This window comes from Argentina anserina, chromosome 7, assembly GCF_933775445.1.
Source record: "Argentina anserina chromosome 7, drPotAnse1.1, whole genome shotgun sequence".
NCBI classification, from domain to species: domain Eukaryota; kingdom Viridiplantae; phylum Streptophyta; class Magnoliopsida; order Rosales; family Rosaceae; genus Argentina; species Argentina anserina.
The window spans coordinates 15,517,662-15,586,640 of NC_065878.1; the positions used below are offsets into that span (position 1 = coordinate 15,517,662).

The following is a 68,979-nucleotide window of genomic DNA, read 5'->3' on the forward strand; positions in this document are numbered from 1 at the left end:
TATTGTTTTGTGAGTGAGATCAGAAAAATAATATCCGTTGTTAACCGTTAGATGTGTGATGTATAACATACATTGATGTATAGTAGATTAACCCATATAATCCACTCAATCGATATTCAATTTTATGGTTTTAACCATGTCCACAGTCCACGTACTATACATTTATGTAACATCGATGTTTCTCATTTAAATTATATGTACTGTAGTTCTTCTAGTTGCTCTGCTAGCTACTCCTTTTTGATCGATCGCCGTCGATCGGCAGAGCTAATTTGACTAAAGATCGATCTTATGGTTCTACCAGCTGCTCGGATGATTGACAATTCAAATATTTTATGTGATTCTCTTTATTAAATTTCATGCACATGTATATATGTCTGCACGACTGCACATATATGTAACACAATTTTTAGAGGACCACAAGATATAGATCGACAATCTGCTTCAACATGTATATAAACGTAGAATTAATCTGGAAGCCCCGGCGATGCCAACTATTATTCTTCAAAGTTCAAAGGTAGATCAAGCTGACTATGCAGTCTCATCTAATAGTTTGTAGCTAGCTAGGTAGTGTATGTGTAGATTTAAACAAGGTCTCGATACCCATATATCGTTTTCAGTTACCCTATTTTCACAAGGTCTCTGTAAAGATTTAAACTGAGACATGTAATAAGAGTTGGTTAAAGCAGAATTTAACTACTGTTAAACATCATCTAGCTAGCCTCAGTCTGAACGCAAGCTAGGCGTCAAGGTGCCGGGTAATTTCTTTCTGGATAAAACTACCATATGATCAGCGAGACGTCTGCATGCCCATCCTCCAGAGTCGCCCTTCCAGCGAAAAGTTCTAAATGAGTTGTTATGTCATACTTAACACAATTGCAAGGCATGCAGAAAGCTCTAGGAAGGTTTAAGAATTTGGTGCCGAAATATACTAGAGCTTTCAACATGAACTTGTACAAGATTTCAAGGTGAGTTCGGAAGAAGTATGAAAATCAATCAGAGTATATGTGTCCGTATTACTTGAAGAGTGGATTATTATGTACTGGTCTACAAATGCATGCATAGCATTGCAGCACTTCATTCAAAGGTTTTGAAACACATTGGTTCATCTATATATCTACCTATATGATATGATTGAGGATCACGCATTTATTAGTTGGTGATATGAGTCATATCTGCCAGTAAGAACTGTAAAGTCCAGTATGGAGCGTATCGATCATCCATTTATTTCCCTTTGCGAGAGCAAATTTGGACGGATAATCTTGTGGAACAACTTTTACGTTGAGCACGTACAGGTCCACAAGCCAGAGTTTCTTTTGGCAAAGAGAAAGAAAGAAGACTAGCTAGCTTTCTCGTACCATACGTGGGAAGTAAGTAGTAGGTACCAGTTGTTCATTCCATCATCCATAGTTGATCCTATTCATAAAGGTTTTCATCGATCTATCCATAGAAAATAATATTACATGGTCCCCGAAATGAAGCATTAAGTTTCCAATCCGATCTGTTATACACATACAAGTCAGTTCCAGACATGCAAGGCAAATTTTCAATACTTAGTGATGTTTATGGTCAGAAGTGATGTTTATGGTCAGAAACTAGTTTAGACCCAAAAACTTCACCATAAGTCCCTTTTAGATGGGAATCTTTTCTGTCTGATTGAAATATTAGAATTTTTGTATGCTTATTTGTCCTTTTTCATAAATTTCTGTGTATGGTCCTTTTTCAAAATGTAATAGTCCCACCCACACACCTGCATACTCAGAGCAAAGCAGGGTTTCGATTCCATCCAATATATAGAAGAAAAAGAAGAAGAAAGCAAACAACTCTAATATCATATCGATTAAAGTGTCGAACACAATCAACACCTTTCTGGAATTAGTTAGAAAATTTTGGCATCCAAACCTCCTTAAGCCGGTGCACAAATAATATATAATGGATGCTTGGGCGATGAAGCGCCACCCTAGACAACCAGTAAGGAAAAGAAAAAACAGCAGAAGTATGCCGATTCAAAGGATAATATTACAAGTTCTCGAATTCAAAAGCATGAGTCATCAACTCCATAACATATTATCCTCACCATAAGTTGATCATAACAGAAAGACATCAGATATAGCTAGTAAATCAGTCCAGAAATCCCCACAGTTTGTCAATCAATGTTGTTCAACTAAGATTTTCAACAACGAACAGGGCAGTTCCAGTGCGGATGTTATAATCAGCTAGTGTATGTCCACCCTGTAGTTGCTTGCCATCAAGTAGATAACCCTCATCCTCCGAACGATGCCCTCTTTCTCATGGATTTTATCAATAACACCCCAAATAGTATCAGAACTCTGAAGTTCGTCAACAGTGGTCATCTTCCCACTAAGATGCATAACAAAAGATATACATTCCCTGAAGACGAAGCACAAGGTCGTTGTTAGACTCATTCTGGATGTTACACTGTAATCCCATCCTCCAGTTGCCTCCCAGCAAACATAAGACTCTTTGTACATTTGGTGGGACATCCTTTACTATCTTTTGGATTTTAGCCTTAAACATCTTGAACTGTATCAGATCGATCTCTTGACATAAAGAGTGATTAATTTTCCCCCATTCTGAGTTCGCACAACAATCTCCATTCCGAATACAAGATCTAAAGTACATCACTCACGGATATGATAATCTGCCAATGGCATGCCATCATCAAGCTGTCGTCCACCAAAGATAAGCAATTTTGGTTCCTAAATCCGTTGTTTTCCATCAAGCCAGATCTCATCATGAATCCTGGCTTTCACATCCTGTATAGAATCAGAGCTATCCACCCCAAGGCTTATGGTGTTGCCAGTCACAGTCCTATAGAAATTCTCCATACCAGCAAGCCTCCTTGTTAAGTAAAACAAATATGAAATGTCAAACGCAGAGTATATTCAGAGCCAAAATATAAAGCCGGAGGTACTTTTTAAATGGAGAACTTCAATGACAAGATTTTCAATAGGGAAAGCTTTCGGATGAGAAAAACAATGCAACATCAAGGTAGCACCTTTAAGACTAAGAAGATATGTGAGCTATTATACATCAAATAATCCATATATAGCTATTCTAGTATATAATTAAACGCACACCACATAATCCTGGTTCAAAATAACGAAGATACAATATTGAAACTATTGTTTAGTTGTACGGGATGGAAAGTTAACTGATAAAGATACACCAAGAAGCAAATTAGTATACCGATTACTGTAAGTCTGTAACTGTGAAAACCCAAATTCAGAATCCCATCCGTTCAATTCTTGCATTACTACTTTCTCTTTCTATGTGAAATACTTCAAAAGAAATTACATAACTAATTGAAGCTTGAACCACATAGAAACATTCTTTCAGAAGACCATAAAAATCTTGATTATGTGAAGAATCAAAATTAGTTTCCAGAATTAATTAAAGTTATCCGTAATCCAGTACTTGATTCCATATACCAGTGTCAATCGTACAGTACTATAGCTAGGTGAGCCAAAGCCATCAAATTAAGGAACTTTCATATTACAAATGAAACCACAAAGCATCAGAGAACATTTTGATAACATCTGGAACAGATAAATATGTAGGAGATGGTCTGATATGCAATTCTAACAGTAAATGGCTTCTCTTCATAGTTTTTGGCATGGAACAAATTATTAAACCAAGGCAGCATTGTCCATTTAGATAAAACTCACAACAAGTTTGATAAAAAACTAACCTAACTACTACATATATAAGAAGTTAAAAACCTCAAACGCAAAAGTCCAACTACTCAAACAGCAACACAAATAACAATCCCCTCAGTTCCCAACATGATTGAAAAACCTAGCAAGGAAATAAATCATAGAAAGACCAACTGAAGATACATGCATTACATCTCAAGCAGTGAATAAGGAAGCAAAAAATGAATCTAGAGTACAAAACAAGAACCCAATAGACAGAGAGAGAATGAAGACTATCAGTACTGTAGCTGGAAACAAAAAATGAAAACTGATTCAGAAGAAAATCCTAAATGAACATACCTGATTGCACGTCAAACTTGGCTGAAATTGTCAATTTGCACCTCGAACTTGCATTTGAGTCAATTTACCTCCTAAACTTGATAAAAATTGCCAATTTGCACCACATCCGTTAAATTTAACTGTTTTTATTCAATTTTGCGTCACATGTCATGCACATGAGGGGTAATGTTGTCATTTTCTTTATATATTTTTCTTTTTTAAAAATAAAAATATTATTTAAAACGAGGATTATTTTTTTAATCAAATTATTTATTTATATCTTTTTTCTACATACTTAACCCTACTTCGAATTATATATTTAACATACCCACTCATTCAAATATAGTGTGTTGTGTATATATATATTTTTGTATGTATACATTTATTTTTAATTTTCAATGTATTTATTTATATTTTTCTAATACCTTTTAACATACCATATCACATAAAAATAATAAATATATAAATCAATATCATGTTTTAAAAAAAAATAAAAAAAACATAGTACCAAGTGTTTTTCTTAAATAATTTTATTAATTTATTTCATTATTAAAAAATATGAATAAATATATAATGACAAAACTGTCCTCAAATGCATGACTTAGTCACATAAATTGGATATAAAACATTAAATTTAACGGATGTGGTGCAAATCGGCAATTTTTACCAAATTTAGGAGGTAAATTGACTCAAATGTAAGTTCAGAGTGCAAACTGACAATTATGACCAAATTTGGAGTGCAAATTGACATTTTTACTAAAAATGGAGACAGTTAAATAGAAACTGTGTGATGTAGTTTTCTCAATCAGCTTGTAATTATTGTTTTGTCAAGATCCCGGGTTGTTGGGCCTAACCGCTAGCCCAGTGCTACCTCTTAGCGGTCTATTTGGAGAATTTAAGCATATAAGATGTAACAATTATATGTTCATTGCAAACTTGGTTCGTGACTTTGCAAACTTAGTTTGATACAGAAATCATCTTTTTTTTTTTGGCTTGCATTGTGCTCCTACGTTTGAGTAGATAAACTACCATCAAGAATCAACAAAATCTAATTAGTAAATCAGACATCGAGGACTAAGGGAGATGCCATGCCCGGACAAGCAAGCATCGTCACCTAAGTAACAACAAAACAGCAAAAGAAAAATAACATGTGTGGCGAATCAAAATAATAGGGGCGGATGCAAGTGTAAGGTTGTTAGGGCTATAGCCCTACCAAAATTTGGGCTAAAATATTCTCAAGTATACATGTATCGTCCATACCCAGGCCCAGGTTAAAAAAAAAAAGTTAATTAACCAAACATTGATACATAACAATCGATCAAACTATCAGAGTAGTCGACTTCCTCTCCAGTCTCTTATAATATTCTTCTCTCTTCTTCACTTCTTCCCAATCGAGAAGTCTCATCCTCAATTAGTCCAAGACTGCATGACCAACAGTCCAACACTTGCCGACTTGAAGAAGGAGCTTCTCATATCTCAGTTCTCACATCCTTGGCCCTTGGGTCCTCCACTTCTCAGTCCTCCAATCAGTAATTTCCGACTCCAAATCGGATTAGCCGATTTGTCGACTCCGAAATTTTAAGTGATAAATTCGAAATCAAAGCCATAAAAAAACTCTAAAACAATCTTAAATATATTGAAATCATGTTATAGTCACAGTGTATCGTAACTGAGTTCATAATATGTTTCAGTCGATTTGATTATTACAAAACTAGTTTATAATTCAAATATTATAACAAATAGAAATGTAAAATCCTCTCAATCCTCACCACAAATAGAAATAATAAACTTCAAAAAATCTTTAGAGTTGCCCTCAAATTCTATTATTCCACACCTGCAAAACTATTCCCTACACCATCGAATAGGTGCACCGGGATTGTAAACACAAACCCGGTAAGTTTTGCAGCTCGTATGAGTAAATCAACAATATAACACACATAATATACAAGATAAAATACAGATGACATTTGAATATAAATGCACTCATAAGACACATGACAGCCCATCTGGATGTCTAATAATATCTGAAAATATGTGTACACATGAGACATTGGGTAACCCATATGTTTACCCAAATTACATTTATAATACGGGTACTCATGAGACCCATGTACAAATTTGTTACCCCTCCTGCAATACGTTGTTAGATACTGGGCAATCCATATGTTACCCAATATCACAAAAATATGGGTACTCATGAGACCCATGTAACCCATCTGTTACCCCTCATGCAGTACACCGGTAGACAGACTAGAGCTCTAACTGAATCGTAGCTGTCACCTGGCTAGGCTTGGTTCCGATACTGCCAACACGTCCAAAGACAGAAAAAACGTTTTAACAAGACTCAAAGTTAAAACCACGTACAATACAATCCTTACTTGTTATTGTACAACAACCAACGATGGTGATGTGCTCAAATAAAAATAAATATTGGTGTTATAATAAAACTCAATTGGAAATAAGAACGTGACGGTATATTATTTTCACATGTTATTATAAATACTGTTCACGCATTTTTGTTCAGCAATGTACTGTTCATTGTAATTACTGTTCATGTAAATACTAATCACCGAATTACTTTTACAATTACTGCTCGGAAATTACTTTCACAATTTACCATGCAGAAATTATTTTTTACAATTTACTGTGCAAAAATTACTTTTTACAATTTACTGTACCGAAATTACTTTTTACAAAATCAATGTTATAAAATTACTGTTCACGCGCCACCCTCAGGCAGCCGCGCGCCGCCTATAATGGATGAGCGTGGTGCTCACGTGCCACCTCCAATCGGGCGTGTGGCTTGCCCACGGCCACCCAAAACCCACTCCTCTCTTCTCTTTCTCCCTTCCACGGCCTAATGTCGCCTATGCACCACTCCAATCGTCCTCACGCGCCGCCCTAGGTGGCGGCACGAGCTCTCCCTCCTCCTTCTCCTCCAAACACTCTAGCTTGACCCACTGCCTCTGATGATGTTCCTGTCTACCCTACTGAGGTCGGGTGCAGTCTATAGCCATATGTCCCACTAGCCCACACTTAAAACAGCCCGCCTTCCTCAGTTTCGGACAAGTTGTGGCATAGTGACCCATTTCGTTGCAAACGAAACACCTTATTGATGCCAACTGCCTAACAGGTGCAGTCCTACCAGATGGAGATACCGCCTTAGCTGGAGTTTGATAATAGGTCCTCGGTCTCTTCCAAGATTCACCTTTCGGTCTCGCATATCCGCTATCTGAACTAATTGCCTTCCCTTTTCGTCGAGTATCCCTAACTTCCACATCTCCTCCGCGAGTCTTATTCGCCTGTTCCAAATTCAGGGCACTCTCATACATCAGCTCTTTGGTAGATAGACAAAGTGCTCATATGATGGTCTTGTACTCTTGTTTAAGTCCCCGTAGGAATTTCTGAGCTAAGGAGGTCGCACCCATTGGCCTGACAAACCGATACAACTGTGCAAAACGGGCCTCATACTTCCTGATGGTCATATCTCCCTGTACTAGGTCAAGGAACTCAAGTTCTAATTCCTCCTGCACTGTAGTTGGGAAGTACTTTTCTCGAAAGAGTGCCACCAAACCCTCCTAAGTCAGAGTGGACACATCCACAGTCCGTCTTGTACTCTTCCACCAATCCATAGCATCATCATTTAAGAAGAATTTGGCTATCATCCTCTTCTCGATCTCCGAGCACATCACCATCTCAAAGTAGGTTTCCATACTCTCGACCCAATGATCCGCCACCATACGATCCAGGCCCCCATGAAATGATGGCGCTGACAGATTACTGATATCCTTGATCAACTTTAGCACACGACCCTCATCTCTAATGACAGCCTCGGGGTTAACCTGCTCAACCTGTGGTGTCACCTCCTCATAGAGGTTCTCCACATTGCAAATTTGTCCTCGGCCTCTTGCCCGTCCTCGGCCTTGTGCACGGTCCTTCTCCAAATTCATCACCTTGAAACATCTAAACACTTAGTCAATACATGTAAAGTCTTGAACCCAAATAAAATAGATCCAACATATATTAACTAAGATATTTAGAGAGAATGTGAATCATCGAAGTATTATCACAACACTTCTATTTAGAGGACCAGACTTTAAGGTGTAGCTCCTAACACTCTTGCGTACCCAGCGACATATCAATACCGAAGAGCATGTGATGGGGGTCCGCTGCACTCGGGCCATCGCTCTTTGATGATATTGATAATTACCAAATACGCAACCTACGCTATGATACCAACTGTCACGACCCCGAAATTAAGTGATAAACATGAAATCGAAGCCATGAAAAAACTCTAAAATAATCTCAAGTATATTGAAATCATCTTATAGTCATAGTGTATCGTAACTGAGTTAATAGTACGTCTCAGTCAATTTGATTATTACGAAACCAGTTTATAATTCAAGTATTATAACAAATGGAAATGTCAAATCCTCTCAATCCTCATCACAAATAGAAATAATAAACTTCGAAAAATCTTCAGAGTTGCCCTCCAATTCTCCTATTCCACACCTGCAGAACTATCCCCTACACCATCGAATAGGTGCATCGTGATTGTAAACACAAACCCAATAAGCTTTGCAGCTCGTATGAGTAAATCAACAATATAACACACATAGTATACAAGAGAAAATACAGATGACATTTCAATATAAATGCACTCATAAGACACAGGACGGTCCATCTGGATGTCTAATAATATCTGAAAATATGTGTACTTATTAGACATTGGGGAAACCATCTGTTTACCGAAATTACATTTATAATACGGGTACTCATGAGACCCAGGTATTCATCTGTTACCCCTCATGCCTTACGCTGTCAGATACTGGGTAACCCATCTGTTACCCAATATCACAAAAATATGGGTACTCATGAGACCCATGTAACACATCTGTTACCCCTCATGCAGTACACCGGTAGACAGACTAGAGCTCTAACTGAATCGTAACTGTCACCCGGCTAGGCTTACTTCCGATACTGCCAACACGTCCAAAGACAGAAAAAACGTTTTAACAAAACTCAAAGTTAAAACCATGTACAATACAATCCTCACATGTTATTGTACAACAACCAAGCGACTCTTACTCAAATAAAAATAAATATTTGTGCTATAATAAAACTCATTTGGAAATAAGAATGTGGTACTATATAATATAGCAACCCATATATATGTATCGTATTTACCATTTATACACATACACAACCCACTATATCATATACATGTCATAGTTCGATCTTTTAAAATAAAACGTAAATATGAATCACCGCCAAGGGTAGACTCGTCATAGTGAGATTTACTCACCTTATTTTCATGAGCGTAATTTCCACAATACCGAAAGCAAATCATTCACCCGTTTTGTCGGCCACCTAGTTGTATAAAAAAATGGTTAGAAACGTTATGTAAAACTTCAGATGCTGAATCGTTAATACTGTTTACTGTTCAGCAAATTACGGTTTTTACGTAATTACTGTTCATGTAAATATTGTTCACGCTAATACTATTCACGTATTATTGTTCACCAATGTATTGTTCATTATAATTACTGTTCACGTAAATACTAATCACTGATTTATTATTAAAAAATTACTTTTATAATTACTGCTCGGAAATTACTTTCACAATTTACCGTGCAGAAATCATTTTTACAATTTACTGTGTAGAAATTATTTTTACAATTTACTGTACATAAATTAATTTTTACAAAATTACTAATCCAAAATTACTGTTCACGCGACACCCTCCGGCAACCGTGCCTGTCACTCGCGCGCCGCCTACAGTGGGTGCGCATGGTGCTCACGCGCCACCTCCAATCGCGCGCGTGGCTTGCCAACGGCCACCCAAAATCCAGTCCTCTCCTCTCTTCCTCGTTCCACAGCCTAATGCCGCCTCTGCACCACTCCATTCACCCTCACGCGCCGCCCTAGGTGGCGGCACGAGCTCTCCCTCCTCCTTCTCCTCGAAAACTCTTCAAACCACCAAAAAATACACACAACATGTATATCACACGATTTAAGACATTTTCGTACCTATATTGGACCCTAGAACCGCCGGGAAGTCGTCGAAGAAGCTTGAGATGCTGATGGCGGTCGAATTCACAAAGGATGAGGTGGCGGCGGGATTTGAGCTCTAAATTGCTTGCAGATGGCACCAGTGGTGAGTATCGGTGAAGATGAGCTGACCCCGTGCTCTGGTGTCGCCGGAGAAGAAGCTTGGACGGCGGAGGAATTTGCAGGATCGCCGATCGAGCTTCACGGCGGCGTGAGTTGGCGTGTCGAGTCCATGGGTTGGTGTTGCAGACCATGCGGTGCCTGTGGGACCGGCGATGAGGGTCACGGTGGCTGGAGACGAGATCGCCAGAGGCGATTTTGAGAGAGAAGGGTCGGGGTCGAGAGGGAAGGGAGAGAGGGCTGCGGGGTGAGAGAGAGAGGGTTTCCTGTTTTGGAAACCTAGGGTTTCCCAAAACCTCCTTTTATACATTTTCCAATATTAGAAACAACTTCCGTCGACAATAATTTTCACATACGACGTCCGATTAAGGTGTGTGACATGTCATCGAGTTTGTATCGAAGAGCTCTACAACTTCCGTGAAGGAAGTTTTCAAAAATGAGTGATGAAAATAGAAGTCAACTCTCAAGTCACAAAAACGTAACGTTTTTCCAATTTAAATTTCCGAAGACGGTTCTGTTTCATTTTGACATCGTTGAGAAGGCGAAAATTGTGATTTATTCAATTTTTCAAGTTTAATAATTTCCAAGAATTCATACAATTCGAATCCGAAAATTCGGGGTATTACACGATTAGCCGATTAGGTATGAGTATTTCAAATTTCATTGATTCTTGTTGAGATTTATAAATTGGATTTGGAATTAACATTCTTATTAAAATGAAGAATAACATGTGTATATAATATTTAAGGATATATAACATTATCTGATCGATCTACATCTGCATTCATTGGATATATAACATTCACTGGATTTTAAGGATATATAAAATGAAGAATTAACTTTGAATCGAAGATTGATTGCATCTGCATCTCGTCTGACAGTTGAGGATCTCAGATACCTATTTATGGCCATAGAACCAGGGATCAGAATTCACCTTCATTTTTGTAGCTTCATTAGTATTATGCAGCTCGCTCAAAGTCTTGTCTAGAAGCAAAGTTTGGAGCTTAAATATATGAATACTAAGGCTAGGGTCAATATATGGAACGAACTATTTTTGCATCAAGAAATTAGAGGAAAACAATAGAAATCAGAGCACAAAACCCTATTTTTGCAGATTTTGTTTTTCCATATGAAATATAATGGGTGATATCTTAGTAATAACTAGTGAGAAATTGATATAACTGAATATTACTTATCAGACACCTTTTGCAACTGATAATAACCTTTTTCGTATTACCTAGCAATGATCAATTTTATTGAAGCAGGACACAACAGGAGGCTCAGCTCCATGGCTGAGTCCCAAGTGCCAACCACCGTTTGTGTTAAAAAAAATTATCATCCTCTTGTATCTTTCATTTGTAAAATGTTTGAAAGGGGTTTGCATAATTGTGTTGAGAAATCTATGGGGATATGTTACAGTTGTAATTCCATGTTTTAACGAGGTCCATGTACTGATCGATGAAGATTCTTTACTGTTTTATAGATATTCTAATGCTGAACTATGGACTGTTTCTTTCAGGCATATGATGTTGCTAGTATATCAAAAATATGTTCGTATCCTCGAGATGATTTTGCGCCTTCAGCAGGCTTGTAATCACCCACTGCTTCTTGAAAGAGATGACTCTGACTCTGTCGGTTAAGATTATGTGGCTATGGCAAGTACACTACCTAGGGAGAATTTATTTCAGTTAAAATGTCCCGAATTTATTTCAATATACTTAATGTTGTGATAGATGTTCCATTGGCAGAGTTGGAGAGTAGTTCCCAGATCAGTCGTTAGAGCTCCTTATTCTTAGTTCTACATTTGATCCGCATGATAATTTTCAGGCATTCAAGTCTGAAGATGTTTGCTCTCTTGCTTCAAGATTTTACCCTATGGATTTTTCTGCATGTGATATGATTGCTCTAGAGATGGAATGTGGATTTTTTCTATCAGATGTTCAAAGTGATCTAAGATTTGCAAATACAACTTGTGTCTGATTTGTGCCAACGGTTAGTTCAATCAAGAAAGTCAAAAACAATTCCAGTTATTTATAGATTGATTTGTCTTGTGTTAACTCTGCCAGTATCTATATCAACTACCGAGAGAGCATTTTCAGTTATGAATATTTTGAAAACTAGACTTCGAAATAGGATGGATGATGACTTTCTTGATGATTTAATGGTTCTCTACATTGAGAAAGAGTTTGTTGATAGTGTTCACAATGATAATGTGATTGAGGAGTTTACAAAGTTAGGACCTCGGAGGGTATCATTCGGTTAGTTTTTATAGTTTGGTTGTTGTCATTTTTAATTTATAGGGTTTTAGTTTTATGTCCCCCCTATTGTATTTTTAAATTTTAATGGTAAATGTGTGAAGATGTGCCTTCCATTGGGTTCCAAACCTCAAAAAACAAAATTTATGCATATGAAAAGTAGCCATACTCATCTTGAATTCCTGGTTCCGCCCTGGTAATACTCATAATAATAGATAGGTTCTCGATTTAAAAAGCATGCAAGAATGCAAGATAGACCATAACTCCATACGATATATCCTCTCCTGAGGTTCATCATGACAGAAAAATATCGAACATCACACAAAGCTGTACGTTAACTGTAGCACAAATTTAGCAGTCCAGAAATCCAAACTCAGAGTCGAAGCATAAAGTGCACGAGACTTCCATTCTAGAGGTTATAATGGGAAAGAGTTCGTGCATCCTCAAGTGTCTTGCGATCGTATAAAAGCCTCTATTGATGTGTTGGGATGCCCTCCTGGCCTCCTTCTCAGAGAGTTTATCCTTGAGCCTCCAAATTGTATCAGAACTCTGAAGCTCCTCAAGTTTGATTGTCTTCCCGGTGAGAGTTTTAACAAGGATATGCATTGTTCGACCAGGATGAAGCACAAGGTCCAGGGTAGACTTATTCTGTACAGAGCAATCAGCTAGAGTCCACTTATCTTCTAGTTGCCTCCCAGCAAAGACGAGCCTCTGCCTGATCGGGTATATTCCCGTCTTTTCCAGGATTAAAGCCTTGACATTCTCAATTGTATCAAAACTCTCAACCTCAACAGTGATTGTCTCCATATTCTGAATTTTAACAAAAAATTGCAATCCCAAATGGAGTCGTATAGTACAATTCCCCCTCAGACCATAATCTGCTAAAGTCCGTTCATCCTCAAGCTGTCTTCCATTAATAATAATGAGTTTCTCATATTGAATCCTGGATTTAATATGCTGTATAGTACCAGAGCTCTCCACCTGAAGACTTATGGTCTTACACTCGAGTTCTCCACAACAATCTGCATACCTACGACGGATGTAGAGTAGAATATAAGAATTCAATATGGGATTTAATGCTTCGATAATATTATTCAAATCCATGAGGAATATATTGTGATACAATACTAAGTCTAACATGAAAATATCTCTTAAAATTACACAGAAAGTAAATATCTCTAGAATATTCTACACTCCTTCTCAAGTTAGAGAAATTCTCTATGTCGATCGTGCCAAACTTGTCAATTGCGTCATCAAATACATTCATATGCACTCTTTTTGTAAAAATATTTGCCAATTGATCCTCTGTATACACACAAAAGGGGAATCGAATAGGTCATTCGTCCAGGTTTTCTTTGATAAAAAAACTGATCTAGTTCTACATGCTTAGTCTAGTCATGCTAAATTAGATTATGACCAATTTTGATTGCTCATGTGTTATCACAATGTATGTCTACCATAGTTTTCTTATGATATCTCAGTCCTTGAATACATTTCTATCTATAACAATTCACACTCCATGAGACATATCTTAAAACTCTGCTTCAACATTTGATCTAGAAACAAATTTTTTTTTTTGAAATAGAAACAGAAACAACTTTAAGTTTACTAGTTGTAGAGATAGATATCAGAGTATAGTCATATACGGTCCATGAGAATGGAGATCATCAGACATCAGTATTTTGTTGCTAGAATCAAGGATGCAAAGATTAAGATTCAAGAGAAAAACCTTGTTGATCATACATGACCAAAGACGCAGAAACTTTGAAAGAGGGAATGTGGGATACGGAGGACTTATGAATTTCGAAATGGAGAACAGTGAAAGTGAAAATGTGGCTTAGTTTCTCAAGACGCTGTAATTATTGTACTTGTCAGGATTCCGGGTCATCTATTGGACCTTCCGGGTTACACCGCTTTCATTTGGGCTTAACCATCAGCCCAGTACGTAGCTGGTTTGGTGCTGGAAGTTCGACCGATAGGGATGCTAAATAATGAAAAATACGGGATCCAAAATAATTTTTTTTTTTTTTATGATTGTTATCAACTTGTCAAAATATTTTAGATTTCACAAGATTAATACTGTTAAACTCGACATGCATGGCTTAATTAGACTGATTTGTCCAATAATTTTAGTTTTGAAACTTCAAGTCCTCCTCTGGAGGGATCATAGGGGAGATCAAGGGCATAGTTAAGGCTACGTACTAAGATTAATGGGTAAATTAAACTACTAAACTATGATCTCAAGTATTGTGTACATTTAGATATTTCTGGAAATAATAAAACCTCCTGAAAATGGTAATATATATGGATAGATATACAAGGAAAAATGATAATTCAAGAACTGAACAAGTATGCACGTACAGTCGATCAAGCACCATCACCTTAGACAACAAAATATAAGAAAAAGGTATGGCGATTGGTGAATCAGATGATTGAATTTAAAAGCACGATAGACCATATATCTTTTCCTTAAGTTGGCTATAATAAACCAAAACACATCATATCACACACGCAGCTAGTAAATATAGCATGAATTTAACAGTCCAGCTAGAAATCCACAATCAATTTATAATCGGCCAGAGTTCCTGCATCCTCAAGTTGCATGCCAGCATCAATAAACCTTCGTTCTGCGAATTGTATCACAGCTAAAGAAAAAGGCAAAACATTCACGCGGCCGGCATAAATGAGTCTCTGTTCATGTGGTCGGACACCCTCCTTATTCATATGCAGTTCATCTTTGAGACTCCAAATTCTTTCAAAACTGTAAACTTCTACGTACGAGAATCTAAGATTATAGTCATGGAACATTTTCAAGTAGAGGGGCATTTATTGACACTTGAAATTTGGATAGTTGCAAAGAAATTCCCAAGGCTTTACTCGAATAAAGAAAGTAGACCCATTCCGGATAGGATGCCTTCAAAATCTAAAGAGAGGAACAATGTACTTTCTCTCATGATGTTATAATCAACCAAAGTACGCGAGTCGTCCAGCTGCTTCCCAGCAAAGTTGAGATTCTGTTGTAGCTTCGGGATACCCGCTTTCTGTTGGATTTTGGCCTTGACATTGTCAATTGTATCGAAAGTTTCCACGTCTAGAGTGATGATCCTCTTGCCGGCTCTCAGATGAGCTTGAACAAAGATCTGCATTCTCCTCGGAGGAAGAGGAAAGAGCACAAGGTCTCTGGTAGACTCATTCTGGATGCTACAATCAGCTAGAGTACGCCAATCCTCCAGTTGATTCCCACCAAAGATCAGCCTCTGCATTTCTAATTGGATTCCCAACTCGTCTAGGATCCTATTCTTGACCGTGTGAACCGTATCAGAGCTCTCAACAGTAAGCTGGATTCTCTTCCCGGTCTGAGTTGTAATGAAAATCTGCATTCCCAAGAGATACAGAGTTGAATTCTTTCGGATATCATAACTGGCTAAAGTCTTGTGATCCTTGAGCAGCTTTCCCTCAAAGAGCAGGCATTTTTTGGTCTTGAATCCTTGCCTTCACATCATCTTTTGTATCAGAGCTTTCCACCTCAAGGGTAAGGGTCTTCCCAGTGTTCGTCTTCACAAAAATCTACATCTATACTTCCGTAGAACAATTACAATAAACTCAGGAGGGATCAATCAGAGTATTGTAATGTCTAAAGATACCTCCAAGATGCAGAAAAAATAAACCATAACATCACTTATCAATATCAATACCTACCGAGAAATGCAACATAAATCAAGAGACTTCCATAGATAAATAAATCTTCAAGAATCACATTGCCTATTTCAGTTGGGAAGAGATCAAAATCATACTGAAAGTTTACATGACATTAAATCTGTTAATCTGTTATACAGATCCAGACTAGCATATAGATAATTCCAACCGCTTGCTACAATTTAAAGCCCTACCATTAAGTACAACATACTGCTACTGTCAGAACAAGTCATAAAATTCTAATTACTCTCACCACCTCCCACCCATTCCTCCAAGACGACGAGCAAGCTCAAGATCCTTTTTCACTGAAGGGACAAAAACAATGAAACATGCTTGTTACCATGTATTACAGTACAATGGTCAACTAAACTTCAGAGTAAATAACTGGTCACAGCATGCCAAATGAAGAATGTTGTGATATATGTCAGATAAACAACATTTTTGTTTCCTCATCTTCTAAAAGATTAAATGTCTTTGCTAAACAAAGAATAGAGCAGGTCAATTGAAAGTAGGCTTAGACCTTTGATGTAACAGCCGGCTAACAGGAACTGAGCATTTAGTAAGCAATATTAAATTTCCAGTCTCACTTACTAAGTGTAACACGCTTTGCATGAATTGCACAGAGCATTGAATCTTCAAACAGATGAACTAGATAATCCTCTGCGGCCTACAAGAAAAGATAAATGAATAAGAAATCAATATAATACAAATCATTAATAGCATGTACTCAGTATATCAAAGTTAATCTCAAGTTTCTAAACTACATTAGCTTCATAGCATAGTACTCAAAATCAACAATGTCAGGCTTTTGTGGTTGCAGCAATTTGTAAGTTTCTGCTTGACCCCTTTATAATGCAAAATGGTTGATTATTGCATATTAACTATTTATAGATATGGCATAGCATCATTCAACCGCAGACTAAAGACTAGGAAGATATACTGAGAGTAGAAAGAAGACATCTAAATAAGGTAGTTGGAGTGTACAGGGGAAGATAACTAGCACATCATGGTTATTCTATTACATTGCTAGTGGACATCAACCAGGGTCACTTCCAATTAAATAGAAGAACAGTAGTTGTTCACCTCATGAATACACTGCATGGCTTCTGCAGTCCAACGAGTAACATCATCAGACAATGTACCAGTGATCTCTCTTACCTACATTGAATGAAAAGAAAAATTAGCCATTGAATGATCAAACTCACTAGTATAATTACTACACAGCTTGAAAGATGACACCCCAACCATATTCTAGCGTCATAAAAAAAGCCTAGTTAGTGGTAAGTTTTGAGCACTGTGTTATTAAACTCACCAGCCTACACAGTTTGTCTAACAAATTATCAAATCATAAACATGGTGTTTTCTATAGTAGATTACAAAGACAAAAAGGTCCACTGGTATGCACAGTAAATTCAAAACCAAAACAACACGATAAGAAGAATGCCGGCAGAACTGGTTACCATAGCAGCGAAACAGAAGCATTTTGGTTGTGTGAGAAGAAAATTGCCCAGTACACAGCCAGTGCAGCATTTAGTTCCTATCACTAACACTGCCTAATATCACTTTCCAATCTGTAACATCTTCCTAGATGTGGCTCATGCATCTGTATCCACAAACACTAGTATGGATTGATAAGTGAGATGGTGAGCTTACACATCTGATGAAGGGTATAGTTGGGATAACCAGCTTCACTGTTTTCTGGAAGTGACGAATCTCTCTAAGAGCAACAGTTCCTTGCCTGTAACGTCTCTTCTTCCTCTGTGTCTGTGCTTCCGGACCTATACATATAGCAAAACAATCATTTACAACCACATTATTTCACATGCCACCATTACCACCACTGATAATAAGTTACAACAAATTATAGCAAGTAACACATACGTAAACAACAAGAATCTATTCACCTTTTGCAGCATCCTTCCTTGGCGTGCCGTGCCTCTGTGATCCTGGACCTGGAGCCATAAACACAACAATCATTCAAAATCAATATATCCTTATTACGACCACCATCAGCATCAAACAAACAGAGAATCTAAACAATAAGTAGCGAGAAACCGCACTTACTTCTGGGACTTCCCCTCGTCCTTCCTGTCCCTCTAGACGGTGCCTTCAAATTTCAAGATACGAAACAAAATCAACATATAGCATTTTCCTCATCATAGATAACTACTGCTGCTCTATACTATTCGGTCAACTATCAGAGTTTGACCGCAGACTCTCAAAATCTAAGCTAAAAATCACTCAAATTAGGCGGTCTCCTTGTTCTAATTTCCAATAAGAAACGAAATTACAAAAATATAAACCAAAATCAACACTACATTTCCTCAAACTTTGACCCGCGGTCAACTCTCTCGAACTTTCCTCAACTCTTTCCCCCAATTTCAATTTGAAAAAACCAGAATGCAGGACGACAAAATCATAAATCACTAAACGGCAAAGCTGAAGTATGAGAGAGAGGGAGAGAGAGAGAGTACCGGTGACGCCGCCGGCGAGCTTGCTTCTGCAAATTCAGAGAGAGAGACAGAGACTATTAGGGTTTTAACTGAGCCAAAAATCAAAATCCTCAACAGATTCAAGGAGAGAGAAGGACCTGGTTGCGAGCGAGCGGATTTAGGGCGGGCTTTCCGGGAAGCTGTGTGCTTGACCCTCGCCATTGACGAGTCAACGAGCAAGAGAAACGAGAGAGAGAGAGAGAAGGGAAGGGTTTTGCTCTCTTCAGAAAGAGAGAGAGGGAAAAGGGCTTCAGAGTTTTTGTGGTTTTGATTTTTAATTTCTGTTCAGAAATTTCATTTCGGAATTTCGGAATTACAATTTTGTGGGCGGATCCTGCGAGGTTTTCATTTCCGATCGGACCCATAAATACTGGTATATGGCTTTTCGTCTTTTTTTTATTTCAATAATGTTTTCTCTTTTTGGAATTTAAGGAAATAAATCTCAAATTCTCGCCTCCAGACCTAAAATAATATTATTTTCCCGCTTAAGCTTTCTGTCAGAACCAAAACGGCGTCGTATCTGCCTTGAGTGGTGGTAATTAGTGTGGGATACAAATTTAGAGCTGAGTGATTTTGAATTATTACCGTTATGAGGTAATTTGAGCCAGGGTAGAAAGTAATGATGTCTTGAGATAAAAGGGCTGTGGTAATTTTAGTTGACAAGGGAGATAGTTGGGGGTAAAATGTAATGCTCATCAATAGTAGATGATAAGAATCACTTCCAACCCTAAAACTGTGGTGGATGAGTTGTAACATTAGAGTAAATATTGGAAAATGGTGGGGTAAATGTATAATTTTCTACTTTTGTAGTTGGTTTTACTACAGTTTAGTTATTTGTTGCCCACTATACTAGAGCTTAAAAACACATATGGGGCTGTGGAGTTCCATTCCCAGAACAACAATGTGTAATATTTATAGCAAAGCCAAACACAGCTAATACATGAATCACATCTACAAAAGATTCACTGGTTACAGATAAGGTACACAAGCAGTGAAAGATGAATGGAAAATTATTTGCTATCCAACTCATGACAGTGCTATCTTCAGAGAAAATATAGCCTTCAAAGTTCTATGTAACACAGTAACAGGAGCATAAGTTGCACAATTTATGGCGTAGCTTCGACGAATCTGGACAAACATCATGATGTCGTAGAACGATAAATGAGATATGATACAATCGGGTCTCTAGGGTTGGGATGGGCGCGGAGATGTTGGAGGCTTGAAATCTGGATACTGCAATACAACGCAATGTTCAGTTTTGTCCACAAATTCAGAAATCATTAGAATGATGAAACCATATATGAGGAATTTAAGTAGCAAGTAAAGGGAGGAATTACATAGGGGAATGGAGAAAGTGATTTTGAAATCCGAGGAGGTGATTCTTCTTTGACTTCTGCTTTGGGTGCATAATTTATCTCAGGGGCAGGTTCTGCAGCGGCTTCTACTTTAGGCTCCGGTGCAGGTTCTGCCGGTGCTTCTACTTTAGCTTCCGGTGCAACCTCTGATTTCACTACAGTATCAGCAGCAGTAGGCGCTGGACTTGCCTCTGCAGGTGCAGGAAGAGCCTTGCTGGTAAGAGGTGGAAGAAGAGCTGTTCCAATATCCTAAGATTGAAAGCACACAAAGAAAGAGAGTAATATGAGCAAAATTAGATAATTTGGTGCGTGCTAATTACCAAACAAAAAGAAAATTACTAGTATGTCAAGTGTTTAAGTTGGGAATCAGCTTAAAATGTTGAAAACACATTTGTAATTTGATACCTTTATGTCACCCAACAGCTCCTTTGGCGCTACCTTGGTGGTTAAGAACATATCCAATTCCTGTAGTGTTTTATTCCGGTCCTGGCAGAACAAAAAAAGTTCCATGTGAATGCTCACTTTTCATAATGGATATTATGGATTTCATAGATACAATGGATCCACTATAATAAAGGAGTTCCTGGTAATGTAGGTAACAAAGGGGTAAAACAAGTGATAAGTAATGGCATGCCATTAGAGAAGCATATATAGGAGTGTTACTTCAGAGGAATGAACTTATTAGCCACCAAAAATTTTCAATCTAGTAACTGCTTGAAAGTATAGAATGAAGAGTTACCTCAGCAAAAAGAAGTTTCTTGCTTGCAAACTGTACTAACGCAGCTGAGCCCAAAAGTTGGAGGATCGTTTCTACCTAGAAAGACGAAGGAACAAGCTTCAGTTTGAAACCTCTTGCAACAAGAATCCATGTCACAGCAAAACAAATAAGAGAAAGATAAACATATATGCAAAAGACTGATCGGCCCGACCTCAGTAAAAGCCAATAAACCCAGCCCGGCTGCAGCAGCAAGCCCAAGGGAAACAACACCTGAACCCTCCTGCACATAATTAACCAAATAGCTATATAAGAGCCTGCCTAAAGCATGAACCCACAACAAATATTCTTGCAAACAGTATATCCTGAATATTCAATAATGTTGTTAATCTCTACTCATTTTCCTTCACAATGACTCTTTTATCCCAATTTGGTTGAAAACTAAGCTAGGATTGGTATGCATATTATAGTTCACTATGATGATAGACTTGCAGGCAAAATAACAAAGTTCAATTAAAATATATAGTAACCAACCAATGCAAGTCATGCCAACTACTTCAATATATAACTACATAGCATATGAATTTCCAAGCTCAACGAATTGGCAATTCAATTCTTCCTGAAATCTACATATATAGTAATCAAACCATGACATAAAGGTCAAGAGAATTACTCCGACAATGCCACTGTATGCATCTGCCAGATTGCCAAAATCAAAACTCAGTCCTTTTGGTGGTGGTATCCAAGGAAGGCCGCTACTCTGCAAATCCTTGTCAAGGACAATCAGTTGAGAAAAATTGCATGAAAATAAAGTAAAAGTGTAACAGTGGAAGGAAATGGGAAATACCACCCATCCTCGGGGTCCTTCTGCACCATCTTTTATGGCATAAGCAGCTTTGAACCCATTTACAGTGACCAACTCAGCAACCAGTTCAGAGTTCCCATCAAACCTGGCTTCCATCAGAAAGTTATCACATTGGGTTCATATATTGGGTTTTGAATAACTAACAATATGTCAGATAGTAACAGAGTTATCAACCATGTGACAAAAGGAGTCAAAATAAGTTTCTGATGAAACAAAAAATGGAATATCAACAAGAAGTTACATTTACATATCATGCATTCACATATATAATGCTATCCAGTTATCGTTGGTTTAACTCCCTTTAGTACCCATTGGTAGCATTGGTTGTCAGAAGGGTTATGGGATCTTCACAAAACTGGGGACCAAGGTGACATTGTTGGGACAGCAGATGATAACTCTTTTTATGAATTGTTTGGAAACAAAGATATTAAGTATTGAGTGGCATGTATCGTGTGAATATCTAACTTACTAATTTCTTCTCCAAATAAGGTGGTTATGTGAACTGCATTATCTTTTTCCCTATATAGAATATTATCGCTATATAACTCAATTGCAAGATGAAGTACTAACAAAGGCATATCAAAAACAATTTGGAGAAGATACATACTTATTTCAAAGCCAAACAAGAAAATTTTCTAATTGAAACTCTTTTAAGTTTTAACTGATCAATATTCACAGCAGTTATTGAGAAGCATAATATATAAACAACGAGAAAAGGTAAAGCTGAAAAATTGGGAGAAGCACATACTTATCCAGGATGAGCAATGTAGTATTCTCTGGTTCCTTGAACTTTAAAGAGAGCTTCTTTAAGAAGCCTGGCTTATCTTCTCCTTTGTAAACAATTGGTACTGCCTTCTTCCCCAAACCTCGGATATCCGGACTACCAACTTTCTTTATCTCCCCTGTTGCTCTTATATCCACAAGAATAGCATTTGCATCTTCACCCAATATTGCATAAGCACTCTTAGCAGACTCAACACCAAATGGCTTAGGCTTCTTTAGCACCTGTGACAAAACCAAAGGGACAGCCAAGATGGCAAACCCGCCAGCTATAACTGCAGGGTTGTCATTAACAAAGCTAATAACACTGTCGAGAGCTCCATCTGTGTCAAGGTCTCCAGTTGCTGTACTCACTGACTGCCCCAATGCTTCTTCATATGTCAAAGCCTTGGCAAGCCCAGCATTGAAAACAGAAGACAAAAGCAATAGTCCACCATGGAAGCTCTTAGATGAACCTTCTTGTGAAGCCTTGGTGCTGAAGCTAGTGGAGCTTGAGAACTTGGGCAGTGAAATGGAGGGCAATGATGGGAATTTTCTGGGTTCCTTTTTTCTGTCACCAAGAACTGATCTAGGGGTCAAGCTTGCTGCATTGAGGGCCTCCATAGCATAAGTCTACTTGAAAGAAGACACACAGACTTTCTGGAGGTCTCAGAATAGTGGTGGAAAAGCCTTAACCACCATGAGATGGACGGTTTATGCAGAGTTTTTGTTTCTTTTCTAAAGATGATACAAGGCGCTACAAGCCTTAGCTTCTTCAGTGGGTACAACTTGGCTGTGTCTTTTGGGTGGGAGGGTGGTGATGATGTGTCATGCAAGATGAGAAACTTTGCCATTGGAAGGGTGACACGTGGAATTAAGGATTGAGAGGTTTGTTGATAAATTATGCTGGTGATCGAAAGCTCAAAGACTTTGCCTCGTCCATCATTGTGTGGTTGAGAAAAGAAGCTCGCATGAGTGAAACTTTCCAGTACATACTACACAGCAGTACAGTGGTACTTGCTAAAATGCTAAGGATTTCGCCAGGGTACGAATCCTTAAACAAAGTATTTAGATTAATAACTCTGTAGAAATTATAATTTTAACATACAAAAACTAAGGTTGTTCCAATCCAAAAATCCAGATGGCTGTCCTACTATTAGAGATCTTCTAAGAAATCTTCAAGCTATTGTCAAAGACTAACATCTAACTAGAGATTGCTATCCTAAGGCAGAAAAAAGGTGAATCAAGGTGTGTCAAAATATGTTACAAGTAGAAGACAGAATGAGGACTGTTTTACAGGAGGTCGTAAAAGTAATCCAGACCTTGCCCGATTTCCCATATCGAGATGCCACACCCCCATTTACGAGCTTCCTCTAGCCGCATGGAAATTGACAGCAACGATGGGTAGAACACGGCATGATTTTTGTGATCGTCATCAGTGTAGAGGAACAAATGCTCTGCGCTGTTCTTTTCCCATCTGAAGTCAGGCTTGTGCTTCTCCAACAAGGAGAGATAATCTCTTCCAGTAATAGCACCACCGGCTTGACCTGCATGGCATTTGACAGTTAAGGAGGACCATTTTCATATACGGTGGAATGATAAATGAGATGAGAAACTTTCTAAAACCAAAACAACAACAAAATTGTGCAAATACATCATATTTTGAATACCTTCCGAGAGGATGAAATCATTTCCATAGAAATTGATGGCCAGAGCACTGTTTTTATTGGTACCAAGGAGCAGCTGGAGGACGGATTCAATCCACTTCAAAGGTGCATTGGGACCTGGATTATGAGGCCCGGAGAAGTCATACGTCATAAGTGAGAAACCATCAACAGCATCACTCAGCCTCTGAAGATCTTTAGGTCCAAAATCATGCACTTGGAGTGTCTCAGAATGAGGTGGACCTATTACATACACCAACTGCAACCTGTTCTTATTGTTCCTCTCTGAAGCCACAGCATGCAGTGAATCTCCAAGATCTTTTATAAATTGCAATGCCTACACCAGCAAAAAAATACGCATATTAGATATTACACTTTTGAAAGATCAAGAAGATATATATGCTTCACTTTCTATCAAACACTACTACTGAGTTGCAACAAATTAATGTTGTTAGTCAAAAGGTAAAATCAACAATCACAGAAAATAACCATTATGGAGGGGTAGAGAAGGAAAACCTGAGGGAGAGAGTTATGTTCATTATGGGCTTCTACTTCCAAAAATAAGGATTATGATCTTTGTTCTATTATTCTTAACTAGCAAGCATCTGTAGACTGTAGTAGAAGCACCTAAAAAACTTAATAGTTGAGCTGCTTAGACTCGGTCCTAAATTTCCTCTTTTTTTTTTTTTAAGCAGAGTCCACTCCCCTGTACTTTGCTTTTTCTTCCTTTGAAAAGCTGTTTCTTTCCAAGAGGGAAAGAAAAAACAATCTCAGAAATAACTTCCAGACATTCTTGGAATCTAAGATAATAGATTCTTGTAAACCTAATGAAGTGACCCCAGAAAAAAAAGATTTCGAAGGAAGCTCAGACATTACCTGCTTTGTGTCTATATTTGTATAAAACTCAGATAGCAAAGCACAAATTATCTAACAGAAACACAGCTAGATTACTTTCAATCAAAGTTTTAGTACTTGCAAAACTTGAAATGAATAAGGTAAACATTGTAAAATTGAAATGGTGAAAGGCGTCATTTATCAGTGAAAATAATCTACCAAAATGATCAACCAAAGGAATTCTAACTTCTACAGATGAAGTTTTTACCAAATTCCGCATCTTTGGATCATGCAAAACTCGGTAAGCTGCCCATCTTGACCAAGATTCCAACACAATGCCATCATAGCCCATTTCCCTAGACAGAAAGAATGCCCAAATAACATAAATATGAAGGAACTTGAATTAAACATTTTTACAGACTACAGACTGCAAGATAATTAGATGCCTTTGATGACCAATTAGCTCTGAAGCCAATTATGCCAATTCAGGGCATGATGTCTTGAAACAATACAGATGAGAAAATTGTCTAGATGGGAGGCTTACTTGCACTCGTTTACTAAAAGATTAATAGCCTTATTCCTCTGCTTTTTCTTTGCAAGCAGCTCTGCTGGAAAAGCTTCCACAACAATTCTAGGCAATACCTATTACAGTGTAGAGGAATTATCAATGAGAGTACTGTTCCATTTAGATTCAATGTGTGCCTCAACTGCAAGGCAGGGGAAACATGTCAAGGAGTATACCGATTTTAATTGTTTTTTTTTTAAATCGAAAATCGTTGAAGGGACCTCTCAAAGTTTATTACATCCTGACTGAATCAATTTCTCAATTATTGTAGCTACAGATCCATATAAGGAAATAAGGAGAAAATAATTTATTTCTATTATTACAGGATAAGGAAGCTGATAATATGTCATTGAATGTCTGGGAAGTTGAGGATTGAATAATTTATTTTCATACCCAAGCGTCGCCTGCCCTTCTAATGTCTGAGATCCACCCAATATCAGCATTATGTCTGCCTTCTAGAATTAAGCTGGTCCCTTGACTGGTAATGAAACAGACGGGATATAATAAGTATTGAAATATTTCTAGGAAGAAACACCAACTACTCATCTCACTTCATCAGAAGAAGGGTACTAGAAGCATACCTTTTCAGCTCATACCAAACTGGAGATATATGTGTAAATCTGGAGTTAAACCTTTTTGCCAAGTCATAGCCCTTAGAATTCCTGCAAAATTTCTTATGTGAAAAGAAATGCACACTTAAGGCACAGCTGCAAACTATATCAATCACAAGCAACACAGCTGTACTAACAATTTTCCTAGATTGTCACAGAAAATCATACTTTCATAGCCAAAATGCTATGCAAAACAAGAAAAGAGCACAATACAATGGACCGGTGTAAACCCTACTATATTCTTAATAAGATTCAATTCTACCTCCTTTTACTGTCATAAATATTGTTAATCCATTTTCACTCATGTTCCAAATCACGAAACAACGAAAATTCAACTCTGCTATTCAACATTTCTGTTCCATACACTAGAAGTCATCTACAAACTGAAGCCTTTATAAATCCAAAAAACAATTTACCACATGGAAAAGATTCAACAGTATGAGTTAACATACCATGGAGTAATGTAAGCTAATACAGGATACTCATAGTGCCTGCCGGTCGCATTGTCCGATAAATTTTCATTTTCCTGGAATAAAAATTCAATAACAACATTCTATAATCACTTCCACAATGACACAATAAAACACAGCAACAAATTATGAGAAAAACATAAAATGCTACAAACAAAGCCACAAAAATCATAAATAAACACCAAAAATTGTTATGCTTTCATGCATTTCTTGATTAACAGAATCTAATTGATACTATAAAACAGCTCCAGATTACTTTATGGACTAAATGCAGCAGAAAATTAAGTTGATTAAGTAATCAGTGAGGTACTCAGGCGCGGAGCTAGGTATAAGCTGGGGTGGGCTCAAGCCCCCCCCTCCCCCACCACCACACACACACACACACGATATTTGTTCCCCCACCCTACACGATATTTGTCTAAGTTGATTAACATGTAAGAAAATTGTAATATTGAATGCTTTTCATGTTCGACTCCCATATGCAGCACGTTTGTTTTTAATTGTCCAATGTCTTCTTTCTTAATTTCACTGTCTATAGTTTTCTTTTGCATAATTGTTAAGTTAATATTAATTTTAGCTGAATTTTTTTTTCTCAACCTTCTTTTAAAAAAATGTAAAATAAAATGGTTACAAATATTTCTTACTAGTAATTAGAAAATTAATAATTTTAGACTATTTCTTATTTTTCATACTAAAAAAAGTAATAAAGATTATAGCTTAATGCATTTTAACATAATATTTGACACAAGTTAATTCAACCCCAAATTCGAGCCCACCCAAGCTTAGAATCCTGGATCCGCCCCTGGAGGTACTTGCAGTGAGGATCTCTTGGTAGGTCAAGTCGGGCTTAACGAGGCCTCGCTGGAACACATAGAACACCGTCCGGTCGGTGATCGGAGAATGACTGAGACGGTACACGAGTACCGAAACTGCGGAAGACGCGACGAAGAAGAGGATGAAGGCGATTAGGAGCTTTTGATTTGAGGATGATGCGGATGAGAGCGCGAGATGCTGCGACGGTTCGACTCGGTCTTTGCGGCGATCGGAACTCGGCGTTCTTTCTTCTTCGCCATCGGCCGGAATTTTTTAGAAGGACGAGAGTGAAATGAGTAGCAAATACAGTAGAAGAATTAAAACGACATGTCGCATTGCCACATATTGATACTTTGATAGCATAGTATATGGAGACAAACAAAGAAGATGAAATGAACACGTTTATGAGAAGCATTTTTTTTAAGGCTAATCGACGAACCCCCTTGTATATGACCGCAACAACGCAATCATTTGGTCAGCAGAAATTTTCCTCTAATTTGGGGTATCTCTTCCCAAAGCTTGGTAATACTTGGCTCCGTGAAAACAAGAATTCTCTAGGGCTTTACAGAAAATTTTTGTTTCCGTCCGGCGGCGTGTCCATTGATGTTGCCGTCAGACAGAAGTTTTGCTTGGGTCAATTGGTGGCCGAGCAAGGAGGTTGAGGGTGGTGGATTGATGGAGGGTGGTTGACCCAAGAATTTGTCGATTGGATTGCTTGTTTGTTTTCTAGTTTGCAAGGGTTGAAGTCCGATTGCGATGCTTCTACCACTCTTGAGTCGTCGGGGTGGTCTCGTCGGCGAGTGGCACTGGCGCCGTTGCGGTGCGTGAAGAGGAGCGGAGCCACCGATGGTTTGTCTGGGTTGCTCTCCCAACCCAAATCGGATAATGGCGAGTTCCATTGGTTTGGTTTTGTTGCATGGCAAACAACCCTGGGTGTGGGTTTGGATGGTGGTTCAAGGGAGGCAACCAATCTGACTTTGGGTGGTGATCTATGAAGGTAGGAGGCGGAGGTGGTGGTTCAACGGCAGGATTTTGGGTTGGTTAGTCACCGGAGATTTATGGTGGTGGGCCTGGGCTCTTTTGGGCCTAGGTTGGGTCAATCTAGGGGTTGTCTAGTGGACTTGGATCTTTGGCTCAGGTCTGTTTCTTTGTTTGTTTTTTTCTTTTGTCGTCCCTCCTCCTTGAGTGAGAGTTTAGGCTGTCGGTAGGTATGGTTTGGTTGTGTCGTTGAGTGCACATGTTTATGGTTCATGTCATTTCTAAATATTATTTAAAATTCAGTTCTTTCTGGGTGTCAATGTAATGGGGAGATTGTTTATGAAATTATGCCGGAGGTTTGGTATGTGATGATATTGGAGCAGTTTTCTTCTTGAGATTGGCGGCGAGTAGGTTATCACTACTTCTGGATTCTGTTTTGATTGGTTCAGGATTAGGCCTCCTTAGCTCATGTTTATTGCTTTTGTGATAGTCATGTGACTAACAAGTGTTAGTCGAACGGAGTGTGGGGAATCTTGTTCCACCACCGATGGTTCATTTTGTTGTAATCTAATTTTGGTGAAATATATATTTACTTTTTTTCTCAAAAAAAAATATCGGGTCAGTAGAAATTGTCACTTTGGAGATATAATAATCACAATTTGACCGAAATTCAACATAACGTTTCCTTTCCTCATCCATATTCGGAGGAGCCAGTGGAGGCAGATAACTGAATCTTCTCTCTCTCTCTCTCTCTCTCTCTCTCTCTCTCTCTCTCTCTCTCTCTCTCTCTCTCTCTCTCTCTCTCTCTCTCTCTCTCTCTCTCTCTCTCTCTCTCTCTCTCTCCTTTCACCCTATAGAATGGATTTATTAGGGTTACTACAAATTCACAGCTATCGCTACTAACCATCCTTTTGACGAGCCATAAAATCGCACATTAGGCAGGTTTACTTGCAAATCAAGGATCATGTTATCCATGACATTGTATACACTCCATGTATCTTCTTTGCTTGTGGAAATCATGAGCACTGGACATTTAGGCATGATAGCTAGACGTCGGCTTTGATGACCCTTTGCCACATAGTACCATGACATACAAACAACCCTGAAGCGCACACACTACGACATACCCTTTTCTGACAATGGATTTCCGACTAAAATATTTTTTTGTCGGTAATAATGGTATTTCCGACCATATACACTTCTCCGTTTGAAATACAATTTGTGGTCAGATTTTATTTCCGACAAACTGGGGATTCGTTGGAAATATGGTCAGAAATAAATAAACACGACCAGGTTTTTGTTTGGTCGGAAAGTTGTCAGAAAAAAAACAGTCATTTTCGATGATATTTTATTTGGTTGGAAAATCGTAAGAAAAAAAAATTCTGATTAAACTCTGTTAGGTCGGGATAGTCATTGAAAAACTGTGTAGTTATTTCTTATGTGATTTTTTTAATTTAATGAAAGATTGTCACATCACATAGTATAATCAATTAAAAAATTATTTCAATAAACAAATAAAGAGCAAACTTTTTGGGATGATCCTATTAGACATATTTGATAATTTTTTAAAGGGGGTTTGGAACCCAGTCTCATTGGAAGGCTCAGCCCTACGCATGTTTTTTCATTTATTATAGGCAAAAATGCCGATTTGCACCTCAATTTTGGTCATAATTGTCAATTTGCACTCCGAACTTGCATTTGAGTCAATTTACCTCCTAAACTTTGTAAAAATTGCCGATTTACATCCCTATCCGTTAAATTTAATGTTTTCCATCCAATTTTAAGACACATGTCATGCATTTGAGGGGCAGTATTGTTATTATATATTTATTCATATTTAATAAAGAAATAAATTAATAAAATTACTTAAGTGGAACACTTGCTACAATGTTTTTTTTCGAAACATGTTATTGATTTATATATTTATTATTTTACGTGATATGATATGTTAAAATATATTAGAAAAATATAAATAAATACATTGAAAATTAAAAATAAATGTTTGTTCCGGGAGAATTACTATTATATCATTATGTGTGTCTTATACTTATTAGGTTTCCTATTAGAGATAAATTTGCATCTCTGTAACAGATTATGATTCTGAATCCTAAGGGATTGTGATTATGTAATGCATATATATAAGCCACATCATCAATCAATAAACGGTTACGTTCTGTTCCATTACGTCGTTATTATTCTCGTTTCGTTCCTCCTCCAACAATGTGTACATATAAAAATATATATATATATACACAACACACTATATTTGAATGGGTGAGTATGTGAATAGCATGGTTAGTATCATGACAATAAGAGCAATGAGGGCGTGGCTGATTCCTGAAGCCTGGTGGTGGTCCTTGTTGATGAAGTGAAGCTGGAGTGGTCTGCTGAAGAGGTGGTGCTTGTGATCTAACACGAATAGTAAGGCTAGAAACTTCAACTTATGTCTGATGAAGATTCTCCTGGTGAGATTCATCCTTACGGATATATGTGAAAGCTGCAATTAGGCTAGGGGTGTCGGTCTTTCGGAGCAATTCCTTTTTTGCACTGTTATGCTTTGCAACAAGACCTTTCAGAAAATGGTGAACTCGCTCAAGCTCCTTCTCGTGTTGGTACCAAACAATTTCTTCCTGATTCTTGATCATGCAAGGACGTTTCACATCAATCACAACCCAAATATTTTTGAGTTTGTTGAAATATTGCGCCACCGGTTGCCCATTCTGTTGCATCGTCAAAGCGGTGCACATTAACTCATGAACTTGGATGAAATCAGAGTCATTAGTATATAATCCTTCAAGTGTCTGCCATATTGTCTGCGCAGTGTCACATGCCTCCACCAAATCAATTATTTCCTCATTCATAGCTTTCCACAAGACTGACATCACAAGACCATCGTCGTCGTCCCACTTAGTGTAGGCAATAATATCATATGCACTAGGAGCCTTAGTTACTCCAGTTACATGCCCAATCTTGTGCATTCCTCGAAGATGAGCTGCCATAATTCGCTTCCATTTACGAAAATTGGTCATATTGAGTTTGGTTCCTCCAAAGGAACTACTGTCAGAACTCTTGACAGATACTTCAAATTTTGGAACATCAGCTTCGTCTCTAGAACCCATTGAAAAACAAAAGTGAAAATTAGGATTTATACAGCGAAAACACCAAAAAACTGAAATGAACCTATCGTGGGTGCACGGGCACCGTCGGTGAACTTGCACTAAAAAAACTGGTCGGGTCGAATTTGTCGGGTCAGGTCGAATCTGGTCGTGTCGGGTCGAATTTGGGCCGGGCCGGGCGGGTCGGATGTGAGCCGGGTCGGGCAAGTCAAATCCGGGCCGTATCGGGTCGGATTTGGAGCTCAGAATTTGCAGGATTTGCTGGATTTGCAGCGGTGATCCCACCGGCACAGTGGAGGCCCTCTTCAAGACCGGCGGAAGCTAAAGGGCAGCGGCGGAGACTCGGCGTAGGCGGTGACTCGACGTAGGCGAGGAGAGATGATCGACGCTTTGTTTTCGCTGCTGGAGGAGGACCTTAGAAGCGACGACGTGTCGTTTGGAGGATCTGACCAGGCTTGAAGAGGAGCTGGCGTGATGTAGAGGCAGTAAGTTGTCGGAGGCGGCGAGAAGAAGGTGGTTTGTGGAAACGAGGAGAGTGTGCTCCACGGAGGGAAAGGTTGCGCGTGGGCGGTCTCCGTTGGACTAAACGCAACTCTGGCTGCTGTTTTGGCAAAACTGTTTACAATAGAAGGGGTTGTGCTCCACGAAGGGATACCAGCCGAGTTTCGAACCAAAAACGTAAAAACAAAGAAAAAACCCAGAAAGAACAGAGCAAGGCTCTAATACCAAATAGAAAGTATATTTCACTCTTAATCAATATATACAAACTAATAACCTATATATAATCAAGTAAACATATACTTTAACAAAAATTTCCCTTAATTCCCTCCGTGAATCACGCCCGTGATTCACGAAGCCATTCACACTCTAACACTAAGAGACTCAAACGAACTGAATAAAAGAACGTAAAATTATATATGGCTATACGATCTACAGGGATAGCAAATTGATCGACAAACATGCATAACGATATAACAGCTTGTTATACTAAGTTACTAACTGTTGGAAAAATGGTTAATAAACCATTTAAAACCAAATTTTAATTGATTAATTTAATTAAGTTAAACTTATAATTAATCAAAGATGAACATAGATTTGAGTTCTCCATAATGAGGGCTACAAGATCATATGTTTATTTGTGTAATTTGGTTTGTGGGTGAATAAGAAATTGTCACTCAAAGATGGCTACTTAGAATGAGGGAAAAGTGTTTGTCCCACATTGGAAAAGATAAGTGTTGAAAAAACTTTATATAGAATCCATTGTGTATGGATTGTAAAGTATGAAAGCCCCCTTATACCCTCTCGCGCACGCGCATGGGGGGTGCAAATCCCAGGTCACAAGGGAAACTCGTGTATGCCCGTGCGACCTGCGGACACGAATGCAACACCGAATTGAGGGTCGGAACGCAGATTCTTTTTGCATTTCCGAAAATTCGGTTTTGACATTTCAAATTCTCTTGATTGTTCAAATTCTTCTTTTGTAACAACTGTGTTATTGTGTGTTATGGAAAATTATAACAGAATTGAAATCAGTGTTTGTAACATATGTAACTCATATATGTTATGATCTTTTGATTTATATAACAGCCATCTTATTCATTGCTGATTGCAAATCCTCACTGTATAAATAGCCACCATCATTTCATTGTAATATCATCAATCGAAACACAATCTGCTCTCACACTCTCAAAGTTCTTAGTTGTTCTCTGGTGATAGATAGAGGTACCTTTCGAGTTCATTGAGGGTTCTAGTTAGTAGTGCAACTTCATAGAATCGTTTAGACGTTATATCCTGGGAGACAAGCGCCAAGCATCCTTGCACCGGTATAGGAGGCGTAAACGTCTTAAGGACAGTGTGGTATCACACACATCTTGACTAGTTCTTCCATCACCAATCGTTCGGTATTTTGGTTGAATTTTTTTTCGTGTTCTTCGTTTTAGAGTTGCATGTTTAACTTCTGATTTATAATTATTTATAATTCAAGTTATTAAATTATATATACAATATATCACTGTTTATTCTAACACTAACAAAAGCCATCGAAAACACAGATCTGTGAGATAACATACCTGAAGTCATAACTGAGTGAAAAATATCGAGAATGGTTTCAAGTACCTCCTACTCTTTTTGCCGTTTAATTTGCACTAATAGCACGGCAAACTGTTATGAGTTCAGATTTCTGTTAATTTATATGTGTGTGTCGTGTGTTTTTTTATGATGAAAACACGCTGTGTTTACGACTTGTACACTCCTAGCTCTTCCTACTATAAATAAGATTACGAGTCTTTTGCATACTTTGAGAATTAGGATTTATTCTGTAATTCCTAATTTACAATCGGCAATAGAACGTATATTTTTGCAAAGTCCGCACAGTACTACTCACCTAAGGGGTGAACCTATACCCGAAACAAATACTATATGTCGAGTTTTCTAAAAGAATACACAATCTAAAAGTTTGACTTAATACGTCAATGCATGTGATTCTTTTCTTAAGAGACGTGATTAATATCATGGTTGATCGATCAATTGATATCTACGACACAAAATGTAAAAATGCGCGCAATATATAAATCTAGATGGTCATGAGATTTGGATATGCAAGTCGTGAGATTCCTTTTTCTTGTTTCTTAAGGTGGGATATATTGTAATTAACCATGATTTGATCGGAGGATATTGCATGTTGTATGAGAGGTCTCATCGCTGAAAAAATCTCATTAATTAGGACATAGCTTAATTATATATGAGAAATTTTAAATACACACCCCTTACTCAATACACCACATATTAATACACACCTCTAGCTTCTTAATACACACCATTTACTCACTACACCACATGTTAAATTTTTCATTATACAATTTTACTAAATACACAACCCAAAATACCTAAAATATCCTTCATTTAAAAAAAATCCTTAGTCACAAAAATCCATAAAATATCTTATTATTTAACAATATCTTACTTAATATAATCATTAGTATATATATCAATATGTCAATATATTTGTAGATGTTCATGTTTGATTATATATAAATGTTCTAGAGAAATCTCTATTGTTTTTCAGATCCATAAACATGAAAATAATAACCAAAATGAAGAAGATATAGCTCAAACTGTTGTTATGATGAGACACCCCATGGTGTATGGATGAAGAAAAAAAATTGAAGTGTTGATAGATTGAGGAGTTCATGATGTCATAACATTAATTACCAATTTGACATTCTAAACTTGGAGCTTATGAATTTATTTATGGAAAGAAATTATCAATATGATTATCAAAATTTCTCATTCTAAAAATATGGGGTGTATGAGTTGATTACACATATGAAACCTATTTATGAAATTTAACACTTCCTTATCGTATCAATTACCAAAATTAAGTTTCTCCTTTTTTATATTTAAATTATTTATTTTTTAAATTTATTACACATGACTATTTTAGTCATTTAATATAACCATGAGTTCTGATTGAAATTGTAAAATAATATAGATGTGTTTTAAGTATTTAAAACTTCTCATTATATATATCAGTCCCTATCCAGAGTGAAGCTTCACTCTGAAATTTCAGAGTGAAGTTCCAATTTTGACACACTTTTCGGTCAAATTTTTTCACCATAAGTGATTCAATATTTGTATGCTATTCAAGATAATCTCTACAAAATTTCATCTAATTCGGACATCGTTAAAGTATCGAAATTAGATTAAATCAATGAATGAATTAAAACTGTTCAACGTGAACCGTTCGTGTAAATCTCAATTTCGAAAGCTCAAATCATTATCAAATTAGATGAAATTTTGTAGAGATGATCTTGAATAGCATACCTAAATATTGAATCGCTTATGGTGAAAAAATTGACCGAAAAGTGTGCCAAAATTGGAACTTCATTCTGAAATTTCAGAGTGAAGCTTCACTCTGGATATGGACTGTTATATATATATATACTGCAAGTTTACTGTTTTACAAAGTTACATTATTATGCTGTTTGTATATACCTGATATCTTATTGCGAAGTGATTGAATACGGACATGCATATTCTATTTTTCTCAGATGTGGAGAATGAATTAATATACGTGTGCCACGAATCTATCCCATATTTCTATATGTAGCTTTGGTTCTTGAAGTACCAAGGCGCGCGCGCCTCGCTCTCGATGATCTTCGATCTTGAATTAAGCTTTATGGCCAGATGCATGGATGCCATCAGAGGGCTATGGGTGAAGTAATCTAAGTCTCGGGCTTATATAAAACAACAAACCCGAATGAAACAAAAGGATAATCTAAGTAACCTAGTTATACTACTGCTTACTACGGTTCTACCCACGAGATACTCGTTCGATTCTACCCATGAACTGATGAACCATGACACTACTCGATCACTTGTTCTGATATGAAATAGCTGAAGTAATCCAAGTAGGTAGAGCGTCATGATCATAAAGTCCAAACCGAATGAAAGATGATGTGGGTTAATATAATACAAATAGGAATTAGTTCTTTATTCGTGTGCTTACCCCTCCACTAATCGTTCTCTCTCTCACTGTACTACTAAATCAATTGGTTTAACTCAACCTTCAAGTGAAGAGGTGCTATGCGGCAGACCGTGCGATCTCTAAACATCCTTTAATGTCATTGCTATTGGGTGGAGATGCATGTGTGACCTCCAGAAGAGGTCCTGCTTCCAATTGTTTATATTAATTTGTTCCCAGAACATATTCTTCTTCTTCTTTAAAACTGTTAGAGCCTTGCCCTAAATTATATGAAACACAGTTCCAGGTAGTTCTAACTTCTAAGCTGCATAAATATGCATATCGATCGAATTCATCCGAGATTTCGATCATCAAGATATGAATCTGTATGAGGTCAACTGATGGCAATTGGACAAAGGAAACTTAATTTTTAAGTTAATGGGAATTTTATCTGATTGATCCTGAGAACTTGAGAAGGAGTTTTTCTTTTTCATTAAGGTTATAGGTATATGGCTAAAGACATACTGCGCGTTTTATTCGATCTTCAATATACAAAGGCTCCAATTCGCAATTGTTTTTGTCCACATGGGTTTAAATTAGAGACCCTAGCTAGCTTAGCTCATGGGAAAATCAAGAGGAATATCTTGTTGTTCCACTCATATCAAGTGCGTTACCTAAATATACAATGCAAGTATGTGTCGGGTATATATACATGTCTACATACACACGCATATATACGTACATATGATGTCTCTCAAGATCGTATATATAAGCCTGGACGTGTTTACATATATACCTGTAGACACACACATATGTGCAGACAGGCTATGCTTTGTGAGGGAAATATATATACATTACCGGCGCATATACAATTCCACACACCTGTAGACACATGTATATATAAGCCTATATATATGTGCTTAGCTCACACTTAGAAAGAGCAGCAAGAAGAAAGCTTTCTGTCTCTTATCTCGACCGATCTCTTGTGCATAAAGACGTTTCACCTTCAGGGCATCGGTTTTTCCCTCCCCCTCAAGGGCTTCCGACTTTGCCATCTCTTATATATGGTGTGTGGCCAACACCGTAAACCAAGTGAGATGATGGAGCCGGACGTCACTGAGGGGGAGTTGAAAAGGCGTGCCTTGATCGATCTCTAGATAGCTTGGGGTGAGAGCGTACAATACTGCGCAGATCAGAATTTGAGGCCGTCATGGTTTTTCCTTTCCCAGATTAACTGATCTTAATAAATTATTTTAAAAACATTTGTATATATATGGGAGTATTCATATTTATAAGATTTTAATTGACTTCATTACGTCATAACCTTGCATTAGTTTGTATATGTTACTTGACAAGAACTTTTTTGTTCTAATTTGCCTTTGGGTTATCTGTTTCAGTGCATATGCGCATAGCAATGCCAATAATTGAAGATGTTATATATGGTTCATATATTCATATATATGAAGGTGAATGCAACAGTTTATCTGCTGGTTATTTAATTAAGAGTAAACGCTTTAATATTCATCACCGCAGAGGATCCAGATCGAGAGGATAGCGCATACGATCGGTTAATTCTGCAACTCATTGAATGGCCTAGCTAGCCTCCGCATTCCAGTACGTTACACTGGATGTGAGGCAGCAGCACCAACCATGATACATATACCTAGGCCTGTGTATGATACAAAAACACAGGCTGCACAGTCATATATATTACCTCGCTTGCTGGGTTGAATTGTGATTAAGAAGTGCAAATCTCAAGGCTGGTAATCTAGCATTTGAGCACTCACAAGTCACAACTGACAATTAAGCTTAGTATTTCTGGGAGACGATGACCAATGGTACCAGGTTATATTTACTGTACGTTGATCATATCAGTCTCAAACTGTCTGTAAAATCAGAGTTTCTGGTTTCTTTAGGACATATATATGCCCTTTAAATATTGACAATCTCACATTTTCAAAAAATAGAGATTAATTATTGACTTATACGAAGATTATTAGATTATGATCTAATTGATTGTTCTTCTTCTTCTTCTTTTTTAAATTCAATTCATTCTAGCTTTTTGAAAAGTAGGGCAAAAAAACTTCTATCTTGAAAGTTACCTCCTCCCAGAAACCTAGCTAGGTCCCTATCTTAATTTTCAGTTTATGGGTATAAACATGAGTTCATGCAAATATATTCCTTGTATACATGCTTACCTGTTTGTGAATCGGACCGTTGTTGATTGAGGTGAAATGTTTTACTCATTTCTTCACTTTTAAACAGAGTTTAGAACTTCTCAAAAAAAGAAAAAAGAAAAAAAATAGAGTTTACTTAGTTTAGAACCTGTTAGTCCGATCCGTTACTCATTAAATTTTACTTTTGGACATGATTTTGAAAAGCCTTGCATGTAGAACTGTAGACTAAGACAATAAAAGAAAAGGCGGACAATAAATAGATATAGCTTGTAATATCTCCTTTCCTTGCATATGAAACTTATGTAGGACGCACATAGATTTATTTTGTGGGAAAAAAAAAGCATGTAAAAATCTACAAAATCTTGATTTTTCTTACATAAATCTACAAAATCTTGATTTTTCTTACAAAAATCTAACCATGAAGGGTTGAGGAACTACAAAACTTGGAATAATCCAATCTCTTTTCTTTTCTTCTTTGTGTTTAATTATATCCTTGTTATTTTGTTGGAGATGAAAAACCTAAAACTATGAAAGCATTACTCCACCAAATCTGAGTCATTAGGGAATAAGAACAAATTAGCAAAGCAAGTATTTGATACTCAGCCAATTAAGGCCACATAAAATAAGACAATATGCATTCTTAAAAATTTAATAAATAAGCAATATGATGAACCCTAGAAGGGCTAGAAGCCTAGAAGCTAGTAAAGTCTTTTAGCGGCTTAACCCGGTCTGACAACCCGGTTCAACAGAACTGCGCAAGCTGATGAACGCTTATCCAAAACAAATAACCGAATAACGAAAATTTTCCCCAACTGTCATTTCTCCACACCCAAACTACCTTTGGCTTTCTTGGCTAAACTTATTCCACCTCCATGGCCAAACTAGCTCAGTTTCACTTCCTTCAAACCTCATTAAGCTCCAACTCACCATCTTTGCCTAGACTTTCTCCAACCCACACCTTGTTGGAGGACTTGGGTCAGTTGGGTGAGCTCAAGACTTTGAATTCAGATGTCCAGATGATAAAAATGACCAACAACAACAAAATGGATGTAAAGGAGAAGTCTTTGGTCACATACTACTTGGAGTTCGGTGATTCCAGGTCAGCTGCAATGGCTTTCTTTGTGGGCTCTGCTCACTATCTTCCATGGAGTAGTTTCCTAGAAGAGTTTAGAAGATATGGGAATGATTTAGAAGACGTTCTTAAGTTCTTAAGTTCTTTTGTGAGTTTCATAGTGGGGGACTAATATTTGATAGCAGAGTTCTTAGTTCTGTTTTGAAACTTTGTGGGAATTTGAAGGAACTGTGGCTTGGGTTGGAAATGCATGCTTATTTGATCAAAAGGGGGTTTGATTTGGATGTTTACATGAACTGTGCATTTCTTAATTTTTATGGGATTTGTTTAGATATAGAGAAAGCTAAGCAGTTATTTGATGAAATGTCTGAGAAAGAAGATATGTTGTGGGATGAGGTAATCAAGCTCAACTCTAAGAATGGGAGATGGGTGAATGTTCTTGATTTGTTCAGGAATATGCAACTGTCATTTGCTAAACCCAATAGTGCTACGATTATCAATGCGCTTCAAGCTTGTGGAAAAGTGAGAGCTTTTAATGAAGGAAAGCAAATTCATGGGTATGTTTTGAGATGGGGATTGGAATCGAATTTGTCAATATGCAATTCTCTTAGCATGTACTCCAGAAATGGCAGACTACATTTAGCTAGAGCTGTTTTTGATTCAATGAGTGATCATAATTTATTGTCATGGAACTCAATTATCTCTTCTTATTCTGCCCTTGGTTGCTTGAATGATGCTTGGATTGTTTTCAATGAAATGGTGTCTTTGAATGTTAAGCCAGACATTGTGACTTGGAATTGCCTTTTGACCGGCCATTCTCTTCATGGCTCGTATCAAAAAGTACTTGCCAATTTGAAGAGAATGCAAGATGCCGGGTTCAAGCCTAATTCAAGTTCCATTAGTAGTGTTCTTCAATTACTGAATTATGTTTCTTGAAGCATGGGAAAGAAATACATGGTTTTTGTGTATAGAAATGGACTCGACTATGATGTATATGTAGGAACTTCGTTAGTAGACATGTATGTGAAGAATAGTTGTTTATGCTTTGCTCACATTGTCTTTGACAACATGAAGAACAAAAGCATTTATGCGTGGAATTCGTTGATATCAGGGTATTCCTTCAAGGGTCTTTTTGAAGACGCTGAACAATTATTAAACAGAATGAGTCAAGAAGGAATCAAACCAGACTTGGTGACATGGAATGGTTTGATTTCAGGGTATGCAATCAAGGGTCGCCATAAGGATACCAAAGCCGCAATTCAGCAGATGAAAACTTCAGGGTTAACCCCTAATGTGGTCTCATGGACTGCACTTATATCAGGTTGTTCGCAAAATGAGAATCACGCCGCATCGCTCAAGTATTTTGTTCAAATGCAACAAGAAGGTATCAAGGCAAACTTTGCAACCATATCCAGCCTACTTAAAGCTTGTGCAGGACTGTCTTTGTTGCGTAGGGGTGAAGAGATACACTGTCTAAGCATGCGGAAAGGTTTCATTGAGGATGTATATGTTGCCACAGCACTGATAGATATGTACAAGGCAGGCAATTTCAGATGTGCCTATGAGGTTTTTAGGATGATTGAAAACAAGACATTAGCTTCTTGGAATTGCATGATCATGGGATTTGCTACATATGGTTCTGTGAAAGAGGTTGTTTCTCTTTTCAGTGAAATGTGGGGCTGGTCTGCAGTCAGATGCTATAACTATCAGTGCTGTGGAATTGTTGCAAAAACTCAGGTTTAGTCGATGAAGGATGGAAGTTGTTCGATAGTATGAGCAGAGATTACAACATAGCTCCAACTATTGAGTATTTCTCGTGCATGGTAGATATTCTTGCAAGAGCTGGTTATCTTGATGAAGCTTGGGATTTTATTCAAACGATGCCATTAAAGCCGGATGCTACTGTCTGGGCGCTTTTCTTGGATCCTGCATAACCCATAAGCACTTGGATTTTGCAGAGACTACAGCTAAGAATCTATTTGAGTTGGAACCTCACAATCCAGCCAATTATGTCCTGGTGATGAACTTATATTCAATGTCAAACAGATGGGTGGATGTGCAACGCCTTAAAGATTTGATGAGGAAAGTTGGGGTGAAACATAGTCCTGTGTGGAGCTGGACACTAATTGATCAGAAAATCCATACGTACTGTGCAGAAGGAAAACCTCATCCAGACTCGGGAGAAATATATTTTGAATTGTATCCTTTGATTTCCGAAATGAAGAAAATAGGCTTTGTACCTGACATCAGCTGTGTATATCAAAACATAGATGCCGTAGAGAAGAAGATGCTGCTAAGTCACACGGAGAAACTGGCCATTACCTATGGACTGATGAAGATGAGAAAAAGAGAACCTATCAGGGTGGTTAAAAACACAAGGGTCTGTTCTGATTGTTATACTGTAGCAAACTACATGTCTCGGGTGCGAAAATGCCAGATACTCCTCAAGGATGGTACTCGGTTTCACCACTTCAGGGAAGGAAAGTGCACCTGCAATGACTGCTGGTAAAGACAGCCTAGGATCAATGCACATAAGATGAGAGTTTGACCACAAAAAACGCACAACTCGTGAGCAATGGCTCAGCTTTTTATCGAGCTTAAACACTGCTCATTCACCTGTGAAGTTTCTAGATGTTAATGGACACGGAGCATATACATGACCCTGATATATGCTAAGTTATTCTTTTGACGACCATATACACCAAGTCCTTAAGTTTTGAGTTAGTTATCTAAAACATGATCTAGCAGATACTGTTATAGATTTTGAAGTTTAAAAATATTGTAGTGTATCATTTGTGAAAGAGAATCTGATTTTATCAAACTTCAACATGTAGTGACCCAGTCAATGGAAAAACAGAAGTCAACTAATTACAATAATTTATTACGAACACAAATACACGAGTATATACAAAACAAACGCAAAGCAGTGGGTGCTTCCCCTGAATATCCTTCCTGCGCTACAAGATGAAAACCCCAGCCATAGATACCATCTCTTTGCCAAGACAAATATTACAGAGCAGTCATACTAACATTGTACCACCATGCACAAAACCACCATGAAAAATAAAATTCACAGTAAATTCCCTTCCCAATCATGGAGAGCTTATATCAACCTACAAAGTCCATCCTTCAAACAAAAGTACGAGGAACCACAGGCATCCTTTTTAGAGGAAGAGACTATCCAAGAGCAGTTGGAAGAGAGAAGGATCTTCATCGATCAGAAATGCAAAAACCAGCAATGTTCCCAAAACTTCTGTGAATGGATGGAAAGTACCTACTAAACTCTACACAGCATCTGAGACGAAAACGACAACTGGAATAACTATAGTCATCGCACTCCTGTTTTGTCCTTCAAATGCACTAATGATTGATGGGTTCTGTTCGATCCTGGACGGCCATCCTCTCTGAGACATCAGCCAACGACTTGAGGTTGCACCTGATCAGGGCCTCAACAAAGTAGCATGTCTCATCCTTAGTGTTTCCATCAGGCACATCCACCACAAAGGATTCAATAACTAGCGTCCCTGGTCTTCCTTCAATTACCTCAGGATGGACGGTAATAATTGAAGAGTAATTCTGCAAGTTTCAAGATCATATCAATGAGGCTGAATTAGAATATAACTTTAACAGAGCGAACAACATTTTCGAATCTCAATGGAAAAGGAGAAATATAAACCACCTAAATACTATAAGCATTTAATCCCCAGAATCCCAGATGTTTTGAAGCAGACAAATTTTCCTTCTCCTAAATACAATTTTTTTTTTAAAAAAAAATATCCAGACACATTCACAATATTTATGCCAGTCAACAATATACAACATATGCAGGTAAGCTGCCATTCCTTGGGCCGCATATAACTTTGTAAAATTGTATACATCATTCCATGCATAATGTAACATGTGAGGTAAATGTGAATGGGACCTAGCATACATATAATATGCATCCCCATAGAAGTCTGTGTGCATAGCTGTCACCTATAAGCTCTTGTATCTAGTATACTATACATATTCAATCTACTCTTTCCAGAAATAGAAAGTGAAACAATGATATATGACTTTTCAAGCATTGAAAGATGTAATTAAACCCCACATTCCATGAATTGGGAATAACCAGGCTAATGAGCGGTGATGTCATTTTCCTGTAACCAAACTCTCACTTTTGCTGCTAGGCTGTATGCATTACAAGGATTTAAGTTCAATATCTAAACCCTAGCTCAAATTGATCAGCATGTTATGCAAACATAAGATCATATGTTCAAAAGAGAACACTGAAACCCAAGCAAACAATTCAGGAATTGTTACCATGTACTGAAACAAAATTAAAACAGTTTACCAAATACGAAATACTTTTTCTTTTCAGAATCCCATGCATTTAACTGATCAACAAAGTATCATAGCCACCTCTATTCAAGCATGATGCAGCTAACATAGAAGTGCATCTAAAATTTTCTTCCAGACAAAGAGAGACAAGAAGACTACTCACCCTGAGCCTATGATCACCACCAACGATCCTGATGCCAAGAATGTGCTCATCGTCATCAAGAAGCTCCAGTCTCTCAGTGCTGGTAGTTGCTGGTAGACCAGATTTAACATTCACTTCTCTAAGACTCCCAATGCCAAGGTCCCCCTTCATGACGCACCTGCTAACAAAGGGCTTGTACTTCTGCGGTTGATCAAATCTCCTGACCAATGACCATACCTAATAAAGAAAGCTAATTCAATTCAACAGCTAATCCAAAGCAAATACGGCACCAATAAGAAACCCAATTGTTAAGATTTAACTACTCTATGCCATAAAGCATCATCAATTTGTCTGGACACTGACAAAGCTCAAGATATGATCATGTAGAACATGCATGATTCACTTTTCATAGAAGTGCTTTCATTTTTCAGCAATCAAATGGATAATCACAGTAATATGAAACAGCAAGCAACTTTCATGACCAATCGTTTCAAATTCAATTCTTTAAGATGTAATTCTCCAGATTATATAACCAAACAAAACCGGTTAAATCCAGCAATCGCAAGCCATGAACAAGCTCATCAACACAACAAATCAAATCCAATTTTAGGACACCCCACAAAAGGTGAATACTTACTCAACTCACCCAACTCATCCACCACAACAAAAACCAGAAACAAAACCATAACATAGAATCAAAACCAACTCAAAACAATCCCCCAGATATCCAATACCCAACAAAAGTCAACCACAACCCAAAAAAGCCATCTTCAACAAAACAGAAGTCAAACAAACCAACACCACCCAGAACCAAAACACTCCACAACTCAAAACACCAAACCAAACCAACCTCCAGAGAGAAAAATACTTACAAGATGCACAGGGGCTTTGACATGCCTGACCAGAGCAGAAGTGCACTGGTTCTCTCTGGGCTCATGCCTATGGTGCTTCCTTATGTATTGAGTCTCCATGGAATCACCACCAACGCTGCTCATCCTGATCAACCCAAATCTCTATCTCTCACGCTCACTCTCCTAAAGAAAAAAGCTTCTTCCTTTGCCCACAAATGAAGGCTATCTGAGAGAACCCAAGACAGCAACTTCCACAGAGGGAAGAGTGTAACAGCCTTCACCTTTCTTTGAGTTTGTTTATTTTGTTAATCCAAAGACACAGGCTTTGGCTCTAGGAAAGATACAAGCCTTGGCAAGCTAAGCTTAGCTTGGGGGCAGAGAGATACAAGAGTCCACTCTCTCCACCGACAATGGCAATTTTTAAAGCACAAACCTGCAATAAACTATGGTTTTCTTCATTGTTGAAAGCAACTTGATTGGTTAAAAAAACTGGGTTTTGGGTTAGCATTACAGTGAGGTGATGGGGTGGGGGTGACAGACCAGTCTTCACCAGTGGTTTTAAGGTTAGTGGGCAGTAAGTGGGTGTGTGCTTTTCTTTTTAGGCCTAGTGGGTATTGGGCACTGGTGGCCTTTGTTTGTATTAGCAAACCCCAGTAATAAGTGGGTGGGGGGTGGGGGAGGAAGTGGGTTTGGGGGGAAGATGATGCTAGATTGCTAGTGGCTGCTTTGCCTTAGTTGCCTGGCATGACTGTTTTGCAGATCATTTTTGTTAATATTTTAGTTGATAAAGATCATGAGTGTGACAATTAGGATGGAACAAAATAATATCAGATTAATCATCAATACATTAGAGTCGTCTCCTAATTATTTTATTGCCAATTTATTTTTTAACAGAAAGAATCGCAGCTTTCGAACCTTATGGAAACACCACCAAGCAAGCCCTAATACTACTAACAAGTAACAAGATAATATCAAGTAGATTTTCAAAAAAAGAAGAAGATAATATCAAGTAGTTAGATAAGACAATTCATCTTCGTTAAGATAAGAATCATAATGATGGGGAGTTTTTCTTGAAAGGAGATAAAGATGGGGAGTTGTTCGACTCCTTAAGTCATGGGAATCACTATTGTTTGGTTTATCCTGCGTGCATGTTTAGTTATAAATAGAATACAATGAATACAGCAAAGGTTTTAAACCATTCCTACCTTCTTCCTTCCACATACATTGCTTCTACAATTCTTATCTTCCCGTACGTGTGACCATTTCTAGCTACTAGTGTTTGCTTCTTCGAACCCTTTTATAAGTAATGCTTGCTTGCCTTTCTCAATCACACTTGCCATGTGATAATCGATTAGAAACAAGAAAGAGATGAGTCACTTTGGCAATAAGAAACAAATCTCTTTCTTTCTTTTTTGGGTTATGCATTTCGTCAACATTTATAAATCTTGTGTGAAGTTTTCTTCATCTCACTTTCTAAGTTATTCTCGCATCTTTTTCTTTGCAACTCCACCTCCGTATGCAACTTGCCCTACAAGTACGTCGATCCTTTCTCGTGATATCATGATTAGACAATGATTATTCAAACAAAAAACAACACGTATATGAGAATTTATTATATATACCTGACACATATCTCACGTGGCGTATCTCTTTAATATAATTAGTCAATTTTTTACTGTAATTGTTTCTGATTGGTTCTTATATGTAAATAAATTTTTACAATTTTCATCACGTCCATGTTAATTATATCATAGCGTAATATAATTGGTTGGGTACACCACATGACAGTGTCACGTGGTGGGGCGGGTACACAGAATGATTACTCCATGTATAGTTATACGAAATTTAGATTAATTTCTTGATTTTTAATATCTCTAAATGAGTAAAAATAAATTATCAAAGCATTGACTAAATTTAGAGATGACTAAATTTACTTGAGAAAATTAGATAAAATCCCATTATTGGAGCCTTCCTTTTAAATCAAACCCATACCCATATTTTTGTTTAATCTACACCTAAAATAAATATTTCAACCTAAAATTTAAATTTTTCATTTTTCTTATTTCACTTTTTTGCTCTTCCAATATAAAAGTAAAACACATTTCCTTAAATATAGTCATGACTACTTTTCAATTTAATTAGCACTAGTGTTTATGCACGCGTTGTGTGCCTGCAATTGTTGCTCGGAAAATTAACATGGAACTTAGGATTATGTAGACAAATAATATAGAAACCATGGCAACAATACAAAGAAACATGGTCGTGGATAAAAAGGATTTTAAATTTCTTGCATAAATGATAGCAATTTCAACTCTTTCTAAAAAAAAAAGAATTTGTTCTCACACGATCGTGCAATACCATTATGGTTGCACGTTTAGATATTTATTTTTCACTTATTTATTTTTTTATGTAACAATATCAAATTATTATTGTATCATTCATACAATAATTTGCTGATTTCTATGAGTTATATAAGGCAAGACTATTATAGGTATTAGGTTCTTGACGGTTACAAAAGGATTACTCTCTTGTCTTTTTTTCCCTTTTATCTTCCCCACGGAAATAACTCCTCCTTTTTTTAATTTACTGTATTATCCATGTAGTAGTTTGACCTCATGCTATAAAAATTTAATTATAAAAGGGCAATTGTGGAAAGAGATGCATGGTGGTTCATAAGGCTTATTCTTTTAATTAATACCGATGTGACAACTAACATAAAAAATAAAAATTAGAGGCTAGTGATTAAATTTAGAGAAAAATCAGGACAAAACAGAGTTAAACTATTATAATAAGGAAATATATAAATGAGTGTGATTTTGATTATTCACTTAATTAAAACAATCAAATGCTAGTTGTTCTTTTAAAAAAAATCAATGCTTTGAAATTACCAAATTGGTACTTAGTTTTAGTCGTAGAAAACAATTAGGATAAAGATGTCACGACCCAGACCGCTCCGCCCTAACACGATATTGTCCGCTTTGGGCATAAGCCTCACGATTTTATTTTTGGGAGCTCAGAAACACTTTCCCAGTGTGTCACCTATCCTGGGATTGCACTGGGTCAAGCATGCTTAACTTCGGAGTTCTCCTCTCCTCCGAAGCCGTTGAGCCCCCAAAAGGCCTCGCGTTAGATAGAGGTGGGCATGTACATATAAGGCGCATCACCCCCTCTCCGTTGGTCGATGTGGGATATTATAATCCACCCCCTTTGGGAGTCTGACGCCCTCGTCAGCACACTCGCACCACACGGTAGAGTGGCTCTGATACCAAATGTCACGACCCGGACCGCTCCGCCCTAACACGATATTGTCCGCTTTGGGCATAACCTTTACAGTTTTTTTTTTGGAGCTCAGAAGCACCTTCCCAGTGTGTCACCCATCCTGAGATTGCACTGTGCCAAACATGCTTAACTTCGGAGTTCTCCTCTCCTCCGAAGCCGTTGAGCCCCAAAAGGCCTCGCGTTAGATAGAGATGGACATGTACATATAAGGCGCATCACCCCCTCTTCGTTGGTCGATGTGGGATATTACATAAGTTGATTGCAAATAAGGGGTTGGTGGGTGGTGATATATCATTTTGTTCATTGAGGCACGGTTAATGATATGTTTGAGTTCTATTTGATAGTTTGGTGTTCTATACTCAGTAGGACAATTGGTATGTGTGTTTGATTCAAATCAGTTGGAACCTGGGCACTAGGTATGTATGCACTTTTCATTTTATTCAATAAGTACTTGTGATTCTACTAAAGAGGTAAAGTTTTCATTCAGTTCTTCTCACTAGGTGGTAGGATTGATAGCTTTATTTGTGTTGTTTAGGTATAATAAGTTCTTTGATTCTATTAGATAGGTATAAGTGAGTTGGATGTTTTGTTCTATTAAGTTGACACTAAAATTTTCTTTTATTATGTTTGTAAACATCTTTCGATTCTGTTTAGTACGTAAAATCCTTTGTGTAGATTTTTGTTGATTCTATTGAGTAGTACTTAACTTTGCTTCTATTTTGTTAGTGTATACCTTTTAGTTATATCAAGTAGAAGTTATTTTGTGGGGTTGTTTTGATTTACATTGTATATATAGTGTAGTTCTTTTGTAATAACCCTATTTTTCGGAACAATATTTGGTGTTGATTTGAATTCTATTAAGTTGTGAAATTCAATTAAAAAAGAATTTGGTTGTAGGCGACTTCACGAAACGAAAACGGAAACGTTCTCGGAACGTTTAATTAGAAAAACGTTACGTTTCCGCAACATATATATCGACTTTTATTCCATCGCTCGATTGCGAAAACTTCCTTCACAGAAGTTGTAGAGCTCGACTATACGAGTTCGTGGACGCGTCACGCGTTCAAATCGGACGTCGTATGAAAAAGTTATTAATGAGGAAAGTAGTTTCTGATTTAGGAAACGGGTATATATAGAAACTTATTGGAGTTAGGGTTTCCATTTCTGGAAACCCTTTCCCCCGCGCCTCTCTCTCTAATTTCCCTCTTTCTCTCTCTTCTCTCTCGTCTCTCCCCGATTCCTCTCTCTCTCTCTCTCTAGCCTCACCGGCGATTTCGCCGACCGGCCCTCCGTAGGCCATACCGCCTAGCCCAAAAGGACCGCGCGACCCTCCTCACCAAACCCCGAGCTCGCGACGCTCCGCCTCACCGCCGAGAGTCTCCTCTCTCTCCCCGAGCCTCCCTCTGCATCACGCCGCGATCTTCGCCTCCAAGCCGTCGTGTCATTCACCGTCGGTCCCTGGAGCATCTCGTGACCCTCCGCCGCCACCCTCTAGCACGCCGTGCCTCGCCTCGCCGCCAAGAAACCTCATCGACGAGTGGAGTTCCTGCGACAAGCTCGTCGACGATTCAATCACTTCCGACGCACTTCGAGCTCCGATCTAGGTAAGGATGCATTCAAATTATGGTTGTGTGATGTTTTTGGATGGATTGAGAGGATTTTAAAGGAGGATCGGAGGTGGAGAGTGGAGCACCGCCGCCTTAGGCGGCGCGTGTGAGTGCACGAGGCGGTATGGACGTGGCCTTGGGCCGTGCATGGGCGGAGCAAAAAGAGAGGGGGAGAAATGGGGCGGCGGTGGCGTGCTACGCGCCGGCCGTAAGCTCGGCACGTGTGCCCCACGCGCTGCCACAGTGAGTGGCGCGTGAGCGCCACGCGCGGCCTGCCGGAGGTTGCGCGTGTACCCCACGCGCCGCCACGTACGGCGGCGCGTGAATAGTGTTTCCGAATGGTAAAATTGTAATTTATTTTTACGTGTGGTGAATGTAAAAGTGATTTACGTACGGTAAATGTAAATTTATTTTATATACGGTAAATGTAAATATAAATTAATTTCGGTAAATGTAAAAAGTAATTTCAGAAGGGTAAATCAGTAATTAATATTTACTGAGACAATATTTGCATTTGACTAGTATTTGTACGTACAGAAATACGTAAACAGTATATACACGTACATGTAATTGATGTGTATTTGTATAGAAATACGTGAATATTAACTCCATAAACAGTAAATTCGTAAAACCAGAAATTTCTGAACAGTAACATATTATTACTGTTTTGGCATTTAAAGGTTTACGAAACGATTTTAAATTCTTTTCTTATCTTTTCAAGGTGATCGATAAATCAAAGAAAGAATTTATCTTCGGAAATTGTGGAATTACGCTCGAGTTGATAAGGTGAGTAAAATCTCACTTATTCACGAATCTACCCTTGCGGAGATTCAAAATTTTGCAAAATATTAAAGAATGAAATATAACATGTATACGATATAGTGGATTATATATTTATTGTATAAATGGTAAATAGGTACATATATATATAGTTTGCTATATTATATATTGTTATGATTTCGGTTGTGAATATGATCACAGTGGTGATGAGAATTATGTATTGAGCATGTTGATGCGATTGGTACAAATAATGAGTAGATTATTGTACGTGGATTTAACGTTGAGATTTGTTAAAACGCCTTGTTTTCGGACGTGTTTATGAAATATAACATGTATATGATATAGTGGATTATATATATATATATTGTATAAATGGTAAATAAGTACATATATATATAGTTTGCTATATTACATACTGTTAGGATTTCGTTTGTGAATATGATTACGGTGGTGATGAGAATTATATATTGAGCATGTTGATGCGATTTGTACAATATGAGGTGTGATTATTGTACATGGTTTTAACATGGAGTTGTTAAAACATTTTTTCTTCGGACCAGTCTTCGTACGTGTTTGGCATGTCGGAACCTAGTCTTTGGCCGGGCGAAAGTTACGATACAGTTAGAGCTCTATTCTGTCTGCCAGAGTACTGCATGTGAGGTAACAGATGAGTTATCGGCTCATGAGTACTCATATTTTTGGATGTTGGGTAGTAGGAGGTTGCCCAATATCGGCGGTGTACTACGTGAGGGGTAACAGATGTGTACCAGCGTTCATTAGTACCCGTATTATAAATGCATTTGGGTAACCAGAAGGGTGCCCAATTTCTCATGAGCACTTTCATTTCATATTTTGTTGGGATAACCAGATGGACCGTTCATTGACTCATGAGTGCATTTATATTTATTGTTTGTGGATTTTCGTATATATTGATATGCGAGTTATGTTTTCATTTTACTCATACGAGCTGTAAAGCTTACCGGGTTTGTGTTTACAATCCCGGTGCAGCAATTCAATAGTGTAGGGGATAATTCCGCAGGTGTTGATTAGTGGAGATCGAGGGACAACTCTGAGGACTCGAAGTTGTTCATTATCCTGCTTGTGGTGAGGTTTTTATTGTGGATTGTGTGAGAACTTATGAGGATTCATTTGTGGGTTTGGTGAGAAATTGTGAGGATTATTACATTTCCATTTTATGTAATGTCGAATTATAAATTTGGTTTGTAATAATTGGTTTGTCTGAGTTGTATTGCGAACTCCGTAATGATCCACTGTGACATGTAAAATGATTTCGATTCATTGAGATTGTTTTGGTGTTTCACGACTTTAAAATTTTGAATTTTTATGCTCGAAATTTTAAGGTCGTTACAACTTATATCACAAACTAAAACTACTGGATTGTTTGATTAAAGTTGGAGCTATTGATATTGATAATCTCATTCGATATAGATATCAGGTTTTTCAGTTAATATATATAGATATTGCAAAACTTATTATTACCCGGGTATTGATTATAGTTGCTTCAATTAAAGATGAGATTGAAATCAATACTGATGCTTTGATTAAGGACATGATAATGGGAAAAAAAAATGTTTATGATAGTGGCAAGTTTAGTAATTCTGAACAAGAGTAGGTTTTTTGTTCAAGTTAAATAATATATTTTTTCTTTTCAATTTAACCTAAATGATAGGTATGGAAGTTTTAAATGTAAGTTTACTTTTAAAAAGAGGTGTACTATTTTGGGTGTATATTAAATTACCCCAATTTACTTTTGAAATCTTTGATCCGTTTGCTCATGTACTTGTAATCTGTATCACCCTAATGTCGTACTATCGTGGCATGCATAAATGAAGCATCAAGGTATATCATCAAGCATCTTGCATTGCGAAGCTTAGCACTATAATCTTTATTACTATTATTAAGAACTTATGTGTTTGCTGGTGCTTTTTGAAGGAAAAAAAATCCCATAACAATAGTAATATACTGAATAAACTTAATCACTCAAAAAAAATTCAATAAATTAAAACTCTTCCTAAGTATTGCAGTTTTCATTGATATATGAAGTTTAGGGCTTATAATTTACACACAAATACCAGAAAAAATTGATATGTTTTTATCACGTGTTGTTCTTATCTATGGAAGAACATAGGACACATGACTATCCACAGTTCCACATACAATGAAAAGAGTGTATTATGTGCTTCAACGGTGTGTGAGCACCATCATCACGTGATGAGGCACGTGACTATTTAAAAGCCTTTGTTAGTCTCTGTTAGAAAATCTAGAGTTCCAGACCCCAACAACTCCGAACCCCGAGCACGGAATCCTCGACTCCAAACCCAGTTCCGCCGCCCAATTTCACTTATTTTCACTGCCAACCACAGTCTGTGTTCCGGAATAGGATAAAGCAACATCATCGCATGAAGAGGAATTCAAAAGGCGGTGAAAAAGAAAAAAATGGATTAGATCTTATAGAGGAAAAGATGCAAAATCCAAGAGGTAGTTGAGAAATTACCAAGGAGCGTGGAAGAAGGTCGCCGGACCTCTGACTTGTCGCTGATGACTTCGGATTTCTAATCTGCCTCAATTTTGGTTTTCCCGAAAACTTGCTTGAATCTTACATTGATTGGATGAGTTTTGAAGACAAGAAGGAGAGGAATTGAAAGATGGTGGTCGCGTAGCCAACAACGGAGGGACGTCATTGGCAAAGAGTGGCAAAGTCGCATCTGTTCTTTCCGGTGCAGAGAGAGCACCGCTAAAGTGCTAATGAGCATTCTTTAAGAAAACAAATAATTGGGATTTATTTTACTAAATAAACATATGAGATTGTCTCGATTTTATTAAAATATTGAAAGGTGCTCGAGCACCGTGGTGCATACAATCACCTTCCATACAATGAATCCCACATATATAAAAGATAGGATCAATTAATTTCAACAAATAGAAATGGTAAGCACTAATTAATTTGACTTCAGAATGAGGTTAGATCAACATCGTGTTAATTACAAAGAGCTTTGTTTCTGAGGTCCTTGTCACAGCATGTGGACTCGGTCACTGAAATTCGACCATTTCAGTTTCTTCATTTTTGTTTTTCTATTTGGTTGTTCATCAGGAAAGTGATTTTACAATAGTAAAAAAATGATGAAGATACAGTACTTGAGAAAAAAGAACCAATAGGTAATGATCGATGGTAATAGCAGATTAGCAAATATTTAAGGATTAAGTGTGGATCGGACCGGAGTTAATTAGCAAGTGAGATCATATCATAAAACTTGAGATGCAATCTCAAACATGGCGTTTGGCGTCTCAGTCTAATAACATGAGACTCTCCACGTTATTTAATAGCTTGAGATATGCATGTTATAAAACAAATTAAAACACATTATATATAATGATGCTACTATGTTTTTGGGTATAAGGAATTCTTAATCAGTACGTGAATCAGTTGATTACTTACTTTTAAGTCGTATCAAATGCATAATCACATTAGTTTCTTAAAAGCACTCATGCATATTATTAAAAGAAAGCAAATTTGTCACTCACATATAGTTTGTCCACCCAATGCGCACATTTCCGATTAATGACATGTATCCAATACTTCACTATAGTCTATCCATATTAACAAAATAAATTGTATTTCTTCTAATTTTCACTTTAATTAAAAAATCAAACCTAGGTTTACTCATTCTAGTCTCCATCTTTAATTTGATTTTTTCTTTTTGGTTATAAATATTTAATTTATTTTTTGGAACTGTGAAAGGTGTTAATTCAATTGGATTAAAATAAGATTTTGATGGCATGTATTTGAACTACTACCACCTTAGAAAAATCCGAGACTGGGTTTTGGAGGGGAGGAGAAAGTGCGATTCCTCGTACCTATTAACACTATTTTTTTTTGTAGAAAAAAGAATTAAGTTAAAGTTAAAATTAAAAGAAATTATTATTTATTATTATGAATTCATGATGCTAACCATGGTTAGATTATAGTTGAGTAAATGACACATGTCATTACTATGCGAAGTGGGCAATAAGAGCATCTCCAACTTATTATGCATTTTGGAGAAAAATGAAAATTTGGAGAAAAAATGACCATTTTTCACTCCAACAGCTTTTTCATCCCATTTTTTAAAATGAGAAATGAATGAAAGAGAATAGTTGATTATCTAAATTTACAACATTTGCAAAAATTTTGTATAACCAAATATTAAATTCTTGTACTTTCTTCAACAACTCAAACTTAGATTACAACCAATAAAAAATCCGCAATAAATATTTTAAATCAACAATATGAAATTATGAAATAAATTATGGTTATGATAAATAAAAAAATATAATATTTAGTTGAAATAATACATGTAAAAATATGCAAAATAAAAAATAACTATTGAGTTGAAGCATAAATTTTTTTAAAAGATTTTAAAATTTATTTCTCAATTTTAAAGAAAATACGAAGAAGCCGTTGGAGATTGATAAAATAGGATGATGCGACCAATTTCCTTATATTATTAAGGTTGCAAACTGCAAGTTCTAAATTCCTCGCGGGCGCGAGAAGACTATCAGTAGTGGACGATGTACTCGATCTCTGCCGGGGTGAAATAAAGCGCAACTATAATGGGAATACACGCCGCAATGTGATTGGCAAACCCCAAGTTTTCAAGGGACAAAATTATTACTAGGAGATAGTGCTTGTCATTTTCCAAATTCCAAAATTCAATTTGCTTCAAGTTCATTGGATCATTATTAAAGTATAGCTAACTTGCATCCTAGGTTTGTACGTATGCACAGACCAAGTTTTTTACTTTGAAAATTCGACTTTGATTGATCGTATTATGTTAGCTTAATTGCTTCTTAGGAAACCTTCAAATTTAACATAGATTTGTGATACTTGGTTTTTTTTACACTTCTCTATGAACAACTAAAATAAGTTAATAATTAAGTGTTTGTATCAGATTCCTTTTTTGCCCCTCTCTCTCTCTCTTCCCACACCCACCAAAATCAGCCAAGAAATTCAGTCAATTTGGTCTGGAGTAGGATTACTATTCCTTCTGAAAAGTGCGAAGTAGCCCAGAACGTACAGCACAAAACAGCAATCACCAAATTACCCTCCTTCAACGAAATCTTGAACACTATCCCCACAATCTCTCTAGTAATCTTCTGCCTTCGACCACCAAAGCCTTCCTGATTTGAGTTATCTGGGCAACAGTGGGGAGTGTCGTACGTAAACCCTTGAAGTTTTCTGGGTTTATTTCCTAGCCTGGGTTTCGATGGAGGTAGAGTTATCACACGATTGCATGTTAAAGTCCATGTCTTATTCTACATTTCTACATAACTCCAAAGTAGAACGCAACCATCAACGCATGCAGGAGGGGCTACCGTGTCACCTTAGGGTTGGGTCTCATCACTACAAATCCTAGAATCCCATGACGTCAAGGAAAAAAGAACTTATTGTCTGTAATATTTGGCTTCTTTGTTTACCTGATCGAAATTAAGCTTTTCACTTTCGGGTACAAAGCATAATTATGAAATTTTCAAAGTAGTAGTTTTGATTGGATATTTTGAGGGAAGTCGGTGCGTACTGGTTTCTTTTGGCTAATTTTGCGAAGATATATGGGTGGATAAGGTTTGAGCTTCCAGTATGTGAAATTAGAAATTGCATAATCGACGAAAATAATGGAGAATATGCATCTGGAATCTTGGATCGAACCAAATACATCTGTCAATCTGAGAATCTGAGATGATCTTTGTTTGTCTGGTTTCATATACACGAGTCGTTACAGTACCCGTGAAGATTTTGAACTGCTTGAGGGTGACGTTCTACTTTGCTGAGTTCAACATAGCGCTACATCACACAAAAAATCTGATCACTGAAATAGATGAGTGGTAACAATTGTTCTACAAATCAGTTTGTTAACGTGAGCGTGATTGAAAAAGAGTGATTGAAGGAGAGATTTACGGAGTGATTAGTGGAAATAGGATAATTGTACACTTTATAGGGTTATTTATAGGACATTTTCGGTGTAAGATTGATTAAGCATTACTGATTTCTTCTTGGTATCAGAGCACGAAGAACTTGCTCTGTTTTTTCTAGGATTTTTTTTCCTTTCTCCGGCAGCAAGCCCGGCCGACGAGGTCCTTCCCGTCCAGCATTTGGTGCAAGCCCAGCCGACGAGCTCGCTGTCACCGCCAGCTCGGAGCTTCTCTCCGACGTACCAGGAACCGCCTCATACCGGCTGTGAATACCGGAACCGCCTCATACTGGAACCCGTGTCTTTTCCCACTGTACGGGGTATTCTTGGCGGCGTAGCGACTCCATGACGAGTTTCTCTCCGACGAGCTCCTCGTCGTCGTCCTTAAGGCCTGTCTTGAGAGGGATTGCTCCTCTCCGACGAACTCCGGCGAACTCCTCCTCCTCGACAAGCGCCGGTACCCTCTTGCAGACTGCTCCACATTTTTTCCTCCGCCACTGCCGCCATATCGCGCTCTCCGCCGCATCAAGCTCTCCATAGCGCCGGATACATCGTCGCCGTTGAGCTTTTCCTAATCCCAAGCTCCGAATTTCATCCCCGAAGCTCCACATTCGACCCGCCCGACTCGTATTGGACCCGACCCAACCAACTTCGACCCGGACCAGATTTGACCCGACCCGACTCGGACCAGATTCAATCCGACCCGCTCCATCCCAGATTTGCTAGTCTTAGTTGTCAGTGCAGGTTCACCGACAGTGCACGTGCACCCAAGACAAGTTCATATCAGTTTTTTTGGGGGTTTCTGCTATATATTTCTTGATTTTTAAAATTTCTTTTCAATAGGTTTTGGAGACGAAGCTGAGAGTTCTCAGATCAGTGATGTTTCGAAATTTGAAGTATCTGTCCAGAGTTCTGACAGTGGTTCCTTTGGGTGAACCAAACTCAATGAGACCAATTTTCGTAAATGGAAGAGACTTATGACAGCTCATCTTCGAGGAATGCATAAGATGGGGCATGTAACCGGAGTAACTACGACTTATAATGCAGATGATATTATTGCCTACACTAAGTGGGATGACGATGATGGTCTTGTGATATCAGTCTTATGGAAAGCTTTGAATGATGAGATAATTGATTTGGTGGAAGCATGTGACACTGCGCAGGCAATATGGCAGACACTGAAAGGCTTATATACTAATGACTATGATTTCATACAAGTTCATGAGTTAATGTGCACAGCTTTGGCGATGCAACAGGATGGGCAACCGGTGGCGCAATATTTCACCAAACTAAAAACTATTTGGGCTGAGATTGATATGAAACGTCCTTGCATGATCAAGAATCAGGCGGATATTGTTTGGTACCAACACGAGAAGGAGATTGAGCGAGTTCACCATTTCCTGAAAGGTCTTGATGCAAAGCATAACATTGCGAAAAAAGAATTGCTCAGAAAAACCGAACCCCATAGCCTAATTACAGCTTTCACATATATCCGTAAGGATGAATCTCAACATGAGAGTCTTCATCAGACACAAGTTGAAGTTTCCAGCCTTATTGTTCGTGCTAGATCTTTAGCACCACCCCTTCAGCAGGCCACTTCAGCTCCCATTCATCAACAAGGACCACCACTAGGCTTCGGGAATCAGCCCCGCCCTCTTTTCTCTTATTGTTATGATACTAACCATTTTCGTGCGACCTGTTGGAAGCTATATCCACACCTTCGGCCTAAGAGGCCTAATTATCGTCCCAAGACGAAAGCAGTGATTCAATTCGTCCATGTACCAGATATCTACGGTGTGGTTGGACATGATCATCATACAACAGGAGGAGCAATACCTACCGCATCCATAGCTGGTCGTGGAAAAATTGGTATAGCTTTAAGTATTTCTAACTTTGTTGGTTTTGATACATGGATTATTAATTCTGGTGCATCTGATCATATGACTTATGACCAATCTTATTTTACCGTATTGTCTCCTCCACCAGTACCTTTTGTTACTAATGCTAATGGTGAGGCATTCCCCGTATTAGGGAAATGGTCAGTTCGTATTACTCCCACAATAGAGCTTCACAATGTGTTATACGTACTTGCTTTATATCATCATTTGATCTCTGTTCCCCAATTGAACACTGACGCTCAGTGCTCTGTGACATTTTTTCCTATGTATGTGATATTTCAGGATCTTCTCACCGGGGAGTTAACTGGTCGGGGGTATCTGAGGGCCCGGTTGTTTCATCTGGATCAGACATATACGGGGGAGAAACCATGGGCACAGTCTCGGACCGCTTTAATCTCCACTTCTGACAAGCTAAGTGAAGTTTGGTTATAGCATCGTCCCTTAGAGCATCAATCTTTTAGTATTATGAAAACATCTATGCCTACTTTGTTTATTAGTGTGGATGAGTCACTTTTACGTTATGAGACATGTGTTTTGAGTAAGAGTCATCGATCTACTTATTCCCCTAGTACTTCTAATAAATGTATTCTTCCTTTTGAATTAATTAATTCTGATGTTTGGGAACCCTCCAAAGAGTCTACTGTGTCGGGGATGCGGTATTATGTGTCATTTATTGATGATTGCACTCGTCTTTCATGGATTGTTCTTCTCAAAACTAAAGATGAGGTTTTTCCAGCTTTTTAAGCCTTCTATACCACTGTACGAACACAATATAATGCCACAATTAGAGTTTTTCGTTCTGATAATGGGGGGAATATGTGAATAATGTCTTTCATGAGTTCTTTAACACACACGGAATTGTTCATCAAACAACGTGTCTTTACACACCTGAGCAGAATGGTGTTTCTGAAAGAAAAAATCGTCATTTACTTGATATGGCTCGGTGTATCCTTTTTAGTGCCCATATGCCTAAGTACCTTTGGGGTGATGCTGTCATCACTTCCGCCCACCTTATGAATCGTCTTTCTTCTCGTGTCCTTCAGGGAAAAGTTCCATATGAGGTGCTTGCATTTCATGTCTCATTACCCTCTTTTCATAATCTTCATGTATGTGTTTTCGGTTGTGTTGCTTTTGTCCATCTTCCAAAACACCAGAGGTCTAAGTTGGATGCCTGAACAGCTAAATGTGTGTTTGTTAGGTATGGAGGACATCAGAAAGGGTACCGGTGCTATCATCCACCTACCAGGAAGTACTATGTCACTATGGATGTTACTTTCTTTGAGGACATGAGCTATTTTTCCTCTTCAAATATTGCTCTGTAGGGGGAGATTCATATTTTGAAGAGCTGTATCATGAAGAGGGGGAGACAACTAAGCCAGTAGATATGGTGACAGGTTCAATTGAGATTACCAATGTATCAGCTACACAGGCACCATCAGATGATTCTGGTGTCGTCACTCCAGAGATTCAGGTACCAGAAGATGACAACACAACTGCCCCTCATGTCTCTCGTACTACTGTTTCTACACCTGACCAATGCTCTCCTGGTACGGAAGATCAGTCATATGAGGTTAATCATTCTATTGGGGCTAATACTAGTGAGGCTCATAGTAGATAATATGTCTTGCCAAATAGGTCTACTCAGGTTCAGCCAACAAAAAAATATGAACCTACCCTTCAGGCTAAAACTAAGTATCATGTGGCAAATATTATGTCTACTAAAGTCATATGAATCATTTGTGAATCAAATATCTACTGTATCAGTACCTAACAAAGTGCAGGATGCATTGGGAGATCCAAAATGGAGGAAAGCAATTGAGAAAGAGATGAAACCATTACAAAAGAACAAAACTTGGGAGCTTGTATCTCCACCACATGGCAAGAAGACTGTGAGATGTCGTTGGGTGTTTACAGTAAAACATAATCCATATGAGTCAGTGAGCTGGTATAAAGCACGCTTAGCAGCAAAAGGGTTCACCCAGACATATGACAAAAACTATGATGAGACATTTGCACATGTTGCAAAAATAAACACTATTCGGGTATTGATGTCTTGTGCTGCTAGCTTAAACTGGCCACTTAGACAATTTGATGTTAAGAATGCATTCCTTCATGGAGACCTTATAGAGGAAGTGTACATGGATCTTCTGCCTAGATATGTGACCGCTTCTCCAAGTAACTTTGTATGCATATTGAGAAAGTCTTTGTATGGTCTTAAACAGTCACTTCGTGCTTGGTTTGGAAGATTCTCACAATTCATGAGGAAAATTGGCTACAGACAAAGTAATTTAGACCACACATTATTTCACAGACATCAATAAGGGAATGTAACAACCCTAATTATATATGTTGATGATATGGTAGTTATTGAGAATAATACTGTTGAGGTGGATAGATTACAGAAACAGCTAGCCACAGAGTTTGAGATGAAGGACCTAGGTACACTCAAGTACTTCTTGGGCATTGAGGTAACCCGGTGAAATGATGATATCTATCTGTGTCAGAGGAAGTACATCCTTGATCTACTAATAGAGACATGTATGTTGGATTGCACTCCCATTGATACTCTCATTGATACTCCTATTGAGCAGAATCATCGGTTAGCAGAGTATTCAAATCAAGTGCATACTAAAAAACCTCGTTTTTAGAGGTTAGTTGGACGCCTAATTTATTTATCACATACCAGACCAGATGTTGCGTATGCAGTGAGTGTAGTGAGTCAGTTCATGCATAATCCCAGTGTGGACCACATGGATGCTGTTGTAAGGATTTTGAGGTACTTGAAGTCAGCTTTAGGGAGATGAGTAATGTTTTCTAATCACAATAATATTTCTGAGGTTTGTGGCTTCACAGAAGCAGACTGGGTTGGAAATATTACAGATCGGAGATCCACATCAGGGTACTTTACCTTTGTTGGGGGTAATCTTGTTACATGGAAGAGTAAGAAACAAAAAGTGATATCTCGATCTAGTGTTGAAGCAGAGTACAGAGGTATGACTCAGGGAATGTGCAAATTGTTGTGGCTTAGAAATTTGCTACAAGACTTGGGTATTAAGCTTAAGTGTGATATGCAGCTGTACTGTGACAACAAGGCAGCTATTGATATTTCACATAATCTTGTGCAACATGATCGTACAAAACATGTGGAGGTTGATCGTCACTTTATAAAAGAGAAGCTAGACGCGAAGATAATTAGTTTTCATTTTGTTCTTACAAAAGAGCAAATTGCCGATATGCTCACAAAAGGAGTGTCTAAAAATGTACTTTATGACTTATTTAGCAAGTTGAGCATGGTTGATGTGTATGCACCAACTTGAAGGAAAATGTTAGCGTAAGTGTGATTGAAGGAGAGATTTACAAAGTGATTAGTGGAAATATGATAATTGTACGCTTTATAGAATTATTTATAGGATATTTTCGGTGTAAGATTGATTAAGCAATAGTGATTTCTTCTCAGTTACACAAGGAAACGATGCTCGGACTTAGTTGGACTTAGTTTCACGATTTTAATTACCTTGAAATAACTAGGATCAGTTCAGAGCCTAAAGTGGCTGAAGAGACTTTAGTTGATCGGAAATAATGATCAATTTTTCTTTTTCTGGATGTATCAAATTAAGTAAACTTCTTAGACTCGAGAATTAATCCCTGGAAGCACCTGAAATGTTCAAAAATTGTAATACATAGCCATTGTTTGATAAGCTTAGTGATTCGAACGCAGATTAAAATATGCAAAAGCTTATTAATTCCTGAGATCTAGAATTAATGTTTTCAAAGTTAAAGAATCGAGCTAGCAGCATATAATCAGCGAACACAACGGAGATGAACATTAGATGTACAACAGGTTTGTGAAACTCCCGAATCAATCAAGGTAATTGCGGTCTTTAATTCTTTAAGGACAAGTGCATTCTTTCACAGAAAAAAGAAAAGAAAAAAAGGTCAAGTGCATTCCAAGCAACTCGATCGGTAACTGAAGATGAACAAGCACGTACAATCACTACACAATTTGTAGTGAATGAGCTTACAACCGATGTGATCTTCGACCTAGGTTATTTCATTATCCCACAATTCTTCATATATACCTATTAGTATACTCATCTGAGCAAGAACATGCAGGTCTGAGTTTTCAAGCACCATATTTCGTGTAGAATTTTCGCAAAATATTGTTTACATCGAGCCATATAACTATAACAATTAGCTTTTATGTTGTTTTTAAAACTTTGAATTGTACGTAATCGGCCCAATTTTGGTGTACATAAAAGACCCAACCAGGCAACTGCCAAGATCCCTTCTGATTACAGAAATCGAAGCCCAAATGACATTTGTCTTCAGTTGCAGAAAAGGGCGACCGAGACATCGAGTTAACCCCGCCCGGCGTTTCGGCACTGACAGTGACAGAACTAACAGAAGTTCTGCTAAACGTAGACGTGGCCTCACGGTGCAGTGAAAAATGGAAAAACAAGAGGAAACCGGAGTGTCACGTCCAAGGCTGCCCGTGGTCACACAAGGCCCTACGTTTTGACAGGTTTCAATAGGGGTAGGCACGGGACGGGATGAGACGGGACGAGACTCATCCCACGTCCCGTCCCACTCTTTTGAATCGAGACGAGATCGGGACGGGACGAGGGTTTTTAAAAATGCATCCCACTCGGGATTAATCCCGGTTGGGACGGGACGAGATCGGGACGGGACGGGACAAATCCCAACTTCCTATGAAGTTAAATAAAAACCTATATTTTTACTTTTTCATTAACAAAGTAATATTTAATAATGAAATTTTAACAAAAAAAATGCATATTATGTTCAAAATATTATAATTTAGCATTATTATTTGAGTTGAAATAATTTTGGAGTTATTAAGAACATAAATTAGTTTCATTTTAATACAAATATATAAGAATTTTTAAGTTTTTATTAAAGGTGGGACGTGACGGGACGAAGCGGGATATAAATTATTCGTCCCACGTCCCGTCCCACTATTATGAAACGGGACGGGATCGGGACGGGATGAACGTTTTTAGACCTCCGTCCCGTCCCGTCCCTATGAATTTCGGGACGGGATCGGGATTTCCGTTTTTTATGCCCACCCCTAGGTTTCAAAAGTTAGATTGTTCTTATATTAAAAAAATACTACTAATTAAATTATTAAACTAATTATACATATAATGTAGTTCAGTTCAATTTACAACTTAGCATGGTGGTTTTCTTAGTGACACATGCGTCTTGGATTCAAAACTCAACCTTCCCTTTTTTTGTTTAACCAACATTTATATTTGTCATTTGTGATCCCTGAGCTCTAACCTCTACCTTTAACCAATGCAAATATAGATGAGTTTTTCAAAGTTTAAATTGTTGAAAACTTACTTGAGATCAATCATGACATAAGAAAGATTGAATTCATTAGCTTTAATTTCAATTAAAAGTATCTTTCTGGAAAAATTTGATAATGAAAGGTTGATAGATGATTTTACTCCAAAAATGCAAGAAGATCCATCTTTACAAAATAATATTGCAATGGTTGTTACACTACTACACAGAAGCACATCAATGGCGTTTGAAAAACGCCATGAACACCATTCCATGACGTTTCTAGACGCCATCCCTAGATGTCGTAGAAACCGGCTCCGTGCTTTTGGAGATTGATCCATAGCGTTTGAAAAATGCCATAGAAAAGAATTCAATGACGTTTGTAAAACACCATAGAAAAAGAATTCAATAACGTTTGTTAAACGCCATTAATTTCACGGCGTTTCTCAAACGCCATGGATTTTTTTCATGTTTAAAAAAAATATTATATATAAATTTTCTGATAAATTCTAGAAAATCAATTATCTTATTAGGTACTTATATGTACATTTGAATTACAAAAACTGAAGATATCCAATATACAATATTCCATTATAGAAACAAAATTCAAGTTAACCTAAGCATTGAGAGACTATCTAAAGGGGTCCTTACCTAATCATTATACACAACAAATGTTACCGAACTTACCACAAAAGAACATAACTTAACTACATGTTACTACGTTAAAATAGCAAGCACCATTGACTAGATAAGTAGTACCTTCTGAGCCTTCAATCTCTGCATCTCAAACTGGAATGGCTTTGCTGACTCATCCCCTCTTCTCCTTTGGACTGAAAATTGAGATTCTGAGCAATAGATTGCTTTTGATTGTTTGACATATCCCACCGATTAAAAGTGACATATGAGAATTGCATGTTCTTTTGATTGTTTGACATATCCCACCGATGTTAACCTTAAATAAGAAATAAATAGGTCAAACATTTTAGTGACTTCCGAAGCTCAGCTCCAGTAGTTTCCTCTTCCCTAATTCAAACATCATAATTCAATTAGAAACAAACATCACCAAACAAGCATAGAGAATTTCCTAGTCCTTACCAGCAAATGCGCATCCTCCTCCATTAATTTCCCAAAATGCTGAAAACAATATCAAATCAAATAAGCTCAAAATCAAATTAAAAAAATAAATTTCAATTCATACGGACCAAACCAAAACTAAACGAAGATGAATAATGGTTACCGACGATGCGAGAAGTAGATCTACTCCTTCATAGGGCGGCGCTTGTAGATCTGAACTCTCTGCCACCAACCTCATCTTCTCACGAACATATGTCCAATTGAAGTCGCAAAACCAGATGCCAGATTGGAATTTGATTTGAGTCTTTGAGAATTTGACTCCTACTGCTTCAAACTTGAGATGTTGCACCAATTTTAACTCTTATAGTCTACCGTCGCACTCAAGCACTCCCTCACCAAGTCACCTAGGCTTGAAGATGAGGGACGTCGGGGTCAAGGTTTCCAAGGGAAGAGGGGGACAGAGGAAGAGGGTAGATGATGAGGCTTCACGAATCGAATAGGATTTTGAGTTTTGAGGAAAGGGAAGAGAGGTTTGAGTTTTAGGTTTTTTAGTTTTGGGTTTTAGTTTTCTAAGTAAAGGGAAGAAAAGATCGGGCGTATAGGATTTTCTAACTTCTAAGGGCAACTCTAACCATAAGCTCTATTTGGGGTGCTATTTTTATTTTAGCACCTCTTATTGCACTATTCATATATGACTCATTTCTTCATCTCCAACAATTAGGTGCGATATAGGGTGTTATATACACAATTATTGATTAAAATATGATTTTGAGTGTTATATGAATGTGTTATGACATAGTTGAATTGATGCGGGCCCAGTGCACTGTTGAAGACTTGGTCTTGAAAAATCACTAGATATAAGACTTAGTTTAGGTCCAAGTCCTATTAAACCAAAACTAAAACCTCTTAAAACAAGATGTTAGAGATGAAAAGTTCTATTTTAAGACCAAACCTAAGTTTAACACCATTGTTGGAGTTGCCCTTTAATCACAAGGCATAATCACTAGGTTTTGCTTGGGAGTTGGGAACTTGGGATCATTCAATGTTTTTGGTCTTCAAACATCATGGATCTTTAAAAATGTTTACGGCGTCTAGAAACGCCATAGAAAAAGATACATCCCTATTTTATGGCGTTTTTAAAATGCCCTGAGCGTTTCAACAATTTCACGGCGTTTGGGAAACACCGTCTTCATTTCACATATACTCGGATTGAAATAATTAATGGCGTTTTTTCTTTAAAAGCCATTAAAAGGTACTTTTAATGGAATTTTGCAAGAAACGTCATCCTTTAAATGTCATTAAAGACCATATGTGTAGTAGTGTTATGTTATCTCTTAGTAAGGTTTAGTAATAGTTAAATTCTTAAAATTTGGCAGAAATTCTCAAGAAATTCATAAGCGATTTGATGGTAAGTACATCTAGGTTTTTGTTTTTTTTCCTTGTGATTTTGATGATAAATGATTGAATGCAAAAAATTATCCACTTTATATGTGATGTTTAAGTTGTTTATTGACACTATATAAGATAATTCGATGACGATTACATATCATTTTTTTATAGTTATTTTTATATAATGCCTATTTTTAAGTTTCGCACTAGGCCCTTTTTTCTCAGGACCGGCCCTAGTCATGTCATGCCGGTGCCGCTAGATTTGGAGGGAAACAGGAGCTAGGATGGAGAGGTGGAGTTGCAGCATGCAGTAGTGTAAGTGTAACCAGCGGGTGGAGGAAATGTGTAAGCTACTGTGGTCTGATGCTGCATGCAACCGCACATCTGGCCGGGAAAAAATACAGTGGGGCTTTAACAGTCGGTTACGATTTATGAAGGTTTGGACAAACCTTGTGTGTCAGCTTTGCAAAGGTTACGGTGGTGCTGGCTCGCATGAACTTCAGAACTTGTAGTTTCTGTTCTGTGCTCTGACGAAAATGACCCTTATTAGAGCAAATGGAATGTTGCTTCTGATTAATCATTTCTATGTATAAAAACTTAAAAAAGAAAGTGCTCCCAACATGTTATTCTATCCAAGATATATAGTTTTCCTTTTTCTTTGATATATATCATTTTTGTTTGCAGATGCATGAGCTCCTGGAGCATGCTAATCAGTATAAAGATGTAAGGCAAGAGGATTAGCCTCATCAAGGTGATTACCATGCCACTTAGAAAATGTAAAACAAATTACACATAGTTATCATATAAAGTGTGAATGATAGATAAAGTGTGAAACCTATGTGTATTAGCATCAACCTATAGATCTTTACGGCGACTACATCCGCATGATGATACAATTTTGCCGCTATGTAATATCTTGTCACTTTGAAACAAAACTGTCAAACTCTCCTGATCAACAAAAATAGCGTGAATACAAAAATATGAGCTATATCAAAATACGGATAAAGAGTCCCTAATTACAGAGTTTCTTGTGAGTGCAATTGTGCAAAGGAATGGCTCTTAGCTCAATCAGTTGTAAACTACACGGTCGAATAAGCCCAAGTCTATTAAAAACATGTGAAAACAACCCTAATTAAGATTTAATTGGATCTACATGCGGGTTGTCGATCTCCTATTTTCATTTTACAATTAATCAATGGTAATAAAACTGCTAGATCGAGTTGTAGTCCTGTACTTAACGACTAATGATGGATTAAAGTGGCAAACCACAAAAGAATCCATGAGGGCATTTTGGACGATGAGAAAATTATTCGAAGGTGGCAGCAACTGGATTCCACAGTTCCACGTGAACAGATTCTTCATGGCTGTTTCTGTAACCCTCCCTTATATAATAAAAACCAGAACTCCTCCAATAATAGTAAAAGTACGTCAGATCTTATTCCGAGATCGAAAGAAAGCAAGAAAACCCGAGAAAAGTAGAGGTTTCTGAAACCATCATCAAGATCGATCAACACCGAATCATCAGAGTCGCGTCTAAGTTCATCAGTTCGTATCCATTAATCCTAGCTGCCTTCTCAGATTAGTCAGATATCGATATAGCTCGGGCATTTTCAACCGGAAAATCTTTCATCTGCGTAGCTCCGGCCAGCATATACGTACCCACTTGCTTCATTTCATGGTCTCCTTGACAATGTGATACTGTGAAAGGCAAGCCTTCACTGCTTCACATGCATTGCTGGCGAAGTTGAGGTACCTTCATCTCATATATCTATTTTCTGGGTCTAAGTTTTGTCATGTATAGCATGATGATGCATTGGCTTTGCTCCTTGCAGTTTCTGGTCACTATTTCTCATATACATATATATAGGAGACTGGCAGATATATTCCTTTCTTTAATTGTTTCGTGTTTTTTTACTACAGCCAAACCATACTTAGTTTGAGGTATAGAACACAAAGAAACGGCAATGGAATATTTTTCCCAAGCTCTTCCTCCACATAAAAAACATAAACAACACAGAAATAATAGATATCTGGAAAATGATATGTAGTGTTAAATCTAAACTCCAATTGACTCATATATGTTCTTCCTTATCGATCCAGAAATGATTAAATTATAACAGTTTCAAGACTTTAAAACTTCTTAAATTTTGAAATATTGGGGTCGGCTGTAACTTCTGTTAATCAACTACCTACCTAGCTTATCACGATAATTACTAGGAAGGATGTAGTAGAAACAAGCTGTCTCAGAAATTTCAAGCAGATCACAACCATCATAGAAGTTCGTTGTCTTGGAAAAGATAAGCAAAAATAATACTAGAAAAACAAGTTAAAGTGCAATTCCTATACAAATAGATTGGAACGGCGGACACACCAAAGGTTTGGTTAAAGATTCTTGTCCATGGGGTGAGTCAAGGTAAACCATTGAAGATAACAACTAAAACTACCAAGTACCAATGCTTATAAAAGACTAAAACTACTAAACTACCAAAGGGCTACCAGGAAAACCAAAAACGCATATATTGATTCCACTTACCGAGACAACTAAATAATAATCCAGCCCCATGCATGAGAATGTTGAGATTTATGATTGCTTACCGTGAAAGAAATATATATATATATATATATATATATATATATATATATATCAGTCACTATCCAGAGTGAAGCTTCACTCTTAAATTTTAATAACAGAAAAGTGTGCTAAAATTGGAACTTCACTATGTAATTTTAGAGTGAAGCTTCACTCTGGATATAGACCGTATATATATATACACACACGTAGCTCTTTCACTAAGGGATTCTTTTTTTGGGTCTTTTAAAGGGCTGAGATAGTTCATTCACAAACTTTTCGATCATATTTTCATATCTCTACCGTTCAAATTTTATGGTCGAATGTGTAAATCATATCTATAAAAATTCACCCAAAATTATGATTGTTAAGGTATCAAACTTGGTGAAAGCAATAGACGAACCAAATTTGTCAAACATGAACAACTCATGCTTCTAAGTTTAAATCTCAGTTTTGAATGCCTTAAGCACCTCCATTTTAGCAGAAATTTTATTTTGGCTGAAACTTTACAGAGGTGATCTACACATTATACTCTAAATGTTGAATGGTGAAGATGTTGAAATGTGATCAAGTTGGTCAAGTGAGTTATCCCTTTAAAAGACCAAAAAAAAGAATCTCTTAGTGGAAGGGCCATGTATATTATATATATATAGGGCACTTCCACTAAGGGATCTTTTTTTTTGTCTTTTAAATGAATAACTCATTAATCAACTTTTCGACTACATTTCGACATCTCCA

The 68,979-nt window shown here is 37.5% G+C and overlaps 4 protein-coding genes and 1 pseudogene across 4 annotated transcripts; 1 reads left to right on the forward strand and 4 right to left on the reverse strand.

Annotated features, from left to right (window-relative positions):
* Window positions 1-12,827: 12,827 nt before the first annotated feature.
* On the reverse strand, window positions 12,828-15,991 carry LOC126802264 (polyubiquitin-like; annotated as a pseudogene).
* Window positions 15,992-16,151: 160 nt separating this feature from the next.
* LOC126802266 (histone H3-like centromeric protein cnp1) lies at window positions 16,152-18,935 on the reverse strand. Its single transcript, XM_050529873.1, has 8 exons — window positions 18,705-18,935; window positions 18,589-18,614; window positions 18,179-18,221; window positions 18,019-18,066; window positions 17,768-17,892; window positions 17,198-17,272; window positions 16,706-16,781; window positions 16,152-16,419 (listed from the first exon to the last, which is right to left on the reverse strand). Exons 1-8 carry the CDS (start codon window positions 18,766-18,768, stop codon window positions 16,364-16,366), a joined length of 513 nt encoding a protein of 170 aa, XP_050385830.1. The 5' UTR covers window positions 18,769-18,935; the 3' UTR covers window positions 16,152-16,363.
* A 558-nt stretch (window positions 18,936-19,493) lies between these two features.
* LOC126803662 (uncharacterized) lies at window positions 19,494-27,527 on the reverse strand (the record flags this gene model as incomplete). Its single annotated transcript, XM_050531428.1, has 17 exons — window positions 19,494-19,839; window positions 19,944-20,210; window positions 20,367-20,447; window positions 20,701-20,775; window positions 20,891-20,959; window positions 21,350-21,436; window positions 21,524-21,626; window positions 22,290-22,933; window positions 23,310-23,382; window positions 23,598-23,847; window positions 23,971-24,301; window positions 25,067-25,154; window positions 25,343-25,440; window positions 25,757-25,841; window positions 25,945-26,025; window positions 26,427-26,500; window positions 27,261-27,527. Coding segments are annotated over 17 exons (2,721 nt in total), but the record flags the coding sequence as incomplete, so codon positions are not given.
* An 11,335-nt stretch (window positions 27,528-38,862) lies between these two features.
* LOC126802260 (pentatricopeptide repeat-containing protein At4g01030, mitochondrial-like) lies at window positions 38,863-41,571 on the forward strand. The gene is given in 7 exon segments (XM_050529865.1): window positions 38,863-39,186; window positions 39,189-39,975; window positions 39,978-40,018; window positions 40,020-40,735; window positions 40,737-40,778; window positions 40,780-40,970; window positions 40,973-41,571. Coding segments are annotated over 7 exon segments (2,700 nt in total).
* Window positions 41,572-41,998: 427 nt separating this feature from the next.
* On the reverse strand, window positions 41,999-44,708 carry LOC126802265 (abscisic acid receptor PYL3). Its single transcript, XM_050529872.1, has 3 exons — window positions 44,397-44,708; window positions 43,546-43,761; window positions 41,999-42,638 (listed from the first exon to the last, which is right to left on the reverse strand). Exons 1-3 carry the CDS (start codon window positions 44,517-44,519, stop codon window positions 42,423-42,425), a joined length of 555 nt encoding a protein of 184 aa, XP_050385829.1. The 5' UTR covers window positions 44,520-44,708; the 3' UTR covers window positions 41,999-42,422.
* Between the last annotated feature and the right edge of the window lie 24,271 nt (window positions 44,709-68,979).

Coding starts and splice junctions, on each gene's coding strand:
- LOC126802266 (XM_050529873.1), bottom strand. CDS start 18,768: ATGGCGAGGGTCAAGCACACAGCTTCCCGGAAAGCCCGCCCTAAATCC. Junction 18,615..18,704: donor ATCCGCTCGCTCGCAACCAG/GTCCTTCTCTCT, acceptor CTGAATTTGCAG/AAGCAAGCTCGCCGGCGGCG. Junction 16,420..16,705: donor TGCAAAGCGTGTTACACTTA/GTAAGTGAGACT, acceptor TTGTCCCTTCAG/TGAAAAAGGATCTTGAGCTT.
- LOC126802265 (XM_050529872.1), bottom strand. CDS start 44,519: ATGAGCAGCGTTGGTGGTGATTCCATGGAGACTCAATACATAAGGAAG. Junction 43,762..44,396: donor TCAAAGCCCCTGTGCATCTT/GTAAGTATTTTT, acceptor TTTCTTTATTAG/GTATGGTCATTGGTCAGGAG. Junction 42,639..43,545: donor GTGGTGATCATAGGCTCAGG/GTGAGTAGTCTT, acceptor TGAAACTTGCAG/AATTACTCTTCAATTATTAC.